The 72,089-nt window shown below is 35.3% G+C and overlaps 1 protein-coding gene across 1 annotated transcript; it reads left to right on the forward strand.

The window, feature by feature from the left end:
• Positions 1–15,432: 15,432 nt before the first annotated feature.
• On the forward strand, positions 15,433–59,615 carry LOC138829985 (gametocyte-specific factor 1-like). The gene is made up of 7 exons (XM_070026469.1): positions 15,433–15,587; positions 16,725–16,763; positions 17,308–17,408; positions 27,763–27,889; positions 27,979–28,062; positions 28,829–28,880; positions 59,477–59,615. Exons 2-7 carry the CDS (start codon positions 16,754–16,756, stop codon positions 59,613–59,615), a joined length of 513 nt encoding a protein of 170 aa, XP_069882570.1. The 5' UTR covers positions 15,433–15,587; positions 16,725–16,753.
• Positions 59,616–72,089: the final 12,474 nt, after the last annotated feature.

Consider the following 72,089-nt stretch of genomic DNA (forward strand, 5'->3'; position numbering starts at 1 on the left):
AGGGAGCTCAGTACTTGGAAGAGTGACTCTCTTTACTGGGTAAACAAAGCCAAAGATTACCACTCTGCCCTGCAGCTTAGGCAACAAACCCAGTGGCAGAAGGCATAAAAGAAAGGTCATTGAAACTAAGGAAACAAAATTCCTGAGAATGGCCCCAACTTGGGCCTTGTGAGTGTCTCAAGAGAAAAGCCACTGATTGTTGAATGGTGTCAACCCTACCTACAACCTAGCCCCACCACAACAACTCCAAGATAAAGAAAACAGGCATCTCCCTCTTTTGTGATGATTAAAGCATATTTAACTCCCATTGAACTACTCTGGAAGGACTGTCATAGTTTCTGAGAATGTAGAGCTTCTTTGTGTATGCTCAAACTGATTTAAGAAACCAGTCACTCCACCAGAGACTCCATCAAGAGAATTTACAAACACAGGGTACACACATGTTACCCGCCCCACACTAAAAAATTCGAATAACTCTTTTCTATCCAATTTTTAAAAAATACTATTGTTTTCTTTTTTCTTTTCATCATTTTTATTTTTGGTGTGTGTTTTTAAAATTATTTTTATGCTTTTCTCTTTTGGACTTTTTTTTTAGCATCACTTATTTTCTTTTGTGTTCATCCACAGATATATATATATATATATATATATATATATATATATATATATATATATATATATATATATATATATACATATATATATATATACACCACTTCGATTATTAGGACTTATCCTTTATTGTGTTCATACTTAATTCAGATATCACTCTCTCCATTCAAAAACCCTCTGATTTAACTTCTTTTCTTGTACTATTATTACTTTATATTTATATAATTTTTAAGTTTTGTATTTTTCATTTCCTTTTTTTCTTTCTCTTCTCCTTTCCTTATATACTTTTTGCTCTCTGAATCCCTCACTCCTTTTCTCTCCCACATTCCTCTAATCTTACTTTCTCACCACAATTCTCCCTACACCTATTTCTGGTCTGCTGACTCCTTCTTTGACTTTCTTAGATCATTGATCCATAGTTGTTTTTTTGTTGAACTAGATTGTATCTGTTAAACTAGATTGTATCTGTACTCAGATTTACTGCATCAAAAATCTGGGCAACTACAGGTTTATGGTTGATACTTGCCTTAAAATAGTGTACTAGCACCAAACTGATTTTCTTTTCATACCCAAAGGTGAAGAACGAGTCAGAGGAACACAAGAAATATGTCGACCAGGAAGCTCAACTCCCCTGATGATAGTCAGCAACAGAATTGTAAATGAGTAATCCAGACGAGAGTTCCAAAAAAGCTCTACCATCACTACTGGTAAACATGCTGAATGAAAATATTGAAAGCTTGGAAAGGGTGTGAGCATAATGAGCCTAACCAAAGATTATTACAGGAATTGTGGGAGTGAGATAAGGCTAACTAAATATTAATAAAAGAATTTCATAAACATGAGGAAGTTAAGCAAAGATAAATACAGTTATTGCATGAGAAGGATGAGAATAAACAGAGATTAAGAGGCATTCATGGAATCCACAAATACAGGGCTAGGGAAATATATAGAGGCCACAATGAGAATGCTGAATGAAGTCCATCAAAAGGAAAGGGAGTCCAATGAATCTATAAGAACTCAACTAAGGAACTGGAGATTGACCACTAAAAACAAATCAAGGAATAAAGGAGTCCATACAAGATTTTATTTTATTTTTTTATTTTTTTATTGTAAAGATACTATACAGAGGGTTACAGTTACATGAGTGAGGTAATGAGTACACCTCCACTTCGTCTTGAACATTGTTACCCCCTCCATTGTTTTCCCCCTACCATCCCCTCCCTCCCTCCCTTCCCCAAGGTTAATTTTTTTTGATTGTGATTAAGTGATTACTTAATTTCCGGAAATTCACAGTATTGTGGAATAATGATGCTCATTTAAAGTCACAAGTTCATTCTAACTTTCCTGGAGCAAATTGTCTATCACAGTCTGTAATATATAACGGTGCTCATATGTTATATACCATATATGTGATCAGCAGCATGGGGATATTTAGTAGTGGTTCAACCAGATGAGTGGGAGTTCTTTGTTTCTTAAATCCTATTAGTTTTGTAATATCACCTAACATTTTGGATTCATCATCCACTTATCAGGGAGACCATGTACTGTTTGTCTCTTCGTTCTTGGCTTACCTCGCTCAACATGATTCCTTCTAGCTCCATCCATTTCCCTGCAAATGCCATTATTTTGTCATTTCTAATGGCTGCATAATATTCCATTGTGTATAGATACCACAATTTTCGGATCCATTCATCTGTGGTGGGGCATCTAGGTTGTTTCCATATCCTAGCTATTGCGAACAGTGCTGCAATAAACATGGAGGTGCACGTGTCCTTGTGTATTGGTTCCTGTTGTTCAGGGTAGATGCCTAGAGTGGTATGACTGGGTCGTAAGGGAGGTCAATCCTTAGCTTTCTAAGGACCCTCCAGACTGCTTTCCAAAGTGGTTGTATGAGTGTACATTCTCACCAGCAGTGTAATAGCGTTCCTCGTTCTCCACATCCCCTCCAGCATTTGTCGTTGGCTGATTTGTGGATGTGGGACATTCTGACTGGGGTAAGGTGGTATCTCAGGGTTGTCTTTATTTGCATTTCCTTCACCACCAGGGATGATGAACCATACAAGATTTTAAATGAAGCTCCTGCAAAGAGTTCAAAGTGACGGAATAGGAACATTTAGAAGGAAAGAAAATTAAAAAAAGAAAAAAAGAAAAAAGCCTTGACAGTAGGTTAACTAATGCAAAAGACCAAATTTCTGGGATTGAAAGAGCCTAGACATTACAAAGAACAGACAAGTATTCAAGACAAATCCAACAAAAGTGAAAGATTTATTTCATATTGAGAAGACACCATCACAAGGCCTAATTTATGGCTTATGGCTGTAGACAAAGTATTATAGACAGAAGTAAAAGGTCCACAAAGTTATTTAACAGGATCCTAGTAGTGAATTTCTCCAATTTGCTAAAAGATAGAGCAATGCAAGAAGCTTTTAGAACCACAAATAGAATGGTCTAGAACAGAATATCCCGCTATCACATTTTAATCTACACAGGATCAAATGAAACCCAGGAAAAGATCCTTAAAGTTGTTACAGAATACAGATCAATCACAATAAAGGGAAAACATTCAGAATAACTTCAGTTTTCTAGCCAGAGTTAATTAAAGCAAAAAGAGACTGTAATGATATATGCAATGTCTTACAATGAACAACTGGGAACCAGGAATACTGTATCCAGCTAAGTCTCCTTCAAAGAAAAGGTCAAATGAACTATCTTCCATAGCAATAAAGCATTCAAACAATATAGGTCTACCAATCCAGCCCTCAAATTATTCTTGAAATATCCCACAGCTAGAAATCAAATAAGAACATGATAAAGGCAATGAAATAGATTTGAAAGAAAGAATCTAAAAAGTCATAAGAAGAATCCAGTTGGCACAGGTCACCAAACAATGAATAACATGGCAGGAACTACCCAAAAAATCTCAGTTCTAATTCTCAATATTAGTGGACTGAACTTTCCAAGTAAGCAACATAGATTGTCTAGTTAGATCAAAAAACCAAAATACCTCTATCTGCTGCCTTCAAGACACACACCTTTCCCACAAAAACGAACATATTCAGAAAGTAAAAGGCTGGAATAAACAGGCCAGAGTTGCAATCATAAATAGCAGATAAATAGATTTCAAATTAAAATAAGGAAGAAGTGACAAAGAGGGTCGCTACATACAAATTAATGAATCCATCCTTCAGGGGGATACTACAATTCTTAATATTAATTCACCAAACAACAGAGCATCCACATTCATCTCAGAAACACTATGTTCCCTCAAGTCTCATATAGATCCAAATATAATAATTCTTGGAGAATTTAACACATCACAATCCCTCCTGGATAGATCATCCCAGCAAAACTCAACTGAGAAATCTCATATCTATGCAACTGTATAAATCAAATAGACTTAATACATTTCTACCAAATATTTCACCCAACAGCACCAGAATACACATTCTTCTCAGCAGTACATGGAACATGTTCAATAATAGCCAACATTTTAGGTCACAAAGCAAATTTGTCCAAATTCAGAAATATTGAATTTATCCCATGAAAAGGAGCAGGTAACAACACTCAATATGAAATGTACTCATTACCTTACTCATGTAATTGTAACCTCTCTGTACATATTTTTTATTATAATATACATATATATATATATATATATATAATTTTAAGAGAGATTTGTACTTGGCTAATCATATTTCTCAGCAACTATATTTGTACGTGAGATTTTTTTGGATAGTGTGGGTGTGTGTGTGGGGTTACCTTTGCCACTAGCTTAAACAGGCTGTGGCAGGAAGCTTGCAAGTTCAGAGAAAGACTGAAGTATATCAAAAGAAAGAAGGAAGAAAGGAAGGAAGGAAAGAAAGTAAGAAAGAATGAAAGAAGAAAGGAAGGAATTCAAGAAGGAAGAAAGCAATTAAGGAAGAAATTAAGGTAGGAACAAATAAAAGAAGCAAGGAGATCCAGATCCAGATGCTGATTGCTTACAAATAAATGTTATGTGAAAGTTAAAATAACAACAACAAATATTAAGAAAACAAACATAGTTTCATTGCCTATAATCCTAGGACTTGGGAACCGGGCAGGAGAATACTGGGTTTAAATGAATCTGGGCAACTGGAAAAGTTCAAGATGAACCTTGCATATGAAATGAAGAGCTTGTTACCTCAAAATTATACCTGAATACCCCTTACTGTTACCTATAATCTAAGTTTCTTTGGAGGCATAGAATGGAAGAATCAAAGTTCAACGCCAGTCCAGAAAGAAATGTCCTTGAAACAATATCTTGACCAAGGGAAAGTGGAAGTGATGACCTGTGCCTGTCATCCCAGCAACAAAAGGAAGCCTATCAAATACAAAATTGTGGTCTCTAGGTGTGTGCCTGGATAGGAAACAGAATCTTCTCAAAAATAAATAGGAAAACAAACAGTGAGATCTACCTCAAAACAACCAGTGTAAAAAGAGGCTGGAGACGTGACTGAGCACATACATATTAAGGGAAAGTGGTCGAGAACTTGTCAAGTAAGAGTGAGGATCTAAATTCACACACCAGAAGCATCAAATGAAAACAAAAGAAAGCAGAAACAGGCTGCGGAATATTTTATAAAATTGATGAATTTCACCATTTCTCAATGTAGTATAATTTTTTGTATTGCTAGTTCCAATGGAATTTTGAACAATCATGTTTTAAAATGTTCAGCATACGTTTCCTCTTTATATAGGTCCTTCAATAAGAGTAACTACTGGAAAATAAATCTTTCATACTACTTGAGTCACTTTACTCAATGATCACCTCTTACAGATTGATTCTGTCACAACTCTGGACAGTAGTGTATTCATGTCTAAAAATTTTCTTGAATGTGCTCACTCAATTGTCATTGTGCATATTGTGCATGGAGTATATAGATCTCTATGAAAATACTATATGATACCAAATTTTGTAATGATTTATTTAGTATTAAAATTATATGTAAAGTGAAACATATAATCACTGGTAAATCTAAACTAGTGAGGACACAATGATATTTACTGTACCTCAAAGCATATATACATTGCAGTAATTTTATTGAAGATTCATTACCCTTACATTACAATTCCTATGAACAATGAATTAATTTATTGTGAGAAAAAAAGAAACTTGATTTTTGCTCTGAAGCAATTACGAAGAACCACTTTCTGGCTGTCTGCAAATGAGAAGTATGCCCTTTCAAAAACTTGTTCAGATTGAATGGGTGGGAAAAATAAAACGCTTCTGATCTTAAACATCACCTATTTATTTATTAAAAGTCAGTTTTGGAAATGAGAAATGGATCTCTAGTCCATTTGGAAAAGGATGCAAAAGATTATGACAAAATCCTATTTATATATTTCCTAAGCAAAAGATCTTACCATACATCCTGTAATGCGGAAATAACTAACATGGATACTCAGGATTGATCTAGATATCAGAATTTTAAAGACAGCCTTGGATAATCAGACTCTGTCTTGTATATCCAAAAAGAAGCTAATTGCACCAGTAGTATTCAAAGAATTACTAATAGATATTATCATTCTAATCTGTTTCAAAGGGAGTTGAATATGGGATATTACCAGTAGTCATCCCATCTGTTGTAGGATTTAAGTCTTTTTCTTTTTTATTTTAATTCTATTGTTATGGTGAGGTAGAGAAGGGGTATAGTTACATAAGGAAGTTAATGAACACAATTCTTGGTGAACATGTTACCCCTTTCCTCATTTATCTCTCCCTTTCCAATCCATAATCACCTCCCCAGATTTTAATGGTCATCTCCAACATATTTTCTTTTTAGTATTTCTAATACATATGTCATTTCTTACCATTTTCTTGTTATGTGAATCGTTGCACAGGTTCTATAGTTTCAGTTTACTTTTTTCAATTTAATGTTACGGCGAATACCTAATCTCCGCAAATTTTTGTAACACTTTTGGAAATACATCTCATTTATTAACTCATGTACAATGGAGAATTACAGATATTCAAAAACTATCGCAGGATGTGATATAAAAATACAATAAAGGGCTGGTACGGTGGCTCAGTGGTAGAGCACTTGCCTTGCGTGCATGAGGCCCTGGGTTCGATTCCTCAGCAAGACATAAGGAAAAAGAAAAAAGCTGGAAGTGGCGCTGTGGTTCAAGTGGTAGAGCGCTAGCCTTGAGCTGAAGAGCTGAGGGACAGCACCCAGGCCCAGAGTTCAGGACCCACCACCGGACATAAAGAAAAATAAAGTACAATAAAATTTACTAACTTTGGAAGTAGTTTATTCATAATTTTATATGAATTCATTACCCATTCTGTTTTCAGTTGCCGTTTTCCTAAACTCTTGCATCTCACAGTGTGATGCAGTATGCCTTGTTCTGTTGCAAAGATTAACATGAATTGACTCAAAAATTATAGCCATATATGCAAAAGATCATAGCGATATAATAAATTATATTCCATAAAATTACAAAAGAAGTGTCATAGATAAAACTTCAACTATGTTTCAAAAGAATAGTTCTGATTCCATTAGGAAGTGTGAAATATGCAAATGTTTGTAACATAACAGTCACAGTAGTTAGTGTTATTAGGGACAGATTCAGAATGATGTGGAATAATTAGCTATCTTTTCATAACTATATGAATAATTAATGTCTGTTTCAATAGTTCAATTCTACACATCAATAGTAGGAGATTCTAAAGACTGACTCCCATTAAAAATTGATTTATCATATCTGAATCTTGAGAACTCTAGTGTTGGGCGAAAGCAATATTTGCAATCCGTTCAGATGATAGAGCACTTAGAGCAATAGTGTAGGATGGCATTGCATAAAAATAATTTATTTAAAAATACTATTTCCAGGTGCCAAATTGCACTTATCTGTGTTTAGGTTAATCCCGTTAAGATAATGGGACCACCAATGATTCCCTAATTAATATAAAAAGATTTTTGTTTTTGCAAGTGTGGAAGAATAAGGTGAAACAAGACTTCACCATGTCAAGCCAAATATTTCAAACGCATGAATATGAGACACAAATAATTTGACATGTACATAGAAAGGCTTAAGCCTCCACATATTAACACAGTTCATCACTAAGAAGCAAACAATGATTCAAACAGTATTTGGAAAGCAGTTGGTATAATTTGTGGAGGGGAAGGGCAAAAACAAAATTGTTTAACTAGAGGTACAGATGGACCCATTGCAACAATGAGATGTACAAGTCATTATGTCAAACAAACTTACAACTTAGTTGTGGGGGGTGGATCAGGTGAGGGAAGTATGGGAAGGGATGGGAAGTGGTAGGGAAAGGAGAAACGAAGAGGAGGTTACAATAATTGATAAATGTATTCGTTTTCTTGCCTATGTAATTGTAACTCCTTTGTGCGGTATTCTCACAATAAAAAAAATAAATTAATTTAAAAAAAAACGCAAAACAATATTTGAGACAAAACAGAAAGTATTGATTTGACCTCAATATTTTCAAATGTTCTCTCAAGACAAATCTCTACAGTTTTGTAATTTTCCTTCCCAGAAGAATTGTAATTTAAACAGCAAATCATATTCAGTATGAGGTTTAAAGCTTTGAGTTAGCATGGAGTAAATAAATGGTGTTGCCTAAGTTTATAACTTGGAAATATTCTATGTTGACATGAAGAAAAGTGCAATAATATCTCAGGATATAGTACATAAGTAAAACTACTAAATTTGTTTGATTTCCTATTTTAGATATGAAGAATTCACAGAATTTCCTCAGTATATATTTTGACCTTAAAAGTGAGTAGTGTTTGCAGATTTACCACAGTGGTATTATGTATAAGAATGATAAGCAGACAAATTCACAGAAATATTAACATGGTGTTTGCAAGCAAATTTTGTATAAAGTTTATTTCAATATATGTATTTTGTTTACTGAATTTCACAATGCTTTTATACATTGTGGATCACAGTTCAAAATTATGCCTGAAAATTCTCTGGAAGCTACTGAATATATATTTTCATAAGGAAGTTGATTGGGCCGCATAACGCCATTTTTCCAAAGTATATTTTAATACTTACCTGCCCTCTATTAAGTACTGCTAGTAAATATTGCTGAAGAGCATCCTATCAAAGACTACAGCATAAATGTTTAGAGTTGATAGAATATTCAGACAGAATTTAGTGATTGGTGCTATCATTCCATGATACAAAAAATGCTTCAGAGAGTAGTGTCCTGGCATTTCAATGAAACCTAGTAAACTAGACATGACACGGAACTTGTAGGAAGACAATAGCTGATATTCAGAAAAGCTCTGAATATGAGTAATATTTAGATCTAAGAATAAAAGCAGTCACATAAACGGGAAGAATGAAAAGAATTCTCTGCATATTAAGGAAGCGGCTAAAGATAAGTAGATCCACAAAAGACAACAGGAATCCCTTCCATCACATAGACGTACCCTTTGCAGTGGTCACTTCCTCTGTTTGGTCCCATACTTAATGTAACAATGACGTAATAATTTCACGTTGAGGATTTCAGGTCCTTCATTATTGCGCCATCTGTCTCAATTGAAATGCTCCCTTCTGGCCCAAAGCCCGAAGAGTAGATTCCATTTCTGAGTGCTGTGATTTTCATCATAGAATTCACAGGAATTGTGTTAAGCTTTGATAAAAGTGTGCGGCTGGTGTCTTCTTAACTTCTAACTCACCACAACTGTGATCGTATTTTTTATAACTACATAGAAGGTTACTTAATATGGCACTTGTTGCAATGGTCTGTTTGATCCAGGGAAGTATATATCCCTGCCCTAAAATTACTCCCAGCAAAAAATAATAACTGCATTATCTTTCAGCCACTGAAATAGGGCTAATGGAGGACAGTGTACTTTTCTCCTCAATAAACTTTATCCAGCAAGAAATAAAGTAACTGCTTGCACATATAAATACCTTAAAGTTAACTTTACCAAGGAAATATGTTACACTGTGTGATGTATTAAACAAGTAGTGAAACCTGTGTCTTAGAATGTGATATGAGGGGAAAAAAAATTACAAGACCTGTGCTCTGGGGTTTTCTCACAGCTCCTACTGAATAAGTATTTAAAAGAGCAGGAAAGAAGGCAGCACTCAATATAGGTTTTTATAAAATAGTAAGTCAGGGGCTGGGAAGGTGGCTAGAGTGCTTGCCTCACATGCCTGAGGTTCGATTCCTCAGCACCACATAAACAAGAAGAAAAAATCCGGAAGTGGCGCTATGGCTCAAGTGGTAGAGTGCTAGCCTTGAGCTGAAGAGCTGAGGGACAGCACCCAGGCCCAGAGTTCAGGACCCACTACCGGACCCCGAAAAAAAATATTAAGTCAAACAGAACTAGATATGAAGTAGCCATTACTTTTTATTTCCAGTCTTGAATGTGTTATCTGTAGTTTTAGTAATTGCCTTGATAACATATGACATGAAGGTTCAACTCACAATTCTATTTCAAGTTGTTGGAAACACTTTCTGAAATATTTGCAAATGTTTAATATTTGTTAGCAGTTAATGTCATCTTTTATTATTCCCTTCTTTGCAACTGGCATCATCTGAAGAATACCAGACAGTCTTTTGGATAGTTTATTTTGCTTGAATTCAGGGCCCTTCCTATATCACTAAGGTGTTTTTGTTCAAAGCCAGAGGTCCACTAGTTTGAACCACTGTGATACTTCTGGTGTTCTAAAATGCTTGAATTGCACTGTAGTGTGTCTGATTGACTAAAAAGTCTCAGCCACCTCGTATTGGAGGTCTGAGACACCAGCATTCAGGTATGAAATTTTGTACAAGAATACCATAATGAAAATTGCTAAAGAAACAAAAAGGAACCTTCGGGGAAAATCACCCTAAAATCTGTTCTTAGAACTCAGCTTTAATTGGAAGTAAATTCCTAATACACATGATCAGTGATTCAGAACCACAAAAGAGAAGAAATATAAATATTTTCTGGTGTTCCAATCCATAACACGAATATCAGTAACTTTTGCATTTATGCTTACTTGATACTGTAGTTTTCTAAACTGATAGGAAGAGAAGCATTCTGATGCCATTGCACATACCACAAATATTTGAGAAAATACGATGAAAATAGCCATGGAAAACTGGAGATAGAATGGTATTATCTGTTCATTATTTCATAATCTAGAAACATCCAAGAACCAAACCTACAGAAAGGGTTAGGAAGGTGGACTAACATGGTATATCTTGTGTAACTTCTAAGGTAAATCAGAGTCGGTAAAATAAAGCAAGATACCTTTCATAAGAAGGAAGAAAATATCCACACTACTAGGGTTTTTAACCAACATTTTTCACCTTTTAGAATGTATCCCTTGATATAGGTCTCTGTTAAGGTGATAGGGCAAAAATTGCTCTATTTCTGTTACTGATGTAAGGAGTCTCAACTTGTGCTTGTGTCAAGTGAAACAGATAATAATGGCACACAGTACCCAGTAGGTTTAAAAACCTTCTACTTTTCTTTTATATACGAAATTTCCTGATAAGTATCATTATAGTAGTAACATTTCTCAGAGCAAGAAATACAAAAAAAAAGTAGAACATAGTTTAGAGTCCAGAGGAATGCATGGATGTAAACATTCAATAGACAGTCCTTTTTATGAGAATTGTCAAATAATAGTATCAAAATATAATAGTGCCTAAATTTTATTTACCCGATGCTACTTGAAGTCATGAAATTCTTTAATGTGGATTCAAATCTGTTTGGTTCAAAATAAATTGACAAATGGCACACAAACGTTGATTGACTGATTATAGAATGAAATAATGAATTCGACAATGTAATAACAGGAACGATTTTGAATCTAAACATCTATATTAATATTTCAAATTTTCCTTTCAGATATTCTCTATGCTTCATATGATGTGAGAGTCATAAGTGCCTATACGCTGATATTTGTACAACCAGAGTAATAAAAGCAAAACTAACAAATAGAAATTGCTTGTTGAATATTAACAAAACATGCCAACACAAACAAATGGCAAGAAATATGAAGGAGAAAGGGAGTCATGAAAAGCTATCATTCTATGTCTTTCAGAATGTCACAGGACATATGATATTATTTTGTACGGATGCATTTTCAAAAATGCTTCTTCCTGAGTGTATTTTTTTGTTGGTTTTCCATATTGAATTCTAGCCCTGCACTCTTCAGCTAAAGGTGATCCTTTCCCTATTTGAGGCATAGTGCCACTTTGGGTATTCTAGAGGGTAATTGGAGTTGAGTAACATGGGTTTTCCTGCATTGGATGGCTTTGGACTGCAATCCTCCGATCTCATCCAGTAGAAAAAAATGGATTATAGTTGTGAGCCCCTGGAACCTGGATTTCATGAGAATTTTAGAACAATTGATGTCATATTTCAGGACCCACCACCGGGCCCCGAATAAAAATAGTAAGTCAAACACAAATAGATATGAAGTAGCCATTACTTTTTATTTATTTCCAGGCCTAGAATGTGTGGCAAAGTCTAATCACAATCTTCTAATATACATCGGCATTGACTCTAAGCCATCTAATAACTTCACATTTTGCAAATACTCATGTGTCATAAGCACACAATACAAAACTACTTACCAATTTTAGCAATTAGTTTTACACAATAGTGCAATCTTCAATATTTATTTTTCCCAGAAAGTATTTCATTGTTCATAGAAACCGGTATTATCTTTCTTTCTGAAAATGCCATTTATTTTCAGACAGTATTTCACATGAATGAATAATACACTAAAAGCATTCCTGTTGCAATTTGGGCTGGTGGTTCAAGCACATTTTATGAGCATCAACCTCTGGAAAGAAAGTTGGAACATGTAGTTAGGATGTAGGTTAGATATGTGAATTCCAAAGATGATCACCAGATATGGTGGTTTTGAAACCAGGTTGCATCTGGTGATGTGTATATTTAGACAGCAGTATTTTAGTTAATGATTGATATAATATTATGTGAAATTTTTGCAGAAAAATTTGAGTGTAAGTACAATTCTTATGTTAGATTCAACACGAATATTTACATAAAATCCTGATAAAGAGAGTCTATCTGTGAATCTCAGCATTTTCTATTGATATTAGCTTTTGTAGAGACTGTAAAGGTCTAAAGGAATCAATGTAGGAAGGAGCAATCTATCACACAACATATTATAGTGGAAATATCTGACAATAGAAGAGATTATTTCTGCCCTTTCACACAGTGACAAGTGTAAATACGAAAACAAATCCTTGCTTTTAAATTTCTACACTTTTCCACAAGGGTTCATGGCAGGAAAATGGGAGCCTACATATCATAAGTAGAGGAATTATCAATGACTATATTTTGTGACTCTGTGCTATGCTGTTGTCCAGGAACAAAACTACATTACAAGAAACTGAATGCCAGTATATTCCTTGAGAATTATTTGCATGTCTCCATTCTAGAGAGACCATAAGTTCTCTAACATAAATTAATTCATGAATGTTTCCCTCCGAATATTGTGATTGGTGAGAATCCAGTTTGGGACAGTGTATCACGTAGCTCCCTGTCATCGTGATTCTAGTATTGTCACAAAGGAAAAGGTTCATTAATTCATTTTCCCTGTAACTAAGTCTGTGTGCACTTTTGGTCCAAATGTTTTCATTCAAATTGAAATGTTCATATATGCTTAAATGTCAACCACTACAAAAATATTCAGTGACTTTTTACTATTTCTTCAATAGCCATACTAGAGTATCAAGTAATATTTTACAAATGCATGCAACATGTACTATTTGTAATTGTCATTTTCATTAGGCAAATTCTATGAACAAAACCAGTCAAAGTCTACCCCATCTGTACAATGTGCTTAATTCCTTCATACCTCGTGTCTAAATTTATTTCTATTACTTGTACTTGAACATGTTTTTAATCAAAGTGTCTTGTGTATGGAAGGCAGAGAAAACACTGCTGGCTTAACAGAAAGTATGCCAATGAGCATCAGGGTGTGGTGGCAAATAACAGGAAGAATTCCATGTAGAAATCAAAGTTACTGAATTTTAATACAATTTTATAAAATTAAAATATATTGTAGTTCATTCATGCCTATGAAGAAGAGGGATAATGTCTTAGAGTTTGATTCAATTGACAGAAGCACAAGATTTCCTTAGAGTGCTAAGATAATGATTCTTATAGGAACACTGTTTGTCATACCCCAAGCGTGAAGAACACACACACATGATAAACCTTACAAAGCTTCATCATTACTTTTGAGAAGCCTTTTGATGGGAATCATTCCTATCTACTTCAGATAGGTTTCCTGCTTTGTTTGGCTGTGTCTGATTAACTTCAAAAGATATCAAGCACTGCCACACCATCCTTTATTTTATCTGTACCAAGTGTGTCCATGTTTTTTATTTTACTTAGAGATGTTTCCAGATCCTCCATTTAATGACAAATCATGGTCTTTTATTTCTTCTCTCCCATGTTGGTTTGTTTCAATTATTTATTTATTTTTTTTGTTTTGGTTGGTCAAAGAGCTTGAATTATTTGCTTGGGCATGGTCTTTGAGCTCCACAGCTTAAGGCAAACACTCTACCACTTGAGCCACAGCACCACTTCTGGTCTTCTAGTGTTTTAATGGAGATAAGAGTCTCACAGACTTTCCTGCAGGGGCTGGCCTTGGTCTGAGATCTTCACATCTCAGTCTCTTGAATAGCTAGGATTACAGGTGTGAGTCACCAGTGCCAGGCCTTGTTTCGATTATCTTAAACCATATTATATTTTCCTACTGATACAAATACTGAAATGCTTCAGTTCCTCGGGATTCATAAAACAGCTATTCAAAACAGACAAATTTGTATACCAAAAACATCCTGTCTTTATAATTATAACATCTTTGGCATACTTTTAAATAAGGTTACCTTCTGTTAATGAAAAATAATGATATGAAATCTACATAATACTAAGAATGTGACATATATTATGTACCACCTTTTATATATTAGAAACACTTCAATCCATCTTTCCAAAATGTGGCATAATAACTTCATATTTTATTAAAATCTAACTGAATTTCATGTATCCTACATAAACTTCTGAATAGATTCTTGAGTTGCAAATTCTATAATCGAAAGTTATAGTGCAGGATATTTGCATGTAGTTTATGTTATTGGTGATTCAATAATGCAAAAGCACTCCTAAAGCTACACATAGAAAGTACTTTTGTATAGCTTTTATATGTTTACTTTATGGTATTTAGTAACATTAATATTTGTATAAGTAAAAATACATATACATGAAGAAATTCATCTGGGAACCTGTTTCTCTCTTGCTGTTTTCATTTAATATTTGTGACTATTTGTTTTGAGAAATCCTAGAGTACATTACTCTTACTGTTCATGAATTTTAATAAAAAATGTGAATTAAACAATATGTACAAAAGTCAATCATATCTACAAGGAAGGCTAAAGAACGTTTTTGGCAGATGGTGATTGAGTTCTAGAAGGGGTCTTTTTGTGAAACTGTCGCTAATAAGAATATTGATGAGTAAAGAAACTAAACAAGGAAAAAATAATACGGAAAGAATGACTTATTGTGGCTATATAGACCATAGTAAGTGTACAGATGTCTAGGCAGAACAATTTACATAGAACCCGTAGTTGATGTGTAGATCAAAAGTCTAACACATACATTCACATTATTGCTCTACTGAATACTTACACATTTCTATTAAACTGAATTGGTGTCCACAAAGCATACCAAAAAGAAATGGGACTTTGTCTTCCGGGTTCAAGCCGGAAGTCAGCACTTCCGTTGTCATATGCGCAAGTATGGCTGAGTTCCTTCAGTTGGTTAAACAGAAGTGAGATTTATGAGCTACATCACAATAGCGGTGGCCCCATGCAGAGAAGTCATTATACAGAAGTAGCTGTTGCTGTGGAAAACCTACGAGTAGGACATCGTCTGTCGTGAGGGGAAGAGATCCTGACTTGATTGGTGAATCCAGTTAACTGAAGGAGACAGGTAATAGTCCCTTGCCCTTTTTTCCTACTTTTACCTCTTAGACATGTAAATTATCATTTTGCCTCAGGTATGTGACTGGGACATTTCTCACTGACATCCCAAATGTAGTTCTTATAATTTTCTCTAATGAGGCAGTATTGTTTCATTGGTAAAATAATGAAAATTCTTTACTTCCTTAGACTTCAGAAAATACCTATTTTCATTCTGGGAATTTGAAATTTACTTTTATTCCCGTCACTTTTATGTGCGTCAAAGTAATCAGAGGTTTAATGTCTTCTGGCTCTGCTTCATGGCCACTAGACACTGTACTCCAGAAATTTACTACCTCTTGAACGGCAGCACCCATCTCTAACTTTGACTCTAATGTGACTCAATGATTTCTTTGCTTTGTGATACGTAACCTCTCTAAGAAGCAGTTATCTGAATAATAGTCCATACTGATCTTACAATCTGAATAGGAATAACGATATATCTATATCTATATAAGTGCATATTTTCAATAGGTATTAGATATTTGAAAGATGGAATATGGAATTTGTTAATTCAGACATAAATAATTTAGAAAACCTTTTCCACATTCGCTTAAAAGTTGTCATGATGCATCACCTCCGTTTTGGTATAATGAAGAAAAATGCTTGAAAAATATGAACTTTTTTGAGTTCAAAAGTTACACATTTCTGGGGCTGAGAAGGTGGTTTAGTGGTAGAGTGCTTCCCTTGCATGCATTAAGGCCCTGGCTTCGATTCCTCAGCACCACATGTGCAAAAAGAAAGAAAAAAGCTGGAAGTGGCGCTGTGGTTCAAGTGGTAGAGCGCTAGCCTTGAGCTGTAGAGCTGAGGGACAGCGCCCAGACCCAGAGTACAGGCCCCATGTCAGGACATCCCCCGCCTTCATCTAGTTCCTCCCCCCTCCCCCCCGCCAGAAAAGTTACACATTTCTATAGCTTGTTATAAGTGACCATGTTTTGTGAAGTAGACAGATATCAATATATTTCAAGTGTGTCTAGCAACAAAAATTATTAGAGATGAATAGGTTGTACCCAGTTTCTCATATCGCTGACAAAATCCCAACATTTAATACTTGTGGTTTTGAAGTATTTATTCATGTTTTCTCTCAGAGAATTTTTCTCATCCTCAGGACTTGCTGATATTTATCTGACTGTCACAATGGAAAAAGGTAAACATGTTTACACATTTATTTGGGGAAATTATTTTTTTTCTTGTTTGGAATCACATAAAGTATATTGACAGGAACTGAGAGAATAGGATAGTAGGATTCGTCCTGATTGAATCTGAAACTTCAGACATTTTGATAATTATAACTGAATTTTGATGTGCTAGATTGAAAGGTGAAAAATTATGTAAAATATTTGCACATTCTAGATTTAAATGTAAGACAGCAATTAAATCAGGGATGCTCAATGGATGTATGATTTCAGAAGATAAAACAAGCTAAGAGTTCCATTTGACTCCAATCAATACTTAGAATAAACTATAGAATCAATAACTAGAATAAATATTTTTCATAAAAAAATTAAGAATTACCTAATAGGAACTGACAGTACATCAGAAGTTAAATTCCAGAGTGATACTCTTTGTCATATTTTGAATTCCCCAAATAGGTATTCCAGAGTTAAGATAGAGTTAATAATGGAAACAACATTGAAGACTTGCATGTTCCCCAATATATTGATTTTCCCGAGGTATTTGTTCTCTTTCAGAGGAATCGGTGGATCCTGAGAGGTTATTGCAGTGTCCCTATGATAAAAATCACAAAATCAGATCATGCAGGTTCCCATACCATCTTGTGAAATGTAAAGAGGTAATGTTTCATTGGAACATGTTGATATTACATAATTTCTTTAGTTCATGGTTAAATTTGAGTATTTTTATAATAAATTGTGGGAAATGTATGAGAAAATATGAGAGAGACTGTGGGCATAAATGTCATAGTGAGATTTTTGTATTTCTTCTGAAATCTCTGCAGCATGTAATGGAAAGGAAGACAATCATAGCCCAACTTGTTTATTTCTAGAGACGTATTTCTAGATCCCTATTCAAAGCAGAACAAAGGCAAGATCTTTTGTGTGGGCAATTATGTCAAACCGTGTGTGCCATATTTCACAAACATTAGAGGTGGTTTCCCTTTTCCTCCCCATTGCCTAATGGCAAAAATGTAAATTAATGGTATTCTTAAACATTATTTCATTAAAACACCCACTGTATTATCATATAGCTTAGAATTCAGTTTGTATACTGTACTTGCCATGCCATGGTTATAAACAAAACATGGGAGGTGCATTGTGTCTCTTTTCTATATTGAGGGTATTTATTACAAAATTTCTTTTCACCAAAAATTTCTTAATATGAAATGCTACAATAAGTTCCAGAGCTGTAGGAGAGGCATAGTTTCTGCTATTTTGTTTGCAAAGAAGACACATGTGATGACCCTCCATTTTGGATATTTTCAAATATATGGTGAATCACTTTATCTATGCATTTGTAAATTGCATATAAATAACCTATATTTGAGTAAACATAGGCCAAAATTGAGCACATATGTACGCTTCTAAACTTCCATATACAATTTATGGATCTTGGCACAGTTTCCTCATGAAAGAAATACTATTAACGTGAGAGTTTGATATCACTCTATCATTTTTTAATGCCATCCCAGGCAGAAGAGTCATAAACCTTCTTATCTCCCCGATCAAATGAGAATAGAAGAAGTGCTATGGTGAAAATTGTAGAAGTCTAACCTGTGCAAAAGGATGCACTAGTTTTTTTTTTTTCCTTCCCCTCCCCAAATTAGATAAATGTATATACATGATGCAGTGCACTAGAATCAAATGCAGTGAACACAGGGGTTAGACCAGGGGGAGGAACACACCAAAGGAAAAAAATCACATTGTTCATAACAAATACCTTAAAAATTATAACAAGAATGAAAAACAAAAACAAAAAAAACACTTGTATCCCTATCTTATTGTTTATTTCATTTAACATCTTTTTAAATAAGGTTTTTATTATAAAATACTGTACAGTGGTTACAGTTACAGGAGGAAGATAATGAGTACTATTCTTATCAAGCATTTTTGCCTCCTCCTTTGACTTTCCCCTGCCATCCCTACCCCCGTCTCGAGAACTACATTCCCCTCCCACACTGCTTAAATTATAATGTTCATTTTTGACATAGTATACTTTTAAAATAAATTTTACTGTGAAAATATGTACAGCGGGATTACAATTAATGAGTGTATTTTTATCCAAAATTGTTACCTCGTCCTTTGTTTTCCCCTACCATCCTGTCCCTTCCAACTCTTCAACTACACTCCCTTACCCCAATCCTCACCTCTGCCTAAATTGTAAAGTTCGTTTTTCAAAATAACGTCTTGTACATCTCACTGTTGCAATAGATCGATTTGTATCCCTATTTAAACATTTTGTTATTTCCCTTCCCCTCCCTAAATCATACTAACACCAAATACAGTGCAAACAGGGGTTATGCCATGGGGGAGGGACATACAAAACAAAAACAAAAATCCCATGGTCCCTTATAAATATGCTAGAAACAATAGCAAGGAAGAAAAAAAAAAACACCTATGTCACTATCTTGGGTTCATTTCAATTTATCATCTTATCTGACCTTTGCTGCTTGTCCCAGATATATACCAGTTATTGGTAATAAAGGAAACTATGAGACCTATGTTTCTTTGGGCCTGGCATACTTCACTTAATGTAATTTTTTCCAAGTCTTTCCATTTGCTAACAAATGGGGCCATGCCATTCTTTATGATGGAGGCATAGAATTCCATTGTGTATATATACTACATTTTTTTTGATCCATTCATCTACTGAGGGGCATCTGGGTGGGTTCCATATCTTAGTTATGGTAAATAAAGCTGCAATGAACATAGTTGTACTTGTAGTTTTAGTATGGTCTCTTTTGTGATCATGTGGGTAAATGCCCAAAAGTGGGATTGCTGGGTCATAGGGGAACTCTGTGTGGAGTCTGGGGTGAGGGAGAATCTCAATGTTGTTTTGATTTGCATTTCTTTTATGGCTAGAGAGGTTGAGCATATCTTCATGTGTCTATTTGCCATTATTTTGTTTCCTTGAGAGAAGTTTCTTTTTCAGTCTTTAGTGCACTTACTTAATTGGCAGTTGTTTCTTTGAGGATTATTTGTTGTTGGATTTCATTTTTACAGTTTCAAGTATATTATATATATGAGACTCTTAGTGAAGATCTTTTCCCAATGCTTGGGCTTTCTATTGATCTTGCTTTGTATGTCCTTTGCCTTGCAGAACAGTGCAGCTTCATGCAACCCCATTTGTCCAAACTTTTTTGAATTCTTGTGTTTCTGAGTCTCTATTAAAAAAATTTCGGCCTGGGCCAAGGTGACCAAAGGTTTCTCCTATTACATCCTGTAATGTTCGCAGGGTGTCTGCTCCATTTGGAGTTGATTCTGTTGCAGGGTGATATATAAGGGTCTAGCTTTAGTTTTCTACAGGTGATTAACCAATTTTGCCAGAACCATTTACTGAAAAAGCTATCCTTCCATTTCATTTTTTTAGGTCCCTTATCAAAGATTCTGTGGCAATTGGTCTGTGGTTTTTGGGTATTCAATTCTATTCCATTGGTCCTCTTTTTGTGCCACTATCAAGCTGTTTTGACTACGATGGCTTTGTAGTAGAGTTTCAAATTTGGTATTGATATTCCTCCAGCACTGTTCTGTTAAGAATTGTTTTTGCTATTCATGGTTTCTTATTGTTCCATATAAAATATTGGATTGTTTCTTCTAATTCCTTAAAGAATGAGGCTGGAATATTGATAGCTATCCCATTGAATTTATAGGTAGGTTTGGGAAGTATTCCCATTTCCACGATGTTGATCCTTCCAATCCAGGAACATGGGAGGATTTTCCCCATTCTAAGATCTATGTTGATTTTCTCTTTCAGATTTTTAATGTTTTCATCATAGATTTCTTTCACTTCTTTGGTTAATTCCTAGATATTTTATTTTTTGTGTGGCTACTAAGAATGGAGTTGCTTTCCTTATTTCAGCTGCTCTCTTCTCATTGTTGCCATACAAAAAAGTCATTGATTTTAAAGTTTAATTTTATAATCTGCTACTTTACCAAAGTTTGAATCAGATCAAGTAATTTGGGAGTGGAGTCCATGTGATTTTTTAAAATACAAGATCATGTCTTCTGCAAAGGAGAGTTTTACTTCATTTTATCCAATTTGGATCCCCTTAATATTTGCATCTTGTCTTATTGCTATAGTTAGTCATTCTAGCATTGAATTGAAGAAAAGTGGAGAGAGTGGGCATCCTTGTCTCCTTCCTGAAGTTAGAAGAAATGGCTTTAATTATTGAGTACAATAATGAGCCTTTATTGTTTTGAGGAATGTTCCATGGATTCCTAGATTTCCAGAGCCTTCATTATAAAGGAGTGTTGGATCTTGTCAAATGCTATTTGTGGATCTATTGAGATAACCATCCTTATCCTTGGTCTTTTTTATGTGATGAATTATATTAATTGATTGGCATATATTGAACCAGCTAAGTATTCCTGAAATGAATGCTGATTGATCATCGTGTATGATTTTTGGATGAATTGTTGAAGTTGATTGACCAAAATTTTGTTGAGATATTTTGCATCGATATTCATCAACGAAATGGGTCCCTAGTTCTCTTTCTTTGATGAGTTCCTGCCTGGTTTTGAGATGAGGTTTATGATGGCTTCATAGAAAGAGTTTGGTAGTGTACATTCCCTTCCAAATTCATTGAAGAATTGGAGGAGTATTGGTGTAAATAGTCCTTTGAAGGCCTTGTAGAATTCTGCTGGAAATCTATTCAGTCCTGGGATTTTCCTACATGGGAGGTCTCTTATTGCTGTTTCTATTTCAGTGCTTCATATGGGCAGGTTAACATGTTTTAACTCATGTTGTTTTAGTTCCAGTATGTCGATATTTGCTAGGAGAAGGTCCATTTCTGCCAAGTTCTCAAAGATAGTAGCATAACAGTTTGAGAAGTATTCCCTTATAATGTTCTGAATCGTGATTGTTTCTGTGGTGATATTTCCATTCTCAACTCTGAGATTATTTATTTAGGTGTGTTATCTTCTTTTTCTGAGATTTGCAAAGGGTCTGTCAGTTTTGTTAATTTTTTCCGAAGAACCAACTGATTGTTTTATGGAGTGTTTCTATTGTTTTGTTTTGTTTTTTTTTTTTTGGATTCTAATTCATTTAATTCTGATTTAAATTAAGTTTTTTCTATCTACTGGATTGGGGTTTATCTTTCTGCTCTTTTTCAAGGAGGTTCATATGTCTCATTCAATTATTGGTTTTAGATCTCTCCAATGTGTTGATGTAAGAACTCAGAGCTATAAACATGAACATTTGAATTTCCTTTCTAATCTCTTCCATGAGCCACCGGTGGTTCAAGAGTGTGTTGTTCAGCCCCCATGTATTACCGGACTTTCTTTGGTGGCTTTTGGTGTTGAGTTCTTGTGGTCTGAGAGAATGCAGGGCATATTTTCAGTGTTTCTGAATCTGGAGAAGTTTGCTTTGTGACCTAAAATGGAGTCTGTTTTTGAAAAAGCCCCATGTGCTTGAGAAAAATGTGAATTCTAGTGCTGGTGGGTGAAATATTCAGTAGATACCTTTTAAATTTAGTTGATCTATGCAGTTCTTTAGATTGGCAGTTTCTCTGTTGAATTTCTGCCAAGTTGATATAGATAGATAGATAGATGATAGATAGATAGATAGATAGATAGATAGATAGATAGATAGATAGATAGATAGATAGATAGATAGATAGATAGATAGATAGATAGATAGATAGTGGGTTAGTGCTGTGTTAAAGTCCCCAGGAATTAATGTCTTTGGATCTATATGAGACTTGAGGAAAAGTAGTGTTTCTTGGATAAATTTGGTGCTCTGTTATTTGACGAATAGATATTTAGAATGTTAATATCCACCTGAAGGAGAGATCTCTTAATTAGTATGTAGAACCTTCTTTATTGATCCTCACTAATTTTAATTTGAAATCTATTTTATCAATATAAGTATTGAAATTTCCACCTGTTAATGGGGGCTCTTTGCTTGGTAGATTTTATTCCAGCCTTTCACTTTCAAAATATGTTTGGACTTATGGGCAAGTTGTGACTCCTGAAGGCAACAGATACAAGATTCCTGCTTTTTAATTCAACTACTCCTGGCACTGTGGCTACGTGGTGAAGTACTTGCCTAGAATGCATGAAGCCCTGGGTTCAATTCTTCAGTACCACATACCTGTAAATGCCAGAAATCGTGCTGTGGCTCAAACGGTAGAGAGATAACCTTTAGCAAAACAGCTCAGGAACAGTGCCTGGGCTCTGAGTTCAAGCCCCAGGACTAGCAAAAATAAATAAATAATTTTCTTTAATTCAACTACTTAGTTTATGTCCCTTAATTGGAGAGTTAAATCCATTGATATTGAGAGTTAGGACTAAAAGGTGTTTGGTAGTTCCTGCCAAATTTTCCACCTTCTTGGGGGCTGCAATAACTGGGTTCTTCTTATTGTTCTTGGATTCTCAGTTTGGATGCAGTTTCTTTAGACTTCATTTTGGTCTTGTTGGTTTTCTATGGGTAGTACATCTTTAAGTATCTTTTGTAGGGATGGTTTGGTTGAGATCTATTGTTTCACTTTTTCTTTGCTATGGGAGATTTTTAATTGACCTTTGGTTATGAAGGAGAGTTTGACTGGGTACAGTATTCTTGGTTGGTAGTTCTTTAATTTTAGGGCATGGAATACATAATTCCAGGCTCCTCTTGGTTTAATTGTCTCTGCTGAGAAAGCTGAGGTGATTCTAAGTGGGTCCCTTTATGGGTGATTTATCTTTTCTCCTTGATATCTTCAAGGATTTTCTCCTTGGTCTGAATTTTCTCCTTGGTCTCCTTGGTCTGTGCAGATTATAATGTGACAGTGCGAAATCCTGTTCTGGTCTGGTCTATTTGGGGTTCTAAGTTTCTTGTATCTAAACAGGCCTATCTTTTTGCATGTTAGGGAAGTTCTCTGCTAGGATCCTGTTAAACAAATTTCTTAGACCATTAACTTCTGTCTCTAGGTGTTCCTCTACACCTATTGTCCTCAGATTAAACCTTCTGGTGGTGTCTTCCAAATATGGAATAGATCTATCATGTTTCTTGGATTCGTCTTGGTTAGTTGTGTGTTTTTTCTCTCTGTTATCTAGGCTGTCTTCAATCCCTGAGATTCATTCTTCTGCATGGTGTAACCTACTGTCCAGTTTTTCTACTCTGTTTATATTGACTTTTCTTCTAATTGGTCGATTTTGGTGGCTTCCAATTCTCTGTTGCAGTTAAATTTTCGATCCTGTATGAACTTCTTTACTTTCTTAATTTGGGGACACTGTTTATACTCAAAACACTTAGTTGATTGGTTATGGTTTTCTTGGACTTACATTCATCCTGTCGATCTTCATTTAGTGTTCCCTTTGTAGTCTGCCTGCAATCCTTCAGTTGTTTGTTTATGGATTCCATGAATGCCTCTACTGATCTTTGTCTATTCTCATCCTGCTCATCCAATTCCTGTATTACTCTTTGATAAGCTTTCTCAAGCTCACACTTCCTGTGTTTCTCTTTGGGTGTCCTCAACCTGCTCACACAATTCCTGTCTTTCTCTTTGATGTTCTCAACTGTCCATGCCATTCCTTTCTCTTTGACTGTTCTCAGCCTGCTCATGCAATTCCTGTGTTAAATTTTGAGTGGCTTTCTAACACTCTGGAGATTCCTGTAGTAATTCCTGGTTTGCTTACTCTTGCTCCTTATCTTACCGAGTCCTTTGCAGGTTTTCAGTCTTTTCATTCACCACATTTATGGCAGTGATTGTAGAGCTTTTAGGGATCTCTCCTCTGTATTATTCATTAACTCTTTTGTCAGCTGATTATCATGAGTGGGATTTGAGATACCCGGAATTGCCATTTTTTGGGGGGGTTAGCGATTTTTCTGCCCATTTTGTATGAAAGTAACAATTTTCTTGCAGAGCACTATTTTAAGGCAAACATCTTCCAAAGTCCTGTAGTTGCACAGTATCTACCAAAGTCCTGTAGTTGCACAGTCAAAATGGCTGCAGATACAATCTAGTTCAAGAGATACAATCTATTCAACATCAAACAACTATGGACTAAAGAACTAAGAAGACCAAAGAGAGATTCAGCAAACCAGAAATTATTAGGTTTAGGGAAAATTGTGGGGAAAAATACAATTAGAGGGAAGTGGAGAGGTAAAAGGAGAGTGAGGTTAAAGGAATCCTAATCTCAGTGGGGAAATGGATTGGACAAAGTGAGAGCAGCGAGATTAAAAAAACAAGAAAAAATGGAAAAACAAAAATTTATATTTAAGAAATGATACAGTTCAAATTATGTAAGTATAAAGTAATGATATTGATAGAAAAAAAGAATAGGATGAGAGGACGGGTGAAATGAAAAGGAACATGAGTAACTAAAAATAAAAATTCTTAAAATTGGAGTATGTGAAAGTTATATAGGTGTAAAGAGTTAAACACTACTATTAAAAAGTTAAGCTTAAGTGGTTGTGAATTGAGTAATAGATTTCTCGATTATGTACACGATGGGGGATAAGGTCTAATAATCGATGACAGATATATAGCTCATGATAAACAGAACATGTATATGTCTGGGAATAAGCAATTATGCTATGTAAAAAAGAAAGAGAAAAGAAGAAATAAAAAGAAAAAAAAAGGTCCAAAATATAAAAAGAGATTACAAAAAAAAAGCCCACAATCACACATATACAGCTAAAATACAAATTATGAGAGAAAAAATAATAGAAAACATTTTTTAAAAAATAAAAATAAAACATGGTAGAAAAAACAGTCCTGGGATTTTTTTTGAGTGGGAGGAAGACCTTGTATCTCCCTGTGTCCCTAACCAGGCTCCTAGTGGAGTCACTGGTCTGCTTTTGGTGTTTGTTTTTCCTGCTGTTTGATTGGTTTCTTAAGTTAGTTTGTTAGAGCAGGCAAAAAAATGCTCTGCATTGTCCAGGATTTTTTTTATTCTTTCCCCAAGCTTGTTCAGAGAGAGGGAGATCTGCTTTGAGTACCACACAAAAGGGAGATGGCTGTTTCCTCTAACGTGGAGTTGATATGATATGGCCAGGTTCTAGGTAGGGTTGAGACTTTTCAGCAATCAGTAGCTTTTCCCTGAGGGGCTAGCTCCTGAAAAACTCACAGAGCCAAACCTGGAGCCATTTTCATGGTTTATGTTTACTGAGTTTCAGTTGTTTGCTAGGCTGTTGTTGGGACAGCAGAATCTGTTTCTGTTTACCCAGTGAAGAAAGACAGTCTTCTGGGAGTGAAGCACCCTCTGCCTGGGCAGGCTGATTATCATTTGAGGGGAAATGAGCCGGGCAGGACAGATCGGTTCCTGGGACCTGCTAAATGGCAGTTTTTGTATTCTTATAAGACCTGAGTTGGAGCTAGCTGCTTGGCAAGGCCTTTGTCAGTATCAAAGATGGAGATCTCTGGTGTGGGGGGGAGTGACAGCCTTCTCACAGGTTCTCTGAGAGGAGTGAGGATGATGTCATGGTTGTCTTCATGCCAGACTCTTGGTTCCTGTGCAGTCCTTGGTCTGTGATCTTCAGGATGAAGATTTCTGCTCCTTTTCGGTTCTTACTGGTGGTGAGTAGAATCCACTGGCCCAAAGCATCTGGTGCCCATATTCCAGAAATTGTTTATTGGTATGATGGCCACGGCCACCATCTCCACCGCAGCCACTGCAGCTGCAGCTACCAGCAAGTGCTCAGATCTGTCTCCTGGCTGGACTTTCCCTCTCTGGCCAAACTCTCTGTACTGTGATGGCACAATAGGTGTGATTCTGTAGCCTAGGACTGGTCACTGGAACACTAAAACTGCTTTCTGTGTGAGAACTTTTTTATCCTCCAGCTTCTCTTCCACCATCTTCCTCAGGTCTTCTGACATACAGAGGTTATAACGGGGGGTGGAGGGTAGGTACATAAAAAGAAACAAAAAAAATCATGCAGTACCTTACAAATATATTACAACAATAGCAGGACAGAAAAAAACACTTCTGTAGTTATCTTGGGGTTCATTTCTCTTATCATCTTCTCTGAACTTTTCCGCTTGTCTCAGACATATACTATTTATTAGAAAAAAGAAACTATGGGACTTATCTTTCTTGGGGCCTGGCTTACTCACTTAATATAATTTTTTTGTCTTTCCATTTCCTAACAAGGGCATTTCATTTTTCTGATGGTGTCATCGAGCAGTTTTGCCTCCTACTTTATTTTACCAATACCATCCCCTCCTTTCCACCTCCGCAACTACACACCACCCTTGCCTTAACCCTCCTTTTTAATTGTAAAGTTCATTTTTTATGATCCTATGTACATCGCTTTTGAACATTTCTGCTTGTCCTAAATATACACTAGTTATTCGAAATAAGGGAAACAATGGACCTATGTTTCTTTGGGCCTGGCTTACTTCAATCAATATAATATTTTCTGAGTCTTTCCAAAATATTGAGCAATATCATTCTTTCTGATGGAGGTATACAATTCCATTTTGTATATATTCACCACATTTTCTTAATGCATTCATCTACTGAGGAGCTTCTGGGGTTGTTCCAAACCTTAGCTATGGAAAATAATGGTGGCAGTTTTGGTCTGGTCTTGTAAGTGATCATTTGGGTAAATGCACAAAAGTGGGATTGTTGGGTAATACAGGAGCTTTATGTGGAGTCTTTTGAGGAACTCCATACTGCTTTGGCATACAGGTTGATCCATTTTAACAATGAAATATATGAGACACTATGTTGAAAATGAACTTTACAAATTTGGTGCGTGGCAAGTAGCAGTAGAAGGAAGGAGTTGGGTAGATGGGGAGGTAAGAGGTCTTAGGGGAAAAACACAGGAGGGAGTAACACTGCCCTATAGGAAATGAACTCATTACCTTATTCATATAACTGTAATCCCTGTGTAAAATAACTTTACAATAAAAAATGTGTATTAAAAAAGGAAGTACTAGCACAGGACTTATACTGTGTTGTCAAGCCCGTGGTTGATATCCTGCACAAAGTAATCTAAAAAGAGAAAATTTGAAAATGTTTCTTCATATTTAAACTTTTGTCATACAGAATCATCCTGATATTGCTGCCAAATTGGCTACTTGTCCCTTTAATGCTCGCCACCTGGTACCACGAGATCAACTCACTGAACATATTGCAACTTGTATGGACAAAACTTCTCTTGAAGATGATGTAGGTAAGCCTGATAATAAAACACAATCCAACTCAATGTAGGCCCCTTGCACCTGTATACTTCTGTGATGTTAGTTATCTCTTTGTTTGTAGATAACATCATATGGAACGAGAAACAATACAAGAGTTCTGAAAGTACATGGCAATATGTTTCCTCTGAGGAAGACTGGGATAAAGGTAAAAAGCTTGTTGAACTTTCTGTAATTTCCATTATTGAATCTCAACTTACTTTGTGCTGTTGTATGCTTTCTTCCTTTAGGAGTGAAATTAAAAATCTTTGTTCAACTTGGATTGTCTTGTATGCTAATATCAATAACATATATGATAATATGCATTCTTAACTGATTAAAAACCATGTCAAACATTTAAATGATATGTTTTTGCACATGGCTAAGGACTCATTCTTTTCAACCTTTATTATCCAGCTAAAAGTTTCTTGGAAGGCTCTTAAGGCCATCAACCTTGCTGTTTTTCTTTATCCATGTATGTTAGAGCCAATTTAAGCTAGCGCCTCGATCAAGTATGTAATTCTCCCTTTGGCAGAATCCTTGGAAGAATCTAGCCCAAGTTTTGTTTGGGGCACAAGCAAATCATCTGGCAACAACAGGTAAAGAAAATAATTTCCTTGTGATGTCCTATTTTCTGATAAAATTCAAAGTAAAGAAATAGGATAATTGAATAAATGAATAACAAACTCTGTTCCATATACCCATATATTGTGCTCACTACAAATGAAGTTTGGATTACTCTCTGTAATTGGTGGCAAAAGTCAAGTATAGTTTCACTAGGACCAATAAGATTGTAATCACCCAAATTACTTTAAATCAGAATTAGCTTATCTGAATGTTCTTCTCATTCTGTTATAATCAATTTAAATCCGGGAAGCCATATATAACAGTATTATGTTGGGCCAACCTTTTTATAACCATTTTCATGAATTCAGGATTCACTCATCACATCAATTATGATAGTGTAAATGGAAGTATCTTCCACTGGTAATTGATAAATGTACAGACTTACGCGTGGGTTACCATGTCTTCCTTCTGAAATTCATTAAAGAATATTATACGAATGTCTATCTGATTTAAATTTTCTCCACAAATTAGTATAAAATATTTGAGGAGATTCTTGAGATGATTTACAATTTGCACTTTGCAAAGATACATATTAATAAAATGTATTTAGAAGTATATTTTAGCAGCAACTCATACATGGATTTCATCGTTCACATTCCTGTATGAAGTATAAATATACATTGATATGGTATAGATTGGAAATTCAAAATTAGCTGTGCAACTACAAAAGTTATGCTATCTCTTTGTGAGTAGTTATGACATTGTTGAAAGAATTTTAATTGCTAGAATGAACTTGTCCTTCTAGAGTCACAAAATAGATTATATTTTTGATTTTCTGGAATTTGAAGACATCAAGGCTCTCTGACATGGTAAGATGGCAAACACATTAAAAAGTGAAGAGTAATTGGCTTTTCTTGGAATTCTTCATGAGCCTTTATTTAATTTTGAATCATGTAATTAGTCTTGCTTGCCGATATGAGACCTCTTTCTTTTTATAACTGAGACAATAGATTCTAGATGTATGAATAATGTTAAGAATTTTCTCATCTGATCAGTCTAGAAAAATTAAAAAAAAAAAACGCATTCAACGTAAGACCAAGGAGAATTTATGTGAGCCTGTCATCACAGTCAGTCCTCATATATTCTTCCTGTGGAAAGGTAGTAAGCATACTAAGTATTTGTCTTCAATTGTCTGTTGTATGTCAAACATATTATAATATTATGTGAAGGATGAATTGGCAGTTTATATGGTAAAGATTTTGCTGAGGATGAGTAATAGTAATAGATAAATTCACCCTTTTATCTGATGATAAGTTGCTAATTCATGAAGATTATAGCGAGGACTAAAACTCATCCTGTTTACAAACTGAACCTATTAATTTAGTGTTTGATCAACAGAATATATTTATTCTTTGGTTAGGGTGTTTCTCATCCTCTGTCATGCAGAGGAAAATGAATATGTCTTAGGAAATAATTCTGAGGTAGAAAACCACACTTGAGCCAGGCCAGGTGATAATGTTAATTCTTGCATCTCACGTGTCTGACACATAAGGATGTAATTATAGATTAATGAAGTGAAAGATTTTTTTTCAGATTCATTTCTGGAATTAATTCCTTCGAATTCGATAGTATAGAGAGCATTCTCCTTAAGGAAAACCATGGTTACACATAGACCTGCCGTGTGCATGAATATTGGGAACAAAGACGCTCAAAAATCTTCAGTGCACTCTGGATAACAGACAGAGAAAAGAAACCTGTTACAGGTTGCTTAGGGACCTATAAGAGGCTGAAATCTGAGGATCAGATCTCAGGAATATTTGTCAAACTCTCATCAACAATTAACCATCTAAAAACTGGGAGTGTCTCTCTAGCTCAAGTGGTAGAACATTTGAGCTCTGAAGAGCTCAGGGACCATGCCCAAGCCCAAAGTTCAATCCCAATGACCAACAAGAACAATAACCAAAGACAGGAATGTAATGTAATATGCATCAACAATGTCCCATACTCCCTGATATTTCCAAAATCTCTGAATTTTTTCCTTCCACATAAGAGCCAGTTAGATTTTATTCACTCCCTACTCATAATATCATGTATTTTCTCTATGCATTTTAGAGTGATGTTTAATGGGGCAGTGATATTTCCTTACTTCATTGGTTATTAGAACACATAATGTGACCCAATGGGATTACTAATTCTCTTCCCTTATGCAAAAATGTCTTACTTATGGAATTATAATTTCTCTGGATCTAAACAGTAGATAAGAGTAAAGAACCTGAAAATTCATGAGAATCTGTGACAGTGTAGGAGACCAGGCTACTTGTTGATTTGTCTCTTCAAGATTTATACAACCGTAGCTTTGCCATTATAGGCACACACACACACACACACACACACACACACACACACACACACACACACACACATATATATATATGCAAATATATATGTATATTTATATATATTTATATGTGTGTGTGAGCTGATTTATGTCTGTAATCAGATATTTCTTTTACCTGTCCATTTGTAGATGCAAATTTTGTGTCTGTCTGTGTGTGTGCAAACTAAAATGTTGTACATTTTTTCCTACTCTGTTTCAACACCTATAAGTCGATGCTGGGCACATTACTATGTTTTGTGTAATTGAAAAGTGAGGGTATTTTTCCTGCCTTCAATTCTTGATTTTGCTCAGTCATGACAAAAATTAATAACAGGTTATCATGGATTTTTTCATGTGTCTTCGATTGATCCCTAAGCTCGATCCAAGTGATATTTTCCAAACGTTGGTATGTCCCTGGCATATAATTCTCATAACCATACATATTTGAGAAAGCAGTGTTAATGTAGGAACGTTACCCTTAGTTAATGGAAATTTTCTATGTTCATTTTAAAGTCCAATGTTTCAATGTTCATACTGAAAGGTGACATGCATATTTGTCTTAAAGGCTAATTATTTTTCTGAACTGCTGGATATATTTACCTGATACCACTCCAAAATGTCATTGTGACTTCACAATAGCATTTGTTTTGTCCACACATAAGAATGGAAAAGCCGTTTATTTGTTTGAGGCATAGAATATGTCTTGTAACTCTACCTGAAGGTATTTGTATTGTATCCCTTCATATTTTACTAACCTACCATAAAGCATGTATCTTTTGGTAGGATAGATCTCATAAAACAATCCCTCTTTGTGGTTTGTTTTTATGCATCCATTCACAAATATTGAAATTGAGTGGTAAGTTCATTGCAATAACATTATATAGTAAAACCACTATGGATTTTCTTCCTATTTTTCTGGATGCATGATACATCCATGGTTATATTACAAGAAATCTCGTTCAGAAACTGTGCCAAGATATGGCTGAGCCTGAATGGGTGACAGAGTAAATTTTGAAGAACTGGAAAATAATCGCTGAAGTATCAGATTGGCTAGCGTCATATTTCAAATGTGCAATGAAGTTTGAATGTGTTGAGGCAGAGAGTGTCCAAGTGTAATTTGTGAGGTTTGTATACAACGATCAAATTTCAATGGAAAGGGACATGGAAGTAAGCAAGAATTTTTTTCAAAATAGCTGATGATGTGCTCTCATTAGTTTTTGAATATCTCTCGAACTGCAAGTGAAGTTCTTGTTTATATGCAAAGTACAAATATATATATTCTAGTGTTCTCCACAGAAAGTAAAATAATATTTTTTCTATTTCTTTGCAGGAAACATTCTATGAACAAACCATGAGTTCAAACCATTTCTCATTGTTTCATTTACACTTTACATTTATTAATATATTGTGATGCTCACTCAACCAAATGAATGCATTTTAACTTCTACTACCAATTCAATCTCTATTCACCCTTATCTTGAATACAGACGCAAAGCCGGGTGTTTATGTCCTTATTGGAATTCACCATGTCACTATCCACATAGACATGGTAATGTTGGAATATAGAAACTCCAATAATTACATCAAAATCTACATTTGTTTCCCAATAGAGAACAAATCATACTTCATTGTTCTTACGTTTGCCTGTGAATATCATCTTCCATTTCATATATTGATATAATTGGATATATTGGTATAATGAATACATAAAAACTGTAATGGTATTAGTCGTCTTATAAAAATCTTATACCAAATATGTATTCCCAAATAAAATGGCCATTAAAATTTCAAAGGGATTTTTCAATCAACATTCTGAAGTATAATTCTTACTATAAAGCTTCTCATCCATCTCATTGATTTCCAAGTATAATCTCATCTAAACAAGGATTCTGGGAGTTCTTTCCAAATATGTGGCAGAAAAGAACAGATAATGAATGTGTACACAAAATACCATTCAAAACTTAACTTTTGAGGGGGCAAAGTGCAGTTTGTGAAGATAGCATGATTTTGTGCTAAAAATGTGTTTTTGTTTTGTTTTTTACGGCATGAGGATATGCAACTTTGGCATTCTAAAATGTTCCAAGAAAGAGTGGACTGTATCTGTAGAGTGTAATAAAAACACTTTTCTGGAACCATATTTCATTACTATGTTCATATTCAATTCGTGTGTAATTTTCCCCACATATATATGCCTCCACATACTTATAGTAGACTTGGCACTGTGGTCCAAAACATTCCTCATGCAAAATGGAATAATTTTTGAAGGATATTTTAGGAAGATCCACTTTGTAAAAATTGTTGTTAAGACTCCTATGCAAGACATAGAGTTGAATCTTTTGGGTACAGATGAGGAAGTTAAAGATGTGAGAATGTGGCTCATATTTATTATTCATGTTGAAATGGGAGGGTTTCTTTGTATGGGCTTATTTGTGCACCTATTGTATAATTGCAAGTGTTTCTTGGTTTTTATTCAGAAATTGTGAGCAAGAATGAATTCAACATTAATTTGGGAAGGATAGTTTAGAATCTGTAGACTCAGGAAAACCTGAGTGTACAGAGTGATTATAATTACGTATGTATGGCAGTGACTCGTTTTCTTGTCACGTGTTACCTTAGCCCTCATTTTTCTTACACTTTATTCTACTTCAAAACTCCACTGCCCTTGTGAGGAATTGTCTTGTGAGGAATTTTGTGGCATTGGTTCACCCGTTGTCCTCTATCTCAAAAATTTTTGATTCCTCTTCTTTGCCCTAATCACATTAAAGTTTATATAGTCCATAGGCTACCAAATTCAAATATAAAGACAAGAAGGGGGAAACCCTATGAAAAATAAAGGAAAAAGGCAAGTGAAAAGAATCAGTTTTACATAGTATTTTTTTGTTTGTTTGTTATTTGGATCCAGTCGAGGGGCCTGAACTCTGGGCCTGGGCACTGTCCCTCAACTCTACAGCTCAAGGCTAGCGCTCTACCACTTGAGCCACAGCGCCCCTTCTGGCTTTTTTCTTTTTGCTTATGTGGTGCTGGGGAATTGAACCCAGGGCCTCATGCATGCAAGGCAAGTGCTCTATCACTGAGCCACCTTCCCAGCCCCTACATAATATTTTTTTTAATTACCAACCATGATAAACCTCATGTTTCATGGGGTTTTTTTTACCCTAATTTTTCTTACCCTAATCTTCTTGTTCAGATATACATAGCAATTTAGCTCTTGCAATCCTCTTTGGATGACCTGGATACATAAAAATTTTAAATGCCAGTACAAAGGAAAAAAATTGTGACTCTTCATAAGGTAAGTTAAATATAAGCAGGTTAAATGCAGTAAGACAAAAACAATATTCAATAAATAGTGTTGTAATACTCAATAAATTCGTATAAAAGCTGAAAGTTAGATTATACATCACCCTGTATCAGAACACGTTCCTAATGAGTCAGACCTCGAGGTTAAACAAATCACTCAGAATGGAAGAAATAGAGAGATACTAGGTCTCGTAGAACAGATTGAAACTTTCTCATTGCAAATGCACTAATGCATCAAGTCAAAGAAACGTTAGACCAACTATATTTCTTGAACCTGAACAGATTCTTTATAACAAAGGACATAACTAAGTAGGTAAATAAAAAGCCAAAAGACTGGGAGAAGATCTTCACTAGCCAAGAAAGATAAAAAGGGTCTTAGAGCTGAAATATAATCAAAATTCAACAAGTCAATTATCCCCCCAAAAAACCCTGAACAATAACCCCACTCTATGAAAAGAAGTTAAATATTTCAAGAGAGACTTCACTGATGGCTAATAGACAATGGCCAAAGGACATATGAAGAAATGCTCAATGTGTCTGACAATAAAACCAAGACAAATTAAGTCAACACTGAAATTCCACCACATTCCATTAGAATGGCAAAGTGACTGAGAGTAGATTATTGGATCAGAAAATGTGGGGTATAAACACAATAGAATTCTTTTTTTTTCTTTCTTTTCTTTTTTTTTTTTTTTTTTTTTTTGCTTATGTGGTGCTGAGGAATCGAACCCAGGGCCTCCGGCATGCAAGGCAAGCTCTCTACCACTGAGCCACCTTCCCAGCTCCTAAACACAATGGAATTCTATTTTCTATTAGAAATAATGGCATAGTGCCATTTGTAAGGAAATGGAGAAACTTAAATATATAACATAAAGTAAAGGGGCTAGAACCAAACAAAGAGGCTCCATGGTATCTCTTATTTCTAAGAAATGGTATATGTCCATTTTAATCCTAGCAGAGGATTACAATAGCTTAATAGTAATATACATATGACCATACAATATTAGCTAAACAAAATAAACTGAAATACAAATTCAGTTGGTTTCTCTTTCTTGATTTTTAAAAATGTTCTATGTGAAGGTATTTCTCTGTACTTGCCTTTTTCCTTTATTTTCCTATGCTTTCTACAATGTTGTCACTGTATTTGATTTTGGTACACACTGTATTCCATGTAAGTTAATGAGAATTAGGCATGTAATGGGCAACTACCAAATCTGACAAATAGGATAATGGGTGAACAATACAAGAACAATTCCAACAAAACTACATGTTGGGAATAAACATTACACCTGCTGGGAGAGGATAGAGATTTTAAGCCAAAAAACAGTAAAAGTGAATGATGGGTAAAAACATGATGAGACAAATACTCATTTATTGCTTACATATGTAATTCAAACCCCTCTGTACAATACCATGACAAGATTCCATTAGGAAGAAGAGTATTGATGCATACACTCTTCTCAATTCTCATAAGTTTACATGTAGATACTAAAGTCGATGGGTTTGTATTACATAAACATACACGTGAAAATAGTTCTGATTTTTTGACGTTCCTAAAAGTGCACAGGTTTCCCTAGGTCACCAGGTTTCAAAGCAACATTGACAAATTAATGTTGTAATCGTTTTTGTTCAAATATTTGTGTAGGAATCCAAAGAGTCATTTGAAATTGCAAACCAGGACGTCCTGGTGCTCAAATATGCTCCGATGAAACCCTCACATTTTTACACTTATCATAAATGTAAGCAAGACTCTCCTATGTGAAACTTCCTCATCTGTAGTCAAATACTTCAACTCTTTGGATTACATAGGAATCTAACCAGTAATAAATATTATTTGGCAAGGGAGATCTTCCTAAAATATACTCGAAAGTTTATTCTACTTAGCAATAGGAATGTTGTGGACGAGGAATGTCAAATGAACTAAAAATTGGTGGAGGGTACATAAATATTTGTGACAATTTATACACAAGTCAAAAAAACATTCATTCGATATCATTTCATGAACTGATCTTGAGTTACAATCCATAATTACAGATTAATCTTCCCAGAACATTTTAGTAATATAGCGGAAAATTTCTTAAACGATGTACAGATTCTCTGTACAAAATATGTCCTCCAAAACTAATAAATGTCGGTTGTTTATACTCCTGCAAGGATCTATTTTTTTCCCTTTCACAGACAATGGGAAGAAGTTACAGATTTCTTCTGCACATTAGATGACACATGAAAAAATATGGAGATGATTCAGAATCTGTGTCTTGAGAAATACGTTGCAAAATTAGGTGGTTTAAAAAATCTGTAAAATTTTCCTACCCATTCTTTTTTGGAACACAGAAATTAATGGGGAATTTGTAGTAGGAACCACATATTATTTTAGTTTTCTTATATTTTTATTATATTCTAGATTATTGATAAGTGAAATGGAATATATTTTTCCCAGACAAATGTAACTATTGTGAGGGGTCAACCTACATTTAGAATTTAGGAAACAGTCCTTTCCTCAGGTTGCTTTCTTCATCCAACAACCTAGGCCTCCTAAGTCATTAGCACTTGGCTAAATCCAAGGTGTTCCTGAAAGACTCGCTTATAGCTTGTTTGCCCTTCAATCCCACATTGTTTTTTATTGAAAATCTCCAATTAGGCACAATTATTCATTGTGTAAAATAGTCAAGATTCTTGATTCCCACTAAGATCAGAAAAAAGCTGATTCTTTTATAGCTGCCTTGACAATTCTTTGTAACTCATGTCCCAGTCATTGCAGGACAAACAGGGATATAACTTTTGCATTCTCAGGAGAGACTTAATTCCAAATTCCATGTTGGTATCTCAATATTCCCAAAGATTACTTTGTACATTGTTAAATATCTACTGTCAGTAAGATGTTCATGGAAGACTCTTGATAGTACATGCACATTGTTAAGAATCAACGTATATATAAGAAAAGGCCATTAATATCACACATTCTGCCACACATTGAAACTTGTAATGAGATTGAGATGTTTTTGAAGGAAAATTTTGAATTAATAGATTCTGAACTTTTGCAAAGCTCTCTATACAATTCCTGCAAAATTGTCATCTCATCATAAGGCAGTGAGTAATTTGAAACACTTCTGCCAAACACTATGCTTTCTAGCCCTTCCATGTTACACAGAAATATTGCAAATGCTTCCCTTCTGTCTTTTTTTTGTGTGTCTTGGAGTTTGTATTGTCAACTTGGGTATTGTCTCTGCACACTTTAGCTCAAGGCTTGAACTCTGCCCCTTGAGAGAAACCACCATTTTCAGTTTTCTGGTGGTCATTTAAAGAAAAATTCTCATGGACTTTACTGCACATGCTGGCTTTGAACCTTGTCCTCAGATCTCACATTCCTGAGTACTTAGGCTTACAGGCCTGAGCCACTGGCGCTCAGCTGTTCTTCCACTTCTCTAATAATATACCATAGTAGTAACTTAAAATTTATGCACAGGTATTTAAACAACATCGAAGAAATTTCACAGCATCTCCGAAGAGAAAATTTGCAATGAAGTGTTCCAGTCCACTTTGATGTTGCTTCCTCCTGAAGATGAAATCTAGATATAAATGAGGAAGGAAAAGGAATATTATCAGAGACATGTAGATGTAAAATCAATAACCATATTCACAAAATATTGAAGATAGTGTAGGAAAATCATCTTTCATTTGGACAGCATTAATTTAAGTGAGATTACATTGATAGCCAGTGTTTTTCATTTTTAACCATTGTATTATGAGAAAAGATATACCTCTAAAAGGGTGCTAAAATTTACCTCTTTGTAATAAGATTAGACACAGTTTCTACACTATATTTACTATCTACACAGTGAAATATATTTCTCATCTAATAGTCCCTTTCTGAAGACACTTAGGTTGTAAACAATTACTTTTATTCAAGACTGGACAAAACTCGTTAATTCACAACAGTCACTATTCCTCACACTCCCCACATATATCCTTCTAATCCTCATTTAGAAATGAATTCAATACCTGCATCAGAAAGAATGACATCACCCCATTTGTTAGGAAATGGAAAGACTTAGAAAAATAATTATGTATTAAGTGAAGTAAGCCTGGCCCAAAGAAACATGGGTCCCATGGTTTCCCTTATTTACAATAAATTGTATAAATCGAGGAGAGGCAGAAAAGTCCAAAAGCTATGTACATATGACCATACACGAAGATGATAAATGAAATGAATCCCTAGATAGGGACACAACTTGTTTCTACTTTCTTGCTATTGTTTTTAATAATTCTAAATTGTTCTAGGTGATTTATTTGTTTCTCTTGTATGTTCTTCCCCTCAAGTTATAACCCCTGTTTTCACTGTATTTGATTACAGTGCCCTGCGTCTTTTATATACATTTTTCTAATTTGTGTAGGGAAGAGATATAACAAATGCTGGAACAGGATACTGGTTGATGCATTGTAACAATGAGATGTATAAGACATTATATTGAAAAGCAACTTTAAATTTAGGGGTGTGGGGGAGCTGAGGAAGCGGGGAGGCAAGGGATTTAGTGGAAAAACAAAGGAGGAGGTGATAATGCTCGACAGGAAATGTGCTCATTAGCTTACTCATGTAATTGTAACGCATCTGTACACTATTTTTACAATAATTTTTTTAAAGGAACTGAAGTAGTTTCTGCTGCCTCTTAGTCCAGTGGAAGAGCATCTTAAGTATTGGATAAATGACATGATAGTGATAAAACCTTCTGCATATGAGTACATGTCTTCAGTAGGTGATCAAGAAATTTGAGGGGTCACTATGAAGTAGTCTTCTATTGCCCTATATGCACACAGTTTTAGGTCTAATTTATAATATATGAATTTCAGATTTACTGTTCTTATGAAAACTGCCATAAAAATAAAACCTGCACTGGCAATTAGTGCACCAATCAAATCAGACAGAAGGGTAGATACATCAAATAGATATAAGCAGTGCGATCTTTTTGTATGTGAGTTCGAAAGTGTAGGAAAGCCACTGCATGTACAATTCTACTTAACAATAGCAGAGTTCTCAGAAATTCTAAAAGGGAAAAAATAGAGCATGCTGTGCGACCTTTGTTTTTATTATTTGTACCTGCAGGGGAGCATTGATTTGCTTAGATATTGACTTGGTTAGATGATATTCAATAAACTGAGTAATCATGACAAAGATATTATGGTTCTATCAATGATATAGTAACTGTAGCCCCATCCTGAAGGCATACTGCAAGCAAGTGACCACTGCTGCTGTTGTGACACCTACTCATCTACTTCCCAATAAAAAAATGGAAAACTAAAGTAGCTTCTTATATTAAACTCCGTTATCCTAGGAGAAAGGACATTGCTATGTTACCAAGTGTTGATTACACGAGCAGGGAAATAATCATCAAAGATTGCAAAGGTCTAAAGGGGCTATGTTATTGTAGGACTTGTGCTAGAAATGAAGCTTAAGGTTTCCTGCTCTACTTGGCTGTTTACATTGACACACATAGATAGGTTCGATTTATTTTCAATCTCCTAGTGTGTGCTAGCTAATATTTTTCACTACCGTCTCATACATTAAAAAAAACATACTTGGTCTTAAGGATCTTGAAAGTCAGTGGCTTGGTTTCTCACAGGATCAGTGTCCTATTCTATTCCCTATATTTTTCTGTAACGCCAAGCAAATAACGACATAATTAAAATGTTTTCTCCCTGTGGAAGTACATTTGAAAGCTTTGAAAGTGAGTCTAAATATTCCCTCACTTTCCCCTCATTTACACATTAATTCTGTCATAAGGACTTGATAAGTCAGACTTCCTGCTGTTATTCAAATTTCTAGACTGTGCTATACTTTGGGTAAACGACATGATACTGGTAAAGGGACCTTCATAGATCTACTGGTCCACAGTGTGTGATTCAGAATTTTGTGGAGTAAGTTTCAATTTTTTAATGCTGTAATACACAATCTAGAAACAAACTTCAGTCATCAAATTATAAAATGTTCAATTTCTCTATATGAGAAAATTGGTTTCAGAGAATCATGTTGACATTTCTGCAAATTTGGCTGTGTCCTCTCATTGTTCACCATGGAGTTCCATGGAATTAAACCAATAAGCATATGCTATGTTCAATGGAACAAAAGTTTAAAAATGAAAGTATATTTAAGCTTCATTTCTAGTACAAGTCCTACAATAACATAGCCCCTTTAGACCTTTACAATCTTTGATGATTATTTCCCTGCTCGTGTAATCAACACTTGGTAACATGGCAATGTCCTTTCTCCTAGGATGACAGAGTTTAATATAAAAAGCTACTTTAGTTTTCCATTTTTTTATTGGGAAAATACTGTACGGATGGGTTACTATTACATGAGCAAGGTAATGGTCCATTTCTTATTAAGCATTGTTGCCTCCTCCTTTGTTTTCCATTCCATCCCTTCCCATCTCCCTTCTGCTCCTTGCTAGCCCCCGACCACCACCCCCCATCCCAGGGGCCAAAGATGCAAAGTTCATTTTTTGACATAAAATCTTGTACAACAATCTCATTTTTGCAGTGGTTCCACCTGTATCCTATTTAAACAATTTGTTTCATGCATAAATCTCTCTTTAAATAATGATGATACCTTTATCTTCCATGTTCATGTATTGAATATTTTGCTCTATAATTTTATCCTTACAAGTGTAAATCTTTAAATCCTATCATCCTATCACTTGATGTCTCGCAATTCTAACCAATGTGAACAAAAAATTTCTAAAAGAGGCATTTTTAAAATTTTCTTCTTGAAGCTTTACAACTATTTGTAATTACTTTTTAGTTCGCTGTTTCATGGTAATAGTTTAGTTTCTTCAATACACCTGTTTATATCCTTCCCAAAGTAACATAGGACAGCAAAGTGCCTGAACTCAAGCCTCATCTAGCATCTAAAATGAATATCTGTATCTTACATAGCAATTATGGTTGGGTATATTGTAGCGCCAAAATTTGGGAACACAATGAAATACTGTCACAACAGGCAACTGAAATGCAGTTTTCATCAGGATCTCATGTACCTGGGTGAGAAGAAAATAAACAAACTATATAAAATGTCTAACAAGTGTGCTGTTCTCAATAAACTTCTTCCTTCCTAATGATCAGCACCTTTTTGTGCTGACCCCTTATTCTCTAATTAAAGACAAACAATCCATGTGGGGTGATGACCACTATCACCAGAAGATTTTAAATGCAATGAGTATAACAAAAATTCTTCTCATTCTTGGTTGAACAATTTCTATTTTCAAGAGGGAATATCTACATATTCCTACATTTTAAACTCTTTACACTTTTCAAATTTACTCATCAACTCAATGGGAATGTCCAAGTAAACATGGAAATATTGTTCTGGTTTTCTCTGATCAATCCTTATATCCTATTAGAATCAATGAAATATTGTTCATATATTTTTGAAAAAATTACTCTGTATTTTAAATAAATGTCTATACTTTACTATATAAAAGATACACAAAATTGTATTGAGTGAAGAATATTCACATGATCATGATCACCTTACAGATGTATACTATTTATAATTTTGTAGTGTGAGAAAAAGATTCTAAGTGGAACTATATCATAGAAACAAAGGGAGGAAACTCCTGGTGACTCGTTGAGGAAGACACTGTCTGAGAATTGCTCTTCATTTTCTCATTTGACAATTATAAACTTTTCATGGATCAATAAGTTGAACAGAGCACCTAATTATTTGAATATATTTGCCAGTGTCATTTTCTAATTTAATGTACCTTTAGATCTACCCATTCATAATCAGGTTATTTATTTCCAAACTAGAGAAATACAGTTGATATTATTTTATTTTTAAATAAATGCCCAGCATGTATATAAGACTTAATTGAATTTGTCAAAATACACCCATTTGAACATTTAACCCATGATTTTAACCTGATTTTCATTGACTCAACTGCAATTTAAATAACTATATGCTGAATGGAATCAGAGGAATCTTTTTTTTTTATTTTCTCTACTAAGTCTATCCAATTTAGTATGAATATATATGATTTTATATGTAAGTACACAGATAATTATTCTTAAATAGTTGTTGAAGACACAAACACCAGCGGATATTTCTGACTTGGTTAAAATCATATATTTCAACTTAGCAAGAATATTTTATTATATTAGGAATTGTTAAGAAAATTATCAAAATGTATGCATGCTTTGCTTTATGGTAAACACTATTCCATTCATTTTATTAAGTTTTGCCCATGAAGAGGATGCTTCCTTTTCTGTGTACTTCTTACACTATGAAACACCAAATTAGGATATTTGATAACTCAATGTAATTTCTCATGTTCCATACAGATAGTTGCACAGTGGCGGTGGTATGATACTTTTCAAATCATGTTCTTTGTACATAAATAATCTAATGTTCAAAATGATGAGAGCAATCAAGTATTTTTTTCGTAATGGTTGTGTATACACTGTCCAATTAGACAATGAACTACTGTGAAACCCAGCCACAACCTAAATCCAAATTCCTTCAATGGAAAAATTGTCAAAAGTCAGCATCAGTCGTCATTGGACTGTGTTGCTTCAAGTATATGCACAAATCTATTAGTTCTAAATCTTACAATAGCTCAAATGTAATTAAAGTGTATCGTCTTTTGTTATTTTTCAGTGTTCATTCGTATTAATTGGTCTTCTATAGTTGAATGAGTTTGGTGTAAATCATTCAAGGCACAGGAAGATGTGAGGAATGAATGAAATATTTTTGAGGCTGCGATTCCTTCATGGAGCAACTTGTGTTAGTAACATGATGCATATTCTATTCATTTTTTTAAAATTTATATCCTCACTAGCATTTGATTATGTTTTAACATTATTTTTATTGTTATTATAAAAGTGATGGACAGGGATGTTACAGTTATATAATTCAGGTAATGATTGCATTACTCTTTGGACAATGTCACCCCTCTAGGCATTTTTTTAATTGTCAAAATACCGTTTCAATTACATGGGCAAGATAACGAGTATATTTCTTATCAAGCATTTTTGCCTCCGCCTTTGTTTCCCCTTCACTTCCCCTTCTCATACCCTCCTCTCTCCTCACCCGATTCACCTTCCTCCCACAAAAGTTGTACATCTCATTGTTGCAATGGGTCCACTTGTATCCCTATTTAAATGATTTGTTGTTTCCCTTCCCTTCCACAAATTATACTAACATCAAATACAGTGAAAGCAGGGTTTTTAATGGGAGAGAGACATAAAAGCAACAAACAAATCATCTTATAAATATGTTAGAAACATTAGCATGAAAGACAAAAAAACATTCCTTTGTTGCTGTGTATGTCCCATTAATCATTCTCTCAGTGTGAATTTTTGGTGGGGCAATGTGTGTTTCTTGTGTGTGTGTGTGTGTGTGTGTGTGTGTGTGTGTGTGTGTATAACTAAATTGCTTTAATCAGACACTAGGTTGTGAAATCAAACTAAAATATGTGAACAGCATAATTGATCATTTGGTAAAATTGTTATATGTTGGACTCAAGAATAAATTTTTTAGGCTGGGAAAGTGGCTTAATTTTAGAGTTTTTGCCAAGCATGCATGAGGCTCTGGGCTTGATTGCGTAGCACCACAATAGGTGAAAATATAGGAAGTCGTGTTGTGGCTCAACTCATAGAGAGCTAGCCTTGAGCTGAAGTATTGAAGGACAGTGCCGAGGCCCAGAGTTCAGGCGCAACGACAGACAAAATAATTAGATTTTTATAAGAAGAAAAAAGCTGACAAATTCGAGCAATAAGTAGCAGTCTTTTGTAACATCTTCCTCATTACCATAATCGACACCAACCCATTTGACCTCTAATAACTAAACATTTCAAGAAATAGTATATGCAATATCCCAAAGGGGACTGTTCTACCAGTGTTTGCTCCGGACCTTAGCTTTATTAATTAATTATAGCAATATTCATAGTCATTTTGGTATGTTTATTGTGTCCTAGTATGTGATTCTTTGGGTTCATGCAAAGAAATAGGATTGCTGATTTATAGAGGAGCTCTGTTTTTAATATATTAGGAACCTTCATAATTCTTTCCAAGGTTGTTGAACCTGTCTACATTAATACAACAGACTAGCAGCATTTCCATTTGGTCACATATGTGCCGCTCGGATATGATTTCCTTTTTTTTAAAACAGGAATCACTACGAATCTTAGTGTAGTTTTCAATTACATTCTTTTATTCCTGAAAGTTGTTTCAAATTTGTAGTCAAACTTGATGTTAATGCAAGGAAGTTCCTTTGCTTTATATTAGCAAACTTGTAGGGTAGGAGGGATGCATTTGCTACCTGAGATAGCTAATATCTAACCATTACTATTAGAAACATCGATTCTTTTTGCCTTAGTAGGTATTTGTATATTACTAGCCACATTCAAGAAAAACAGATGATCATAACAGGTAGGATAATAGATTAAAACCTTAAAAGAGACATCACTAATATGAAACATACTAAATTAAATACAAGTTACATCAAAGAGGATAAAGAAGTTAAGGTTACATTCACAAAACTCAACTGTGAGGAAAGAATAATTATTAGCCATTGTATTCAAAACAGTACACTTGAATTTTGGGTTGAACAAATATCTTACCAAATTTAAAGAAAATAATCCAAAGAGACTTGAAGATGTGTCACTATAGTAATGTGTCTTACAACCATAAAACAAACTCATATTTCTTATCAGATTTCATGTATAGAACTTCATGGTGATTGAAACTTCAGAGCTTCTGCATGGCAAAGGACATAGAGAGCAAGATCAATAGAAGGCCCACAGATAGTGAGATGCTCTTTACTAGCCATTCAATGGACAACGGTCTCATATCTAAATATACTTAGAACTCAAGAAACTAAATACTCCAACAACAAGTCCTCAAAGAAACAACTGTCTTACCAAAGTCGTTGAACAAAGTTACATTCCAACAACAATGCAGTAGAGTTCCCTTCTGTCCACATCCCCTCCAGCATCTGTTGTTATTATACATCTTGATTATAGCCATTCTAACTGGGGTGAGGTGGAATCTCAGTGTTGTTTTGATTTGCATATCTTTTATGGCTAGAGAGGTTGAGCAGTTCTTCATGTGTCTATTGGCCATCCTTCTTTCCTCTTCGGAGAAGTTTCTCTCTAAATCTTTAGCCCACTTATTTATTGGGCAGTTGTTTCGAAAGTAGTATGGAGGATCCTCAACAGACTACACATAGAGCTCCCCTATTACTGAGAAATCCCACTTTTGAGCATTTACCCACATGATCACAAACAAGATCATATTAATCTACCAGCATACCTATGTTTATTGCAGCATTATTTATCATAGCTAACACAGGGAACCAACACAGATGCCCCTCAGAAGATGAAGGGATCAAGAAAATGTGGTATATATAATACACAATGGAATTCTATGTCTCCATCAGAAGGAATGACATTGTTCCATTTATTAGGAAATGGAAAGACTTGGAAAAGATTATATGAAGGGAAGCAAGCCAGGCCCAAATAAACAAAGGTCCTCTGGTTTCCCTTATTTGCAATATTGTATATCTCTGAGATAAGCAGAAAAGGTCAGATAAGTTGATGTTAGTTGAAATGAACCCCAAGATAAGTATTCAATATTATTCTCTTTCTTGCGATTTTTCTAAAATATTTATAAGATGATTTTTATGTTGCTTTGTATGTGCCTCCCCCACAGTATGAACCCCGCTTTCATTATATTTGATATTGGTGTAATTTGTGAAGGGGAAGGGCAAAAGCAAACCGTTTAAATAGGAATAGAGGTGGACCCATTGCAGCAATGAGATGTACAAGTCGTTATGTTGAAATAAGAACTTTATGAGTTTGACGGTTGGGGGGAGGTCAGAGGGTAATGGGAAGGGCTGGAAAGTTGAAACAAAGGAGGAGGCAACAATGCTTGATGAGAAATGTAGTCATTACCTTGCCCATGTAATTGTTACCCATGTGTACGGTATTTTCATAATAAAAATTAAAAAGAAAGGAAGAAAGAAAGAAAAAGAAAGAAAGAAAGAAAGGAAGAAAGCAAGCAAGCAAGCAAGCAAGCAAGCAAGCAAGCAAGAAAGAAAGAAAGAAAGAAAGAAAGAAAGAAAGAAAGAAAGAAAGAAAAAAAGAAAGAAAGAAAGGATGGAAGGAAGGAAGGAAGGAAGAAAGAAAGAAAGGAAGAAAGCAAGCAAGCAAGCAAGCAAGCAAGCAAGAAAGAAAGAAAGAAAGAAAGAAAGAAAGAAAGAAAGAAAGAAAGAAAGAAAGAAAGAAAGAAAGAAAGAAAGAAAGAAAGAAAGAATGGCATGGTCAATAAGTAGGCCAAAGACTTAAAGAGAAACTTCACTGAAGTAGAAATTAGAAAGGCCAATATACATATAAAGAAATGCACAACTTCACTAGCCATAAAAGAAGTGCAAATCGAAACAACATTGAGATCCACCTCACCCCGTTTAGAATGAGTATAATTTTAAAAAAATAATCTGGAGGGGATGTGGAAAAAAGGGAACCCTACTTTATTGTTGGTGGGAATGTAAACTTGTTCAACCACTTTGAAAAGTAATATGGAGTTTCCTGAAAAGATTGCAAATAGAGATCCTCTATGACCCATCAATTCCACTTTTGGTAATTTACTTAAATGATCACAAACAAGACCGTATTATGCCTATCACAAAACTGTATATATCATAGAATTATTTACCATAACTTATATATGCAACAAAGCCAGAAGCCACTCGGCAAATGAATGGATAGAGAAAATGTGGCATATATATATATATATATATATATATATATATATATATATATATATATATACTTATATGAATTCTATGCCTTCATCAGAAAGAATGACCACCCCATTAGTTAGAAAATGGAAAGACTTGGAAAAAATTATATTTAGTAAAGTAAACCAGGCCTAAAGAAGCACAGGTCCCATCGTATCCTTTATTTGGAATAACTAGTATAAAGTTAGGACAAGCAAAAAAGTCAGAAGCTAAATAAATAAATAAACATATTTATACATATATATGTGAATATATGTATACATATATAAATGTTAAAAGAAATGAACACGAAGATAGACACTTTTTTTGTTTATTTTCCGTGCTATTGTTTTTAATGTATTTAAAATGTAATATGTGTTTTTTGTTTCTTTGGTATGTTCCCCCCAACACAGACAAATGGTATATATCCTGTTTTCACTGTATTTCATTCCAGTGTCCTGCCTCTTGTATATACATTTTTCTAATTTTGGAAGGGGAAGCGAAAAAACAGAATACTTAAATAGGTATACAGGTTGACCCAATGTAACAAGGAGATTTCCAGGGCTCTATGTTGAAAATGAACTTTACAAATTCGGTGGGGGGAATGGATGGGGAGGTGGGGAATGAAGCGATGGTAGGGAAAAACAAAGGAGGGGGCAATAATGCGTGATAAAATGTACTCATTATCTTACTCATGTAACTGTAACCTCTTCGTACAATACTTTTACAATAAAAAGATATATAAAAATAAATTCATGCTAATGATAAACACAATATTTTTGATGTACAGTGGAGTTATTTACATTTCAGTTTTGGCCAACGATATTAAATATTACTGCATGCACCTATTGGTTATTTTTATTTCATACCCAGAAGAATCTCTTGGATAATCTAGACAACATATTAATGAATTTGGGTTTTTTTAGATTTTTATTTTAAAAATACTGTACAGAGGAGTTACAGTTACATGACAGAGTAATGTGTACATTTCCTATTAAGCATTGATCTTGCTATCTTGCTTCATTTGTTTTTACCCTACCATTACTTCCCTCCCACATCCACAAATAACCCCCCCATCTACCCTCCTCCCTCCCACCTCCAGCCTAAATTGTAAAGATTGTTTTTCAACATTCTTGTACCCCTCATTCTTAGAATGTACAAACTTGTAGCTGTATTTAAAAATTTTGTTTTTTCCCCTTCCCCTCTCCAAATCAAAGAAGATGCAGGACACCAACATTAAACACAGTGAAAACATGGGTTAAACTGTGGGAGAGGAACATAAAAAATCACATGGTACATTGCAACGTGTTAGAAACACTACCAAGTATGAAAAAAAAACCCAAAAACATTTGTGTCCCTATCTTGGGGTTCAATTCACTTAACATCATTTTATCTTGTCAAATGTATATAGCTTTTGAACTTTTTTGCGTGTCCCAGACATATACTAGTAATAGCAAATAAGAGGAACCATGGGACATATGTTTATTTGAGCCTGGCTTACTTCACTTAATATAATTTTCCAATGCCTTTCGATTTCCTAACAAATGCTTTCTGATGGAGGAATATAATTCCATTGTGTGTGTGTATACATTAGATAGATAGATAGACAGGCAGACAGACAGACAGACAGACAGACAGACAGACAGACAGACAGACAGATAGCTAGATAGATAGCTAGATAGATACATAGATAGATAGATAGATAGATAGATAGATAGATAGATAGATAGATAGATAGATAGATAGATAGATAGATAGATAGATAGATAGATAGATAGATAGATAGATAGGTAGATAGATAGATAGATAGATAGATAGATAGATAGATAGATAGATAGATAGATAGATAGATAGATAGATAGATAGATTAGATAGATAGATAGATAGATAGATAGATAGATAGATATACAACATTTTCCTGATCCTTTCATCTACAGAGGAGGATCTGTGTTGGTTTCATTTCTTATCTATGGTAAATAATGCTGCATTAAATTTGTTCTTGTAGGATTAGAATCGTCTTGTTTGTGATCATTTGCTGGGTTATAGGGCAGCTTATGTGGATTCTTTTTAGGATCCTCCATACTGCTTTCAAAAGTGGTTGAAAAAGTTTACACTCCCACCAACAATACAGTAGGGTTTCCTTTTGCCACAACCCTTTCGGCATTTGTTGTTACTAGAGTTCTTGATTATAGCCATTCCAACTGGGGTGAGGTGGAATTTCAATGTTGTTTTGATTTGAATTTATATTATGGCTATGGAGGTTGAACATTTTTTCATGTGTCTACTGGTCATTCTTATTTCCTCTTCAGAGAAATTTCTCTTATGTCTTTAGCCCATTTATTTATGAGGCAGTTCTCTCTTTGAGGATTCGTGAATTTATTATTGAGGAAATTTAATTTTATGAACTCTGTCGCCCTTGCATACAATTAGAGTTGAATAGATTGTCTCCCAAATGGTGGTATTCGTACTCGTATTTATCTTGCTACCTCTGACTATTGCGATGCAAAAGTTCTCCAGTTGAATGCACACACACACACACACACACACACACACACACACACACACACACAAACACACATATGTGTGTGTGAAAATACAATACAGAGGGGTTACAATAACATAAGCAAGGTATTATCAAGCATTGCTGCTTTCTCCTTTTGTTTCCCCTTACCATCCCTTTCCTCCCCTCTGCCCCCCTCAAAGTTGTAAAGTTTGTTTTCCAACATAACGTCTTGTACATCTCATTGTTACAATGGGTTCCCTGTTTAAATAATTTGTTTTTTCCCTTCCCCTCCTCAACTAATAAAGTATTAGTTCAGCTAGGAATTCCTATTGTATACTGAAGAGCTTTAGGGAGCAGGGATTCATTCTCTCATTCGTAATTTTTGTGGAAATGTATTTTCCTTTCAACATTTAGTGTAAGGGAACAGTCAGATTGTCATAGGCAGTCTTTATTATATTGAGGAATATTCCATTGGTTTCTATTTTCTCCATAGTTGTCATAATAATGTGGCATGGGATCATAACAAATGCCTTTGTACAGCTATATGCATGATCTTGTGATTCGTGTGCTACTTCCAACTGATGTACTGAATTACATGGATTTGCTTGCATATATTGAAGCAACTTTCCCCTCTGGCATGATTACCCTTTGGCCAGAGTTCATGGGTTATATCAGTTCTTCATATCAGCTCTCCCAAAGTTTATTGAGAAAGTTTGCACTGAAATTTAAGCAAGAAATGTTTCTACAGTTCTTTTATTAATGAATCCATATCAGGTTTTTGGTTAAGCAGTATGCTGGCATCATACAGCAAGTTCATTGTGAACATTCACTGTTTCATGAAAGATTTTAAGAGGATTATAGTGGGTTGTCCTTTGAAGGACTTCCAGAAATAACTTGTAAACACTTTTTGTCCAGTGTTTTATTTTACTGGCTTTTCCCAATATTCTCTTATCCTCTTCTGTATCTTGACTCTGTCATGAGGATAAATATCTCATCTCTGGTTTCACTCATTTGGGTACATTCTCTCTCTCTGTCACTCTTCTCTCACACTCTCTCATCTCTCAGATTTGCTAAGGGTTTATCAGTTTTGTTAATTTTTTTCAGTCTTTGTTATGGTTTTGACAATTGTCGTTTTTAATTTCACTTTAATTATCATAACTTCTATCCATGTATTCCTGTGGTGTATTTATTTCCTCTTCCAGGTCTATTTAGTTAAAACCAGAGAAGTTGAGGAAATAGAAACAAGGATCATTCTAAAATTTATTTTGATGTCTGGTCAGTAAACCTTACTAAGTTTTTCTAAACAGACAGTAAGCCAACGTTCTACAGAAGAGCTGTGACCTTCCAAATCATGCAGTTTCATTTCTTTTGCATGACTCGCTGAACAGTGCTGCAATTCTCCAATTGGTACATTAACTAATTGACAGATTTTTCTAAATTCATGATATAGGAATTTCAAAATTGTTTGGTCATAGAAATTCCTGGAATATATCCTGTCATAGTACAAAACAAGGTATTCATATTTCTCCATTAAGAAGGTTTCTGAAAATTGAAATAGAGTTCCATTGTCAACATTTTAACTTCTATGAATTCAAAATACACTCAATGTTTTTGATGAAAATTCTCTGCAGTTAACACTCATAAAATTCCTTGCAATTTCTCAATCATGGGAAGAAAGAAAGATATAGAAAGAATAGTGGCCTCAAACTGACAAGTCCTCTTACCTAGTAGAACACATTCACAATAGGCTTTCAGATTTTATTGGCTACTTTTCAATTCTGTAACATTCTTTTCTATTCTGGATGAAGGAGTTACATATTCTAGTTAAAAGAATGTAGCTCAATATTTTAGATGTGTTCCTAGAGTTTCATGAAAATATACAAAGAATGCCACATATTTTATATACATCAATGAGTGATATTATTTTTGATTACTATTACATCTTAATATGGCTTCAGAAAAATGCAACTCAATCATCTGCCTTAATAACTCTAAAAAATTTTGACATCATTTCACACGAAAAAGTATGGTTAAAAAGAGAACTACAGGAATCCCATGAAAGGGAGGAAGCTAATCAAAGAGTAATACAGGAATTGAGCGAGCAGGAAGAGAATACACAATGATCCCTAAAGGCATTCATGGAATCCATTAACAAAGAGCTGAAGGAAGTCAGGGAGACCACAAAGGGAATGCTGAATGGAACCCAACAGAAGGAATGGGAGTCCAAGGATACCATAACCAATCAACTAAGTGATTTGAGAATAAACACTGAACACCAAATTAAGGAAGTAAAGAAGTTCATACAAGCTCTAAAACAAAGCTTCAAAAAAGAATTTGAAGCCATCAAAGCTGACCAATTAGAAGGAAAAGAGATAAAAAATAAAGTAGAAAGTCTTGAGAGCAGGTTAGACCATGCAGAAGATCGAATCTCAGGGATTGAATACAGCCTACATATTATAGAGAAAGAACATACAACCATCCAAGACAAGACCAAGAAATATGATAGGTCTATCCAACACTTGGAAGACACCATCAGAAGGCCCAATCTAAGGATAATGGGTGTAGAGGAGCACCTAGAAACAGAAGTTAATGGTCTAGGAAATTTGTTTAACAGGATCCTAGCAGAGAACTTCCCAAACATACAAAAAGATAGGCCTATTCAGATACAAGAAGCTTTTAGAACTCCAAATAGACCAGACCAGAATAGGACATCCCACCTTCACATTGTAATCCACACAGGATCAACTCAGACCAAGGGAAAGATCCTTAAAGTTTTCAAGGAGAAAAGATTAATCACCTATAAAGTGAAACCAATTAGAATCACCTCAGATTTTTCAGCAGAGACAATCAAAGCAAGAAGAGCCTGCCCTAAAAACAAAAAACTACGAACTAAGAATACTGTACCCAGCTAAACTCTCCTTCATAACTGAAGGCCAAATAAAAGCCTTCCATAGCAAAGAAAAATGGAAAAAATACAGCTCCAGCAAACCAGCCCTACAAAGATTCTTAAAGATGTCCTACACATAGAAAACCAACAAGACCGCAATGAAGGCCAGGAAACTGCACCCAAACTGAGAAACCAAGAACCATAGAAAGAACCCAGTTTTCGCAGCCCCCAAGAAAGTGGATAACATGGCAGGAACTCCCAAATACCTCTCAGTCCTATCTCTTAACGTTAACGGACTGAATTCTCCAATTAATCGACATAGACTGTCTAGTTGGATTAAAAAACAAGACCCTTCTATCTGCTGCCTTCAGGAGTCACATCTTGCCTGTAAAAACAAACACATTTTCAATGTTAAAGGCTGGAACAAAATCTACCAAACAAACGGCCCCCATAAACAGGTGGGAGTTGCAATCCTAATATCAGGTAAAATAGACTTCAAATTAAAATTCGGGAGAAGAGATAAAGAAGGTCGCTACATACTAAGTAAGGGATCTCTCCTTCAGGAGGATATTACAATTCTAAATATCTACTCACCAAACAATGGAGCACACAAATTTATCTAAGAAACACTACATTCCCTCAAATCACATATAGATTAAAAGACATTAATTATTGGGGATTTTAACACACCACTCTCCCCACTAGATAGATCAACTCGGCAAAAACTCAACAGAGAAACCGCAGATCTAAACAGCTGCATAGATCAACTAGACTTAACAGACATTTACCGAACATTTCACCCAGCAGCATCAGAATACACGTTTTTCTCAGCAGCACATGGAACATTTTCTAAAATAGACCAAATTTTAGACCACAAAGCAAACTTGTCTAAAATCAGAAACATTGAACTTATACCTTGCATTCTCTACGACCACAAGGGAATAAATAAATCAGAACTCAACACAAAAAGCAACCAAAGATAGTCCAGTATCACATGGAGGCTGAACAACAAATTGCTGAATCACTAGTGGGTCATCGAAGAGATTAGAAAGGAAATTCAAATGTTCATGCTATTCAACAAAAATGAACACACAAATTAATAGCTCCTCTGGTAAACAGCAAAGGCAGTACTCAGAGGCAAGTTTATAGCTCTGAGCTCCTACATCAACAAATTGGGAGAGATCTGAAACCAACAATTTAATGGCACATCTAAACCTCCTTGAAAAAGACCACCAAGATAAACCCCAATCCAGTAGACAGAAAGAAATAATTAAAATTAAATCAGAATTAAATGAATTAGAATCCAAAAAATCTATAGAAAGAAAAAACAAAAAAAAGAGTTGGTTCTTCAAAAAAATTAAGAAATTGACAGAACCTTATCAAATCTTATCAGAAAAAGAAGAGAACACACCCAAATAAATAAACTCAGAGATGAGAATGTAAACATCACCACAGAAACAACCAAGATTCAGAACATTATAAGGAAGTACTTCTCAAAACTTTATGATAATAACTTTGAGAACTTGACAGAAATGGACCTTTTCCTAGCAAATATTGACATGCCAAAACTAAACCAAGATGAGTTAAACCTTCTTAACAGGCCCATATCTACCATTGAAATAGAAACAGCAATAAGAGACCTCCCAGCTAAGAAAAGTCCAGGACCAGATGATTTTACAGCGGAATTTTACAAGGCCTTCAAAGCAGAGCTCACACCAATACTCCTCCAACTCTTCAATGATATTGAAAGAAAAAGTTCACTACTGAACACATTCTATGAAGTCATCATAACCCTCATCCCAAAACCAGGTAGGGACTCATCAAAGAAAGAGATCTATAGACCCATTTCTTTGATGAACATTGATGCAAAATTTCTCAACAAAATTTTGGCCAATCGACTTCAACAATTCATGTGAGAAGTCATCCACCACAATCAAACAGGATTCATTTCAGGGATGCAAAGCTGGTTCAAAATTCGCAAATCAATTAATATTATTCATCACATCAACAGGAGCAAGAATAAGAACCACATGGTTATCTCAATAGATGCAGAAAAAGCATTCGACAAGATCCAACACCCTTTCTGATGTAGGTTTTGGAAAAATTAGGAATCCATGGAACATTCCTCAATACAATAAAGGCTGTGTATGACAGTACTACAGCCAACATTATACTTAATGGTGAAAAAATAAAGCCATTTCCTCTTAACTCAGGAACAAGACAAGGATGTCCACTCTCTCCACTTCTCTTCAGTCTAGTATTAGAAGACCTAGCTACAGCAATAAGACAAGATGCAGACATAAAGGGGATCCAAATAGGGAAAGAAGAAATAAAACTCTCCCTCTTTGCAGATAACATGATCTTGTATTTAAAGAATACCATAGATTCCACTCCAAAATTACTCAAGCTGATTCAAAGTAGGAGGGTATAAAATTAACCAACCAAAATCAATGGCTTTTCTGAATGCCAACAATGAGAAACTTGTGGCTGAAATTAGGAAAGCAACTCTACTTGTTATATCTCCTCAAAAAATAAAATACATAGGAATTTACTTAAACAAAGAAGTGAAGGGCCTCTATGATGAAAACTTTAAAATCTTGAAAAAGGAAATCAAAACAGAACATAGAAAATTCAAAACCTCCCATGCTCCTGGATTGGAAAGATTAACATCGTGAAAATGGCAATACTTCCCAAGGCTATCTACAAATTCAACGCAATACCTATCAAAATTCCACCCTCATTCTTCAAGGAAATAGAAGAGGCAATCCAAAAATTCATATGGAACAATAAAAGACCCCGAATAGAAAAACGCTCCTCAATGGAAAGAACACTGATGGAGGAATATCAATACCAAATTTCAAACTCTACTATAAAGCCATAGTAATCAAAACAGCTTGGTATTGGCATAAGAACAGACCTCAGGACCAATGGAATAGAATTGAAAATCCAGAAATGAACCTACAGACCTATAGCCATCTAATCTTCGATAAGGGAGCTAAAACAATAGAATGGAAGAAAGACAGCCTCTTCAGTAAATGGTCCTGGCAAAATTGGTTAACTACATGTAGAAAACTAAAGCTAGATCCTTACATATCACCCTGCACTAGAATCAATTCCAAATGGATCAAAGACCTTGAAGTCAAAGAAGACACTCTGAAAACATTACAGGATGGAATAGGAGAAACCCTAGGTCTCCTTGGCTCAGGCCGAAATTTTCTGAATAGAGATCCGGAAACACAACAAATCAAAGAAAGGTTGTACAAATGGGATTGCAAAAAGTTGCAGAGTTTCTGCATAGCAATGGACATAGCTAGCAAGATCAATAGAAAGCCCACGGATTGGGAGAAGATCTTCACTAGCCATACAACAGACAATGGTCTCATATCTAAAATATACTTGGAACTCAAAAAATTAAATCCCCCAACAACAAATCTTCAAAGAAACAACTGCCCAATAAATAATTGGGCTAAAGACTGAAAGACAATCTTCTCTGAAGAGGAAAGAAGGATGGCCAGTAGTCACATGCAGAAATGCTCAACATCCATAGCCATAAATGAAATGCAAATCCAAACAACATTGAGACACCACCTCACTCCAGTTAGAATGGCAAAAATCAAGAATTCTAACAACAACAGATGCTGGAGGGGATCTGTACAGAAGGGAACCTTACTTCATTGTTGGTGGGAATGTAAACTTGTTCAACCACTTTGGAAAGCAGTATGGAGGTTCCTGAAATGACTTCACTTAGTGCTTCCCTATGACCCAGCAATCCCACTTTCGGGCATTTACCCAAATGTTTACAAACAAGACCACAGGAAAGCTACCAGCACAACTATATTTATTGCAGCATTATTTACCATAGCTAAGATATGGAACCAGCCCCGATGCCCCTCAGTAGACGAATGGATCAAGAAAATGTGGTATATATACAGAATGGAATACTATGCCTCCATCAGAAAGAATGGCATTGCCCCATTTGTTAGGAAATGGGAAAACTTGGAAAAAATTATATTAAGTGAAGTAAGCCAGACCCAAAGAATCATAGGTCCCATGGTTTCCCTTATTTGCAATATCTAGTATATGTATGAGTCAAGCGGAAAAGGTCAGATAATGTGATGTTAGGAAAATGAACACTTAGATATGTATTTTAATGTTTTTTTTCCTTTCATGCATTTGTTTCTAATGCATTTATAAGATTATCTCTTTGTAGCTTTGTATTTCCCTCCCCCACAGTAGAACCCCTGCTTTCATTATATTTGATATCGGTATAACTTGTAGAAGAGATGGGAAAAACAAGTCGTTTAAGGATACAGGTGGACCTGTTGCAACAATGAGAAGTAAAAGTTGTCATGTTGAAAACGAGCTTTACAATCTTGGTGCAGGGAGGGGGTGAGGCGAGGAGAATTGGGTGAGGGGTTGGGGGTGAGAAATAAAAAATAAGAAAAAAATTATGGTTAAGTATATCAGAGTATTGATTGATACACACTCAAGTATATAATTAATTCCAAGATAAAAATTATGATGAGCAATAAAATGATGTAAGGTATTGAGAGCACACGTTTACTTCTTGAAGTAAATTAGGTCTTTATTGGAAAGAAGAATGACATATATGCAGTATGAAATATGTACACAACATTATATGGTGGCCATTTTCATCCAGGCAGTGTCATGATTTTTCTTTTTTCCCTTTCTCTTCCAGCCACATTCGAGAATTTGAGGCTTTCAAGTATCATCCGGAGTACTTAAAACTTAGGGTCCTATTGTTCTATGTCACACAGTTGATTTGCGACTTTCATGAAAAGACCAGTATTCAGATTGTCTCTCTCCACACTCACTTTAGGATTCCAAACTATACTAGTCAAGCTTATTTTGTATTTTTTTTTTTTTGCTGTGATAAATGCTATAACATAACCGTAAAATTTCTTCCAATTTTATTTCTAGACAAAAGTGGAAGAGAATAAAGTGGTGTTGTGCGTGCATAAGCAATAAATAATCCATGGAAAGGTGTAATATCTGCTTGGAGAATCGTGGAAAATACAGAAAATTCAAACAAGTCACATGTCTACTAAAAATAGCAGTTTCCAAGAAATTCAATATAGAAAAGAATAGTGAACATAATTTACACCTTGTCAGTTTGTTTTATGTTTCAGTTGACTGAAGCACAAGTTGATCTGAGAGTCCTGAGGTCAAGAAAAGGAAATGACCAGTCTTCCCTATCACAATGAAAAAGTCAATTCTCAAGGATATAGTCAAAAAGGTTACAATTGTTTGTAAAAACAAAACAATGTGGATGTTTTCTTCCTTCTTTTTGGAGGATCCTGCTTTACTTAATCCGACCTATTTTAGGTGATATTAACGAAAATGTATCACTTGTGCACCTTCCAAATACTATTTCCACAGGTCATTTGGCTCGTAGTTGTTTCTACATTATCAAACAATGATATCTTTCTATTTCCACTTTCCCATGTGTGGTTTGATGGCAGTTGCTAAAAATTGCAGGTTTTGTCCTACGTGCAGCAGAACCACAATGCTTCTGTTTCTATCAGTTTAGAAAATTGCCTTTGAAACTTGTATAAATGGAAATGTCACTGATATTCATGTTACAGTTTTAAAAACAAGACGATATTCATATTTCTTCTCTTGTGTAGTTCAGTCACATCACTTGCATATTAAGAAGTTTGCTACCATTTAAAAGAGCGGTCCAAAAACAGCTTTTGATTGTCCCAATTCCCAAATTTTACTTTTCCTTCAGTTAACAGTCACCATTAAGATATTCTTGTGTGCGGAACTCAGGTGTCTCATGTCTGTAATTTTAGCTAATCAGGAGGCTGAGATCTCAGGATCCTGGGGCAAAGCGAGTTTGGGCAGGAAAGACCCTGAGGCTTTTATCTCCAATAAACCACTCCGAAATCGGGAAGTGGCACAGTGGCTCAAGTTGTAGAGAGATAACCTTGAGCTGAAGATCTGAGGGACAGCATTCTTGCCCAGACTTTATGCCCAATGACAGGCAAACAAACAAACAAACAAACAAACAACAAAAAACAAATAAAACCAAAAAAACGACAGTTTTGTATCTGAGTCCTTGTGGTTCATGCCTCCAATCCTAACATACTCAGGAGGATGAAGGGTCAAAGCCACCAGAGCAGAAGAGTATATTAGAGTCTTATTTTGAAAGAAACAGCAGAACACAGAAAGCATCACATTGGTTCAAAATAATAGAATGTTGGACTAAATAAAAAGACCTTAGAGATATGAAATGGCCCTGAGGTCAGGCGCAATGACCTATATAAAAGCCTATATGTTATGTATTAGAATGTGCCAGTTGCAAAAAGAGGAAATTTTAAAAAATGACATTAATGCTAATGGCTATTACACATCAGTAAACATTTCACAAAAGTTTCACACAATTTGAAATATGATTGTGAATTGTTTTCTTCTTTCATTTATTATCAAGAAAAGTTCCAAAAATATGGATAATACAGTATAGGCCTGCAAAGTTATAAGGACTAACTGCCACTACATATCTTTATTTGATACCTATATTGAATATTTTACCTCTTATTCATCAGTAGCTGTGAGAAAACCTAGTGTGTGTGTGTGTGTGTGTGTGTGTGAGAATTATATTAGATATTGACATGATTATCCCTTCACATTACTTCTTTAATTTTTTGAGAAAATTTTAAATCAAAATGTATTAGATCATTTAACTCCATGTCACATTCTTTTTTCTTTCTACCTTTTTTTTTGTTTGGTGGTGGGCTTTGAACTTTGGGCTAGGGTGATGTCCTTGCACTCTTCAGCTCAAAGCAAGTGCTTTCTCACTTGAGCCACAATTCCACTTGTGCTTTTCTAGTGGTTTGTTGGAAATAAGAGTCACACAGTAAGTTCTGCCTGGACTGGCTTTGAACATTGATACTCAGTTCTCAGCCTCCTTAGTAGCTATGACCTCCTTAGTGGCATGACCCACCAGCGTCCTGCTCCATGTCACATTTTAAGGTCCAGGATTTACATTGTTTTAAAATATGTTACATGTTGTAAAGTATTTTCCGAGAAACCTTTCTTAAGATATTTATATTTGAAAGAAATTACTTCAGTCCTTGCTGGGTAAACTTCATTAAGGAGACACCCTGATTCAGGGGCTAAAATATAACAATCCAGTTATAAATCTGGGAATATTTTTAGGGAACAGAATAAATCTCTAGATCAAACAGACTGTCGAAACAAGAGTGATGGAAAAGCACTTCTATGTGGGTATAAACAGTATGATCATAGTTCAGATGTGTTAGCGATTAAGAACACTAGCAGCAGTATTGAAGCCTAGAAGCAATTCAGTGAATTTTATATTGAAAAATCTAACACTTAAAAACGAAATCTTCAATTTGGTTTCTGGGCCAGAATGGAGCATTTCAATTGACATAGGCTGGCTTGATGAGTATGGACCTGAAAGCATAAATGGGAACATTATTATGTCAGTTATTGGGGTCCCATACAGCAGACTGGAATTGACCACTGCAAATGAAATGTCCACTTGATTGAAGGGCTTCAGGCTGTCTTTTGCCAGTCCACTTATTCTTAGATAAGTAGCAAACACCTTAATGCTCCTACATCAGTTAATAATCTCCCATGTACCCGGGCGCCGTTGGTTCACACCTATAATCCTAGCTACTAAAGAGGCTGAGATCTGAGGATCATGGTTCAAAGACAGCTCTAGCTGGAAAGTCTGTGAGACTCTTATCTCCAATAAATGAATAGAAAACCTGAAGTGGCACTGTGGCTCAAGCGGTAGAGTGCTCTCCTTGAGCTGAAGAGCGCCAGGGAGAGCGCCCAAGTCCAGAGTTCAAGCCCCACGACCTAAAAAAAAAATCTCCTGTGTTAACCATTTGCATTTTTCCTTTTACTTTCAATTCTAAACATTAATCATATTCAGAGCTTTTCTGAATATCAGTTGTCTTCCTACAAGTTCATTGTCAGGTTGGATTATGGAAGTTTGGTTGACATACATGCCAAGACACTATACTGAATTGCAGTATTATTTCTATCTCATAATCATGAACCTCTCTCTAAATACCTGGCCCACATTGTATCAACTCCCCAAATTTAAACCTATATTTTTGCTAGAAATCTTTTTAGCATAATTTCCTAACAGTTATTAATAGCACACAGATAAGAATAAAAATATACTTTCAAAAAATATTACCCATGTGCCTGAATTTTATGACTGTACATTTTTCAGTAGCTTCCAGAAGAATTTTCCAGCATAATTCAAACTGTAGTCCACAATGTAGACAGGTTCTATGAAATTCACTAAACAAAATATAGATTTTAAAATAAAATTTTATTAGAAATTTTTAAAGTCATCTGAATACTTCTATGGGTTTGGCTGCTTATACTTCATATGCTATGCACCAATTAATAGCACAGGATTAATTCCACAAAGATTTCTAAAATTTAAACTCAAATGTGTTGAATAAATATTGAGAAATCATATCTAAAAGGGGACTTCAGATGAATTTAGTACTTATTAATATCCATTATGTCCTAAAATAATATTTCTAGTTTTTCATGTCAACATAATTTCTAAACATGTATCTAGAGGAGACATAGTAATGCTGGAAAGTATTTAAACATCTTCTGCAATATTAAGTCCTACCCAGCTTAGAGCGACTCTGGAGAGAGAAATTCAAAAGGCAAACACATTTCCTTAGAGTAGGGGGAAGAGAGTAGGAGGGCAGACTAACAAAATCTAGATTTTGTGTAAAGAGAACATATGAAAATATAGTGGCCGAATTAATATTTTGGTTTTCCCCATCATTTTGATTTGCTTCTTTTTGATTAACTATGTTAATGTGTGTATCTCAACCCGGTTTAATTTTGTGTCAATTACTTTGTGTAATTCTCACATGCATGTTTCTGGCATATTTGGTTTGACATGGTGCAATCTTCAGTCAACTTATACCGTCTCAGTTGAAAAAACAAAAATTATCTTACATTAATTAGGCAAGTGGGGATATTCCCATTCTTGTCAGAGAATTAATCCAAATATAACCATGTGCAAATGGCACCTTGAAATAATATTGAACAGAAATTGTTTTTTACCTGTCTTCTGATTGAACTACTCTTCGCATCACTCAATTAAGATAACCACTGAGTTGACTAATATCTACAGGGTTTAAAGATATTGATATTCCCTTCAGTAGAATTTTGAGCATATATATATAACTATATCTATATCTATATCTATCTCTCTCTATATATATATGTTAAAACTTTTTTTAACAGAAGTCATTCTTTAGAAACTCATATTGTGTCATTGAATTACCATATTCACATGAACAGGTGACATTCATATGTTTATGAAAATATAATTACTTCTACATCATTCTATATATTTCCTTATTATAACTACATACTATGACTGTGATTGTTTTACTGACATTGCACATTTCTTAAGGGAAACAAACTGATTCTCTTTAAACATGGGGGCAACATTATACATGACAGGCCTTTTTTAATTATATTCAAGATTTTTTATCATATCACTTGACAATTTTTTTAAGTTGATACTATTCTTGAGTCAATTAATATTAGTCTCCTCATGATACAATATACATCCCTTCACACTGTGATGGGCAAGAGATTTTTGTTTTTGTTTTTTCAGTGGTTCCTGAAATCTGGGTCTCAACATTGTCTCTCACATTTTCAGCTCAAGGCAGTGCTCTACTTCTTCACCCACAGCACACCTTCTACATTTTTCTGCTTATGTGATGCTGAGAAATCGAACCCAGGGCGTGATGCATGCAAGGCAAGAACTCTATCACTGAGCCAACATCCCAGCCCAAGACAAGTTCTATTTTCAGAATTCTGGTATCTATAACAATCTCTATGAATATACATGCCAGTTATGTCCAGATTACAGAATGTATATGAAGGTGTTTTGCACTGAAAATATATAAATATGGTGTTGTTACCAGTGAATAGTATTCTCCAATTCAGGTATTGATTTTTTTAGTACCAAATAAATCACAAAATCTGATGTTCTCTAGAAATTTCATAAGGATATGTATGCTCCATACACAGGAATGTACAATGACATTGGAATGAGAACTTTCAATAGAACTTTTAGACAAGAACTGACTACTGCCAGAGTTTGACAGAATCATTCTATCACAGGTGATCACTGAGTAAAATGATTAATGTAGTATGAAGTCTTTGGATTACAGTAGTTACTGCTATTGAAGAAGGAACTACAAAGAGAAAGAAGAGATGCAGAATATTTTGAGAATGTGATTTGTCAAAAACTTCATTGAACCAAGCAATATGTACATTTATACTACATGTTGATATGGTGAAATTTATAAATTTTAAGTAATCTTAGACAGAATGTTACAAATATTGACAAGTTACACCTACACACACACACACACAAACACATACACGACCCGCCAAAAATGTTATACAAAGTCAAGTTGCTGAGAAATTCATTTAGCCAAGTAGGAATCCCACTTTTAACTCTAAGTTACTTCCTCTCATTTTCTCGTCAGTTGAATGAATTGCTACTTATAATAAAGTTGATGAGCTATCCCGTCTCTTGATTGGATATTGTACTATAATAAAAGTGTGGTGTTTTTATTGTTGTTGTTATTTAGTTTTCATTTTGTTTTTTTTCTCTTATTTTTGAAACCTTTCATTTCCAAACCACAATGTATACTTCTTATTTCATGACGTTTGTACTCTTATTTCAAATTACAATATATTTGACAAGAATTTTTGGAGGTTTAAGTCACTCTGAATATCAATAAATATGAGGTGAACATTATATTTCATTTTAGTTTAATTGGTTTCACTTTTCTGCCTAAATCAATCCAATTCAGCACTTAGGGAATAATACAGTTTAATGTCAAATAGTATATTGTCTATAACAAACTCACATCTTGATCAAATTTTAAGGACATTTCATTAAATGCTCTTTTCCTTTGAAAACTCAAAAAAAGCAAATATTTCACAACCCAATAGTTGTCACATGTGATACAGCTACCTCTACCACATACAGAGTAATTGGGCATTTGGATAGAATAATCATTTTGTTTATATTTGCTGTTCATTCTTTTTATCTTTTTTTTTCAAAAATATTTTCTTGTAAAGATACTGTGCAGAGTGGTTATAGTTATGTCGGTAAAGAGTACATTTCTTTTGGAGCACTGTTACCCTCTCCTTTGTTTTCTCTTACTAGACTTTCCCTTCTCCATCTCCTCTACTCCTCCTCCATGCCAAAGTAGTAAAGTTCATTTTTGACATAGTGTCCTCTGAGTATCGTTATTCAAATAGGTCATCCTTTGTTCTTGTTTCATTATTTTGTCATCATCTTCCCATCCCAAATTAGACAAATTTATATACAAAATACATACCAAAATCAAATAGAGTGTTAACAGGAATATACCATAGGAGGAAAAATAAAGTAGAAACAAAAATATCACATGGTATAATAAAATCAAGAAAAAAAAACAAACAAAAACTGTCTTCTGTCCATATCTTGTGGCTCATTTCACATAACATCACTTTATATAAAAAAAGTAATTATATTTAGTTTGTCTATCTGTCTGTCTGTCTGTATGTATGTATCAATCTATGTCAGTTTTAAGCTTTTCTGATCATCTGATAAAATTAGCATAGACATATTCTACTTATTGCAAATAAATGATCAGTTTGTTTTGATCCTTTGGAAGGGATAATCCAAATAAATATGAACAGAAGTGACTGTAATAAGATTTTGAAACTTACTATAGCAGTCACATCAAGAAGAGATAAAACTTGTCTCATAAAATATTCAGTAGATTCTGCTCAGGAATAGTGATATAAATTATTATCTGTCCAAATACAAACTCATACAATGTGGTTGAAGATTGCAAAATCATACATTTTGACATATTTTCATTAATTTTGTTATTAATTTTTCCTGTCCTTTTGGGATGATTAAAAATGGAGACCTGGACTTGTGTTCAGAAGCTGAAAGGACACCAACATTTTTTGACTGATGGATTGCAAACTGTCAGGAAGTCAAATCTATATTAAAAGTTTAATGTCTCATTTCAAATACACTTCGCCTTGCTTTATTTCACGAGCTAGTTATCAGTGTCAATACTCTGAGATTTCCAGTTCCCTAGTAATAAATGCAAAAACTACAGATGGAATTCACTTATAGAATAATAACAAAATATGCCAACCAACAAAACACATGAAATATGAAGAAGAAAGGTAAACAAGGAAGGTTCTTTATCTTTCTATCTCTGTCATAGAGCAATGGGACAAATAAATATCCAGTAACATTTTGCTTGAGATCAATGCAATCTTGGTTTTTCAAAATATGTCTTCATTGGCATTTCAGAAAAAAAAAAATGTTTCCATCATTATTGCTTACTCGAGTCCCTGAAAAATTACAGGCTTCTAATATACAATTAGGATAAACACTAAGAATTCCATTACCTGCACATTTTGAAAGTACTGAAGTGCCAGAAGAACATGCTACCACATTTCAGACAAAGTTTAGCAATTTTCACATGGGTTGAACCACTAGTTACTATATGTTTTCCATATAAAGTATTTCATTGCTCATACTAACCGGTGTTATGCCTATCATTTTTTTCTGGAGTTACAATTTTCAGATTTCAGACAGTATTTCCCATGAATAAATAATACAGTGGATATAATCCTCTGGCTAATTGGAATGGTCCTTCAAGCATATTTTATGAAGTTCTACTTGTGAAAGAAATTGGAATTTCGTAGTTAGGGTATAGATTAGATATGTGAATTCAGAATATGATCACCAGATATGGTGGTTTTGAAAACAGATTATTTCTGGTGTTGTGCATAATAGTCAGCAGTATATTTCCTATTGAATAATATAAAATATTGACTGCAGGGCTGGGAAGTTGGCTCATTGGTAGAGCGCTTGCCTTACATGCCTTGGGCCCTGGGTTTGATTCCTCAGCACCATATAAGCCAAAAGAAAAAAAAAAAGCTGGAAGTGGCGCTGTGGCTCAAGTGGTAGAATGCTAGCCTTGAGCTGAAGTGCTGAGGGACAGCACTCAGGCCCAGAGATCAGACCCCACAACCGGACCAAAAAAAAATATTGACTGCAATCTGCAGATATTTTGAACATGAGTACGATTCTTATCATTGATTAAAAAATAATACTTACTTGAAATCCTGGAAAAGAGAGTTTATGGGTAACTTTAAGCATTTTCTATTTTTATTGGATAGTGTAGAGGCTGTAGAAGTATCAAGGCATCAATAAAGAAGAAACCTATCACATGGCATATAAAAATGGAAAAATGTGAGAATAGAAAGAGATTGAGTAATTCTGCTTTTCCAGACCGTGGCCAACACAAACCAAGAAATAAATCATTTTCTATATATTTCTATGTATTTCCATAAGTGTTCAGATCAGGAAAATGGAACCCTGTTTGTGCTGAGCAGAACAATTATTAATGTTTTCATTTTCTGATTCTGTTTTAACTGTTTTCCAGTCATGAATCACCTGGGAAACCAATTAAAGCCACGATAGTCATGAAGAATTGCATAAACTCCTCAATTTTAGAGGTACCATAATTTCTCTATAATCAATCAATTCATTACCTCAGAACACTGTGATTTGTGAGAATACATTTTGGGATAGTTTTTGAGATTGTTTCTTACCATTCCAACTATAATATTGCCATGAATGAAAGTTATTAGAATCATTTTCCTTGTTACTTATCCTGTATCCCCCTTTTCCCCAATGTTCTTAGAACAAATTCCTAATGTTCATAAACCCTGGAATCATACTGACTAGAATACAACTTCAGTGATTTTTATCTATTTCTTCATGAGTCACATTGTACTATTATCTTTTACCAACATATACAATGTGCGCTATTAGTCACGATCAGATTACTTTTATGAAGAAAGCCAGTTGAAGCCTATCCCATATGTGCATAGTGCTTAGTTATTTCAAATGAAGTGTCTAAATTTATCTCTATTATTTTCATTGAAAATGGTGTTAACAAAATTATGTTGTATGCAGTAGCCTACAATACAGTAGCCTACACAATAGAGACAGAAGAAACAGCACTCCCTTAGAAGGAATTGGATTGAGGATCAGATTGCAGGCTGTTCAATAACAGTGAGGAATGCATCTACAGATCAAAGTCCTTAATTTTAATACCGTTGAAATAAATTGTACTTCATTGAAGCATTAAAAAAAGTTGAATGTTTTCTTACACATTGACGCAATTGAGAGAAGCGCATGTTGGGCTGGAAGTCTGGAGGTCCTGATTCTTACATGAGCTTGAGTTCTCTATTCACAAGAATGATGATCACGCCCACAATAAACCTCATCTTTCTCTTGAGACACCATTTGATGGGAATCGTTTCTCTCTATTTCAGAGAGTTCTCATGTTCTGCTTCATGAGAAAGCAAGCACTTCCATATGATCCTTTCTTTTATCAGTTCCTAAGGGTCCATGTGTTTTTTGTTTGTTTGTTTGTTTTGTTTTTGCTTAGGGTGTTGCCAGTTTCTACATTTAAAGTCAAATCATGCCTTTGTAATACTTTTCTCCCTTCGTGGTTTTGTTAGAATTGTCTCAAAAATGTTGTTCTATACATAGCAATATTTAAATTCTTCAGTTCTTCAGGTTCACAAAACAGCAATCCAAAAAAAGAGATTTGAAAACCAACATTTTCTGGGGAGGCTGGGAAGGGATGTGAAGGGTAAACAAAGGAGGAGGCTGCAATACTTGATAAGAAATGTACTCATTATCTGGCCCATGTAATTGTAACCACTCTGTACAGTATGTTCACAAAAAATTAAAATTAAAATTAAAAAAAGAAAACCAACATTTTCCATTCCTTATTATTTTCATACCAACTACTTATATTTCCAGTACTTTTTTCGGATACACTAGGTATTTAATGAAGGAACTTGACACTGAGTAATACATGCATACTACCAATATCGTTAAGTTTTTATACTCTCAAACTTTTCTGAATATTAACCCAAAAACATTTGGTAGGAGATTTTTTAAATAAAATTACTGGTATTCATGAAAACTATGGCTAGGTAATCTACCTAATACTAGATGAGTGATATGTACATAATGGACCACCTGCTATATGTCATTACAAATGTTAATTCTATTTTTTAGATCTTTGAATAATAGCTATTTTTATTAATACCTAATTGAATTTCATGTGTTCTGTATAAGCCTGTCAACCGAGGCTTTAAGTGAAAATTCTACAACCTAAAGTTATATTCCAGGAAATTTCCAAATACTTTCTATCACAAGGTTTTTGCTTTATATTATAATCTAAACTGTAATATCTATATAAATATATATGTATGGGTCTGGGAAGGTGGCTCAGTGGTAGAGTGCTTGCCTTGCATGCATGAGGTCCTGGGTTCAATTCCTCAGCACAACATAAGCAAAAAGAAAAAAGCTGATAGTGGCGCTGTGGCTCAAGTGATAGAGCGCAAGCCTTGAGCTGAAGAGCTGAGGGACAGTACCCAGGCCCAGAGTTCAGACTCACGACAAGAACCCCCCCCAAATATATATGTATATTTGTGTATATGTACACATATATAAGTATATAAATATAAATATGTATGTATGTTTATACATATATATATATGAGAGAAATATTTATGGAACTTCTTTTATTGCTCTTTTAATTTTACATTTGGAATTAGTTGCTTTCAGAACTCTGAGCACATTTTACTTGTACTTCACATGAGTATGAATTTATGATGTGAATTTCAAAGGTATATAGAAAGTTGAAGCACATTAAGGAAGGCAGAGGACTGTTTTGGCATAATTTGAATACATTCTGAAAATGTCTTGTTTTGAAAGAACCTTCTAGTAAACATATTGATAATTGGCATTCCAGTTTATCAAAATAGACACTGTCATTGTGAGAAAAACTCTATCCTTACAACAATATTGTCAACTTCATGTCAGAATGGAAACACAGAACACGAATCACCTGGAAAGGTTTAATGTATAAACAGCATTCAAATTTAACCTTAATCAATAGGCTTTAGTAACTTTGCAACAGAAGATTTATTTATTTGTTTCTCAGGTCCCATTTATGACCATAAGAATTTTCCTAAAGCTCAAATGATTCACCTTGTTTGCTTACCAAAGATAACATTTTCAACTTTTCATAGTTCTCAGTAGGAAAATTGAGAATTAAGGAAGTGAAGAAAATTATATGTAAAATTTGGTTAATTGTGGGCATATGGACCATACAATGTATAATGCTGTATAGGCAGGAGAAATAACAAATAGTCCTTGAATATGAAGCTTGGGCACTTAACGTGAGGACCAGTCCGTGAAATGAAGTCCTGGGAAAAGAACTCATGATTTGGGACATGTATTCAAGGCCTGGGACCAGAACTCATTGCCTAGGCCTTCAAACAATGGCCAGGTTCTTGAACTCAGGATGGGAGTTGAAAATAGGGCCTGGGTCTTGAATTCACCTCCCAGAAATTGAAATCACAGTAGGGCCTAAAACTTGTACTGGGCCTTAAACTCAGGACCTAGGAGTTGAACTTAGGGCCTGGAGGTTGAACTCGGAGCCTGGGACATGAACTGCTGTCCTGGGACTTGAGCTCATATCTTGGCCATGGCTCTGAACTCAAAGCTTGGTACTTGAACACCTGGCATTTGAACTGGGCCCCTAGACCTTGAACTAGGGTCTGGGAATTCAAGTTGTGGTCTTGACCTTGAACTCTGAGCCTACAATTCCAATTTGGGACCAGGGATTTTTACTCATGACTTGGGACTTGGGCCTGGGCCTATATTCAAGGCCTTGCCTAGCAGTCAAAACTGGTGTTTGAACTGGGATCCTGGGCCTTAAACTGGGGCCTGGGACTTAAAAACGTAGTGTGCATGAAACTATAGGCTTGAACATTGAATTCAAACACTGAACCTTGAACTCATAACCTGGAACTTCATCTCAAAATGTGGTATTTGAACTGGGGCCCTGGACTTTGAATTACAGGAGTAAGTGAGGACCTAGGACTTATATTCACACCCATGAACTTGTGCTCCGGCCCTGAAATCAAGGCCTGGGATTTGGAATGTAGTAAGAACTTTCAACTCAGGGACTGGAACTTAAACTTTTTCCCCTAGTCCTTGAACTTTAGGCCTCAGCCTTGAATTCAGTCCTTGGAAATGAATTCCCAGCCTGAACTTTGAACTCAGCATCTAGGCTTTCAACTTTTTGCCTGGCTTTGAATTTAGGATTAGGATTTGGACTTTCAGCATGGGACTTGAACTCAGGGTCTGAGCCTTGAACTCGGTGCCTGGGACTTGAATTCCCAGTCTTAGCCTTTAACTCAGGACCAGAACCTTGAACCTGTGACCTGGTCCTTGAACTCAGGAACTGGGAATTAATTTTCAGCATGAAATTTGAACTTGGGGTTTAGGCATGGGACTTGAATTTGGGGCATGGAACTTAAAGTTACATCCCTGGCATTTAATTTGTGGCCTGAGCCTTGTAATTGGGACCTGGAATTTGAAATTGAGCTTGGGACTTGAACTAAGGCTTGGGGCTGGTACTCACATGCTGGGCCTTGAATTCACAACCTTGGACTTGAACTAGTTGTCTGGACTTTGTACTCAGTGTTGGGTCTTGAACTCACAGTGTTCAATTTTTAAATGTGGCCAGGGATGTTAACACAGCCTGGGACATGAATTCTGCCTGGAAGTTGCAACTGGAATTTGAGAGTTGAACTCAAACTTGGGTCTACAACTTGCATGCTGGGCCTTGAACTCACAAATTGGGATTTGAACTGGTCCCTGGTCCTTAGTGTCCAGGCCTTGAACTCATAGTGTGTAAGTTGAACAGTTGAACATGGAGCCAGGGATATTAAAAGCCTGGGACATGAACTTGGCCTGGGCTTTGAACTCAGGATCTGACACTTGACCTCATGGTCCAGGCTTAAACTCAGAGCCTGTAACTCTAACTCACAGTCTGGGGCTGGAACACATGGGGTGGTATGTAAAATGTTAACCTGGACCTTGAACTGTGAGCATGGTGATTGAATCCACAGTGTGGGTTTTGAATTCACAAACCAGGTCCTGAACTGGGTGCCGGGGCTGTGAACTTGAAGCCTGGGAATAGAACTCGTATTAGGGGCTAAAACTTTAGGCCAGGGCCTTGAACTCACAAACTGGGCCTTGCATTCACACCCTGGGCCTTGAACTCACAACCCATTCCTTAAACTCCTGGCTTATGTCTTCAACTCACAGCCTGGCCCTTGATCTTATTTCCTGGTTCTTGATATGGGTCCCTGGACTTTGAACTCGACAAGAAGTGGGTACTGAGACTTCATTTTGGGGCCTAGGCTTTTAACTCATAGTCTGGGCCTTAGTCTCATGTTCTGAGCCTTGAACTGGACCCCTGGGATTTGATCTCTGGGCCTGGGCCTTGAATTCAATGTCTTGAACTTCAATTTGTAACAGGCATGATGAATTGTATGCCTCAGCCTTGAACTGGGACCTGGAACTTGAATTCATAGCCTGGGCGTGAAACTCTGGGCCTGGGTCGTGAACTCACAGAGTAGTCCTTGGACTCACAGTTTGGACCTTGATCCCAAAATGTTGAACTACAGAAAGAGTTCATTATCCAAGTCCAGCTTGTTAGGACCAGACTATGAGTTCAAGTCCCAGGAACAGAGCTCCAACATGGAGCCTAGGACTTAAACTCATAGCCTGGGCCTTAAACATGCACCCTGAGTTTGAAATCCATGTCTGGGAATTGTATTGCAGCCCGAGCCTTGAACTTGGGGCCTGGCCTTGAACTTTCATCTTCACACTAGAACTGGGTCATAGGTCTTGAACTTAAGGCCTGGGACTTGAATTTGAGGTTTCTATCTTGAAGTCCTGGCCTGGGCTTTGAACTGTCAGACTGAGACTTTAATTTGGGTCCTCAAACTTGACCTCTCAGCGTAGGACTTCTCTTCAGGGCTTGGGCCTTGAACTCAGTGCCTGAAGTCAAATTATTGGTCTTGGCATTGAATTATGTCTGAGACTTTAATTCCAGGCTTAGGAATAGAACTCCTATGTTTGGCATTAAATTCAGGACATAGGCCCTGAACTCATAACCTGGGATTTATACTGGCCCATGGACATTCAACTCAAGAGCTGGCCCTTGAACTCACGGCCTGCGACTTGAATTCTTAGCCTGGAATTTTTACTCAAGGTCTGGGACTTGAAATCTTGCCCTGGGATTTGAACTCCTGGCCTAGACTTTGAACCCTTGGCATGGGATCTGAACTCCCTGGACCTTGAACCTTGCTGGGGTATTTAACTCAATGCTTATGACATGTACTCATAGCTTGAGCCTTGATCTCAGGGCCTGTAACTTGAAGTCATGGCTTGAGCCTTGAACTCAACACTGAGGCGTTGAGTTCTGTTCCTGGGACTTGAACTCATAGTCTGGTCCTAACACGCTGGACTTGGGTAATGAACTCCTAGACTGGGCCTAAAACACACAACATGGGCCTTGAATTCATGGACTGGTACTTAAACTGGGGCCCTGGATCTTGAACTCAGCGGGAAAGGGGGCACTGGGACATCAAATTAGGGATGGAGACCTTAGCTGATGAGCTTGGCCTTAAACTCATTGGCCCTGGTATCAACTTCTGGGCCTGGAATTCAAAGATTGGGATTTAAGCTCAGGGATTGGGTATTGTACTTGTGTCCTGAGCCTTGAAATTGGGGCTAGAACTTGAACTCAGAGACTGAGCCATGAACTCT

The sequence above is a fragment of the Dipodomys merriami genome, unplaced genomic scaffold (assembly GCF_024711535.1).
Source record: "Dipodomys merriami isolate MVZ:Mamm:240054 unplaced genomic scaffold, mDipMer1.0.p SCAF_18, whole genome shotgun sequence".
NCBI lineage: Eukaryota > Metazoa > Chordata > Mammalia > Rodentia > Heteromyidae > Dipodomys > Dipodomys merriami.

What these genes read in the sequence shown, in the direction of transcription:
- LOC138829985 (XM_070026469.1), top strand. An exon ending in ATCTTGTGAAATGTAAAGAG is followed by an intron (nt 17,409 to 27,762) that starts GTAATGTTTCAT and finishes TTTGTCATACAG; the next exon opens with AATCATCCTGATATTGCTGC. An exon ending in AATGGAAGTATCTTCCACTG is followed by an intron (nt 28,881 to 59,476) that starts GTAATTGATAAA and finishes GAATATTTTTAG; the next exon opens with GGAACAGAATAAATCTCTAG.